The sequence below is a fragment of the Cryptomeria japonica genome, chromosome 2, assembly GCF_030272615.1.
Source record: "Cryptomeria japonica chromosome 2, Sugi_1.0, whole genome shotgun sequence".
NCBI lineage: Eukaryota > Viridiplantae > Streptophyta > Pinopsida > Cupressales > Cupressaceae > Cryptomeria > Cryptomeria japonica.
This window is the reverse complement of record NC_081406.1, coordinates 213,658,269-213,730,357: the sequence shown is the minus strand read 5'-3', so window position 1 is coordinate 213,730,357 and position 72,089 is coordinate 213,658,269.

Here is a 72,089-nt window from a genome sequence, read left to right as displayed (position 1 = left end):
GAATTAGGGAAGGAGATGAGTGGAAGACAACATTCAAGACAAATGAAGGATTCTATGAATGGCTGGTGATGCCTTTTGGGTTGACTAATGCGCCAAGTACTTTCATGAGGTTGATAAATGAGGTATTGAAGAAGTTCTTGGGTAAGTTTGCTATTGTATATTTGGATGACATTCTGATTTTCAGTAAGACAAAAGAGGAGCTTTTTTTGCATTTCAGATAAGTTTTGCAGAGGTTGAGGGAAGAGAAGTTGTTGATCAACCTAAAGAAGTGTACTTTCATGATGGAAGAGTTAGTCTATTTGGGATTTGTGATATCTGCGGATGGTTTTAAGATGGACCCTGAGAAGGTAAAAGCAATTGTTAAATGACATACATCGTAAAGCATTGGAGAGGTACGATCATTTCATGGATTTGCTAGTTTCTACCAGAAGTTTATTTGAAATTTCAATTCTGTTTGTAACCCTATGACTGAGACAATGAGAGGGGATATGAAAGAATTCGAGTGGACAACCGAAGCAAATAAATTTTTTAAATTGTTGAAGAAGGTCACTGAGCAACTTGTGTTAGCTTTACTAGATTTCAACAAAGTGTTTCAAGTAGATTGTGGTGCAAGTACAACCACAATTGAAGCCATATTGTGTCAGGAAAGTAGAGCAGTAGCTTGTTTCAGTGAGATGTTGAATTATGCAAGAAGGCGATATTCAGTGTATGATTAGGAATTTTATGCCATAGTTCAAGCCTTGAAGAAGTGGAGACATTACCTGTTGCGTAAGGAGTTTGTGTTGTATGCTGATCATCAAGCCTTGCAGTATTTGAACAATCAAAGTAAGTTGAATCAGAGACATATGAGATGGGTAGAGTTTTTGTAGAGTTACACCTTTGTGTTGAAGCATAGAAGTGGGAAATCTAACAAAGTTGCTGATGCATTAAGTAGGAGGAATTTGCTGAAAGAAATGAGAGAGAGATAGTACTAGGATTTGAGGGATTCAAGACCTTGTATGATGATGACCTGCATTTTACAGAACCTTGGAGAGCATGTAAAGAACCGGTTATGGTAGATAGAAGCAAGTGGTTAGATTATTCCATTCAATATGGAATGTTATTCAGAGGAGTTCAGTTGTGTATACCTAAGAGTTCTATGAGGGAGAATTTGATAGAGGAAAACAATAGTGGAGGATTAGCTAGACACTTTGGTGTTGACTGTTAGGATTCCCAAAGATACTGAGAGGGGGGGGGGGGGGTGAATTAGTATCTAACCGATATATCAAATTACTTGATATAAAACATGAAAAACATATTAAAACTGAGTACCGGTAAACCAGAAATAATGAAATAAATAAGAGCAATAACAATAACATGAGAAGCACACCATAACACAGTATTTTAACGAGGAAACCCGGTGTGGGAAAAACCTCGGTGGGATTTGTGACCCACAATATTTGCTTACTGGCCAATAAGGGAATATTACTGTTACAATAGGGGCCTGCACATGTAGGAAGGCCAAGTGCCTAGAGCTCACTGCTCAATTACAAAAGAAGTCTCACTGACTTACAAAAATGGATTATACTAATCCAATATCTTGTACTGCTTTAGATCAACATCTGCTATGCCAGATTCAGTACCGGTTTAAGCTCTGTCCTTAACCAATAATTCACATATTAGGTCTGTATATTTCACATCCTATATCATTGTCACTTAAATAATCTACAATGATCTCATACATATATGAGTCATATTACAATCCGCCATGTCGACTTATAAAAGATTTTACAATTAATTACAAAATATAAATACATAAAATTCCTGTCGGTCAGGGTGCTGATATTCTTCCTTCTCGTTGCCGGTGTTCTGTGTGTCGGTGTAGAGTCTGCCGGTGTCGGTGCTGGTGCCTGTGTCTGCCTGTCGGTATCACATGATTGCAAGGTTGCCATCAATGACAATACCTTCAATCACCTACAATTTCTCATTGGAGTGTGCATTTGCCAACAATCTCCCCCTTTGGCATTGATGGCAACACTCATGAGAAAAATTCAAGAGTGTATCCAAAAATTGAAGTCCAAAAAAAACTTGCCAAAAATGTATGTCCAAAAATATATGCTCCCCCCGAGCAGATAATCTCTACTTCCTTCTGACCATTTTTCTCATTATACTACTCCCCCTTTGACATCAATGACAAAGGTTGTCATTTGCTGTCAGTGGAGTCTTGCCATTATCACATGATTGCAAGGTTGCCATCAATGACAATACCTCCAGTCACCTACAATTTCTCATTGGAGTGTGCATTTGCCAACATTGACAAAACAATAGCATTGGTGAGTGAACATTACTTTTGGCCACATATTCATAAGGATGTTAGGAAATTTGTGTAGAGCTGTAGAGTTTGTCAAGTTGCAAAAGGTAGTAGTCAGAATGTGGGATTGTATAAACCTTTGACAGTATCAAAGAGACCTTGGGAAGACATAAGCATGGATTTCATAGTTGGGTTACCTAAGACACATAGAGGAAATGATTCTATATTTGTGGTGGTAGATAGATTCTCGAAGATGGCTCATTTCATACATTGTAAGAAGACATCAGAACCAGTGCATATAGCTGACCTATTTTTCAAGGAGGTAGTGAGATTGCATGGATTACCTAAGAGCATAGTTTCAGACAAAGACAGTAAGTTTGTTGGTTATTTTTGGAAAACACTTTGTCAGAAGATGAAGAGAGATTTGAAGTTCGGTTCTAATTTTCACCCACAGACTGATGGACAGATAGAGCTAGTAAACTGGAGCTCGGGAAATTTGTTGAGATGCTTGGTTGGAGAGAAAACCGTAAGTTGGGATTTGATTCTTGCTCATGCATAGTTTGCCTACAATAAATCAGTAAATAGGGGTACCAGAAGAACACGTTTTGAGATTGTTATCGGAGCACACCCTAGAGGTATATCAGAATTGAGAGATATTAGTAATGAAGACAAGCAAAGTGCAGAGGCAGGAGGATTCACAGATCACATGAAGGCCTTGCATATTCAGGTTAAGCAACATTTGGAGGATATGAACAAGTATAAGGAGAAAGCAAATGAGAAGAGAAGACATAAGGAATTTGAAGTTGGCGATGAAGTGATGGTATATATGAGAAAAGAAAGATTTCTAGTTGGAACCTACAACAAGTTGGAGATGAAGAAGTTTGGACCTTGCAAGATCTTGAGGAAATTCATATTGTGAATTGTTTTGTCATTTGAGATATTAAGAGGTTTTCCCCCTTGAAGTGGCTTTTTATTCTCAACTATTATCAAGCATTTGTTGAAGATTTCATATTGTCCGTCTTTTGAGGAAGTTATTTAATAACATATGTAGTTCATAAGCTAGACCATCAAATCATCATTAAATTCGATGTAATTTTAGATTCTTATGCATTGCTCCCTTGGATATGGTAGTCTATGTAGAAAATACGTGTCATTCTTGAAATAGGTATGTGTGACCCTCATTGACCCACACTTGTCTATTGTTGTCCCACATCTAGACTTGCAAATCAAATTGGTCAGTCGCATGTAATATGATTATTGAGAAAGCGAGAATGAAAAGTGATAAGGAAGCTTACCATTAGCTTTGCATTCCTCAAGTTGCATAAATAACCTACAAAATAAATGAACCAACTCAAGTGCATTTTGCTAAGCAAGAATAAGAGATACCATTAATGCATTGAAAAAATATTAGTATTTAATTGTACAATAAATTTTAATCAATGGTAACAAAATAGACATGTTATTTTGATATTTGAGATGAGCTTAGATTAGATGTTATTAAGAATTTGATATATTTTTAAATCATAAAATCAAAAAATTATAGAGCTATTATTAATGTGTATGATACAATAAATAAATACATTTATGATCTCATTTCATTCTTGTTCTACTTGCCACATTCCCTGGAGCACTCTATTAAGGAAGCTATGGACCGCACCAAAAATCAAGACAAAAAACCTATGCTCTTGCACCAATGTCTTATCTATAGGCTCTATTCCTTCCAGTTGTTTTTGTGTACGCCTAGAAACATTATGGTTCTAGAAACCCCAACTTCTAACCCCCCTCAGTTGCTACCATATTTGACACTCTTGGATCTAGTAAAAACAATGTATTTGTCACCTTGGGGTTGCATTTATCGCTTCTCCTAAAACCCCCCGAGCCTCGATGGTTATTACATAGCTATGTGCATCAAGGGGTCAAAAGCCTTCAACCAATAATATGAAAGAAAAGGTATTGGCCATAAAAAAAGGATTACCATTCTGGAAGAGTTGAGGAAGGAGGAGGATGAGATGAGGGAGAGTAATAGTAATAATGAGGGTAGATGAAGGTCTAACCGGTTGGTCTGCAGAAGCACTGGTAAAGGTAAAAGTTAAGACTGGTTGATTATGATTCAGAGGAGGACGAGGAAGAATAGGGGTGATAAGCTTATAAGGCACTGAGAGCCGGGGGGGGGGGGGGGGGGGTGGTGAATCAGTGCAAACAAAAACAACAACACAAATCTGATTAGCTTATGTGGTGAAAATATTATGTTATTATTATAAAGTTACATGTTTTAAAATACAATTATAAATCTATGTAATTTTTTTATATTTAGTAGTTATTTCACTACTTTTGAATATCTACATAACCATCAATACTAATAAATTAAAATATATTCACAATTAAATACAATTATAAATCTATGTAATTTTTTTATATTTAGTAGTTATTTTACTACTTTTGAATATCTACATAACCATCAATATTAATAAATCAAAATATATTCACAATCAAATACAATTGTAAATCTATGTAATTTTTTTATATTTAGTAATTATTTCACTAGTTTTGAATATCTACATAACCATCAATATTAATAAATTAAAATATATTCACAATCAAATCTTTATTATTAACATCTCTTAAAATATTATCAAATGATTAATATATACAAATATTTAGAAACCTTCATAAAAATCAATAGATATACAATACATGACCCAAAAACTAATACATAATAATTACCAAATAAAATTTTAAACATCCAATTTTTTACATATAATAATAATAAGTATTTTTAAATAATAATAATAATTCTTTAAAATATTTTAATTTTATAATGGAAGCGTACTCAACCATTATCAAATCCAAATATTTTTAGATATGTAAAACAAAGGAAATAATTTTTATTTTTTAATATTGAACATCAATATCATAAGGTCGCATCCTTGACATTTCCAAACGTATTTATATAGTTTAATATATATTTTATAGGATTATATAAATATATTTTCTCATTTGCCTTCTTGAAGGCGTAAAAGGCAACTACCCACATTTTTTTGGATTTTGCTTGTACATCACTACAATTATTTTAAACATTGGCTTTTACTATTCAAGTGTAACTTTGACCATCTCCCTAATAAAATCGTGCATATTTTATAAATATTGCTCACCATATATGAGATAAGTATGCCCTTCCTACTTTTGAGATAAATATTATAGTGGCATAAAAATATATATGTAATATATTATTAAATAATTATTTAGTCAAATGTATAATTTAGTATATATCATATTTTAAATCAATAAAATAAATTTTAATAAAATTAAATAGTCTAAATTTCTATATTTACTTTTTTCTAAATAAAATGTTTTTAAAAACTTTTTTTTATTGGTGTATGTAGTCAAGGGGTCATATTAATAAAAAGTGAAATCAAAATATCTTGAAAATGGTTGTTCTAATGTGGAGGGCCACACACTACATTAGACCCATAAATATGGGTGCATAATTTTATCTTAGAACCTTAATCTCAAGATAACAATTTTTTTTAGTTATGATTGTTCATGTTTATACATATCTTACAATACTTTTGCCTGCGATTCCAATCTTCCCATTTTATGGTGGGAGTGCAAAGTCATTGAGAACACACGATTTGACAATTTTACCTTCTTCCTCGCTTGATTGAGGTCCAACCATTTGTAGTATCCGTACATGCTTCTTCATTGTTAGAGCTTTGGTTAAACTCACTTTCAAGGATGGATTTGTGCCACTAGGAGCCATAATATCCATTGAATTAACAAAAACATTGATTTCGCTCGGAAGTAGAAGGAATTTCTCTAATCTTGCTATATTCTTAATACCATTAAAAGCCTTATCAATCTTCTCATATTCAAATCTATTACTTGGAGAACACATTGCCTTCTGTACAAGTGTGAGGCATTGCCAATTGATGGATGTTTGTAGGGAAAATTAGACTCCTTGTTAGAGCACCTTTTTGTGCAAGTGGAAAAATGTGATGATGACTTGGGTTAGCCCTTTTCCACAAAATGGCCTGTTTCCTTGAGTCAACAAATTTTGTTGAAGTAGAAGAAATTGATTTTGGGCATGCCTTTTCTTTATTCCTTGTTGCAAAACAATACCTATAGCTAAAAGTAATTCCTTTGTAATCTAGTATTTGATTCCAAAACTTGGAACTAGTTTTGATTTTAATCTTGGTAGGAAGGGGATGAGCAATATCCATTTATCCATTTCCACCAAAATTCATGCAAATGTGAAGGACAATTAAGAGTAAATGTGGAATGGTCTTCTAAAGATATTAGTCTAGAAAAGTATTTATTGATGAGTTACCTATGGAATGAAAACATGAAGACTGCCATAAGTGTTATGGTTGATTTGCTAGCTACACTTAGATTGGAGTAGCAAATAAAGTTTTTGTGAAAGAGTTAAAGTTTGGACATCATGGTTTCATCCCCCAAAAGGAGTTATTCTAGCTTCAAGGGCGTTTCTATAATAGGGTATCTTTATCCTCAGGGAGCTCTCAAGTGATTTAGAGAAGCCCTTAGCACAAGGGCTAATACAAAGTTCTTCCTCAATTAAATGTTCCTAATGTTTGGAAATTCATTCATTCAATTCAACTAAGTTAGGCTAGAAATCAGGGAAGTGACATACCGGAGAATTCATTTTATGTAGTTCTTCCTCCATTAATGCCAGGGCATTGAGATCAATTATGTGTAACTTGACGTAGGGAATTAAAGGGGGGGATTGTTAGATTTTGCGAGAAGCGAGAACCGAGCTAGGATATGATGTTGGTTGTAGATCACATGCAACTCCAATTAATAGATGATTGTAGATCAAAATAGTTGAACGAAGATAAATTTGATATGAGAGGAAAAGAGAGACAAAGAAGAGAATTTTGAGAAGACTCTCACTGAGGTACCATTGAACTAGTGAAGGTGAGTGTATGGTGCTTATTATATAGAAAAATAATAAAACATACATCCAAGAGGTGCATTAATTCCCACTCGCCATAAAAAGTGGGAGGTTTTACCTTCTTGGTAAATTCCAAAAGATGTAGCATAACCTCCTTACATGAAAACAAAAAGGAGTTTAAGAGGTGGCACATAAAGTCAAAAGATGGTGGGAAACCCAACTACCCCATAACCCACTTAGGAAATAACAAAATAGTGGTTATGTGAGGTGGCACATCATTTTTTTTGGATTTTGCTTGTACATCACTACAATTATTTTAAACATTGGCTTTTATTATTCAAGTGTAACTTTGACCATCTCCATAATAAAATCGTGCATATTTTATAAATATTGCTCACCATATATGAGATAAGTATGCCCTTCCTACTTTTGAGATAAATATTATAGTGGCATAAAAATATATATGTAATATATTATTAAATAATTATTTGGTCAAATGTATAATTTAGTATATATCATATTTTAAATCAATAAAATAAATTTTAATAAAATTAAATAGTCTAAATTTCTATATTTACTTTTTTCTAAATAAAATGTTTTTAAAAACTTTATTTTTTATTGGTGTATGTAGTCAAGGGGTCATATTAATAAAAAGTGAAATAAAAATATCTTGAAAATGGTTGTTCTAATGTGGAGGGCCACACACTACATTAGACCCATAAATATGGGTGCATAATTTTATCTTAGAACCTTAATCTCAAGATAACAATTTTTTTTAGTTATGATTGTTCATGTTTATACATATCTTACAATACTTTTGCCTGCGATTCCAATCTTCCCATTTTATGGTGGGAGTGCAAAGTCATCGAGAACACACGATTTGACAATTTTACCTTCTTCCTTATTTGACTGAGGTCCAACCATTTGTAGTATCCCTACATGCTTCTTCATTGATAGAGCTTTGGTTAAACTCTCCTTCAAGGATGGATTTGTGCCACTAGGAGCCATAATATCCATTGAATTAACAAAAACATTGATTTCGCTCGGAAGTAGAAGGAATTTCTCTAATCTTGCTATATTCTTAATACCATTAAAAGCCTTATCAATCTTCTCATGTTCAAATCTATTACTTGGAGAACACATTGCCTTCTGTACAAGTGTGAGGCATTGCCAATTGATGGAGGTTTGTAGGGAAAATTAGACTCCTCTTGATAACGATGGTCAACAAAGGTCAAAGCGGAGAGATGCTCTTTGTTATTCCGCAGTGTGAAGTGTGACTAATAAAAGTCACGTGGGATAAGAAACTTAAGGGAAGATTGTTAATTCCTTATCCCACACGAGACAAATGGTTATGCGGTGGTCCCGTGGGACAAGAAAAAATGAAGGATACTAAGAAAGCTTATCTCGTGAAGGGAAACAGGGTTAAGGAATGTATCGCAGGATAAGGAAAAGAGAAGACAAAAGAGAAAAACCTTATCCCATATAAGTTAACAGGTTGCCAAAATGTTGCGCGGGCTAACAAAAGCAAAGGTACACCACACAAAGATAATGAAGGTTTATCCGATGCAGGCTTCTCTCGCACAGGTAACTTGGACATGCAGATGATCTTGCAGGGGAAGAAGATAGTGGATCTCGAGATGTAGAGATCCATGCGGCGGTCAACCAAGTTTGACCAGATGACCTGGATGACGATTAAGAAGACTTTTGATGCCACGAATACCTGCCGATAGACTCTGAGGTGTATAACACGAAGATCAACCACAATGTGAAGTTCAAAGGATTTGAAGCAACTCAATAGTCCACAGAAGCTTTGACCAAGTCAGACTCGACAATGTGGCGTATACGGAGTGAATCAGAGAAAAACTGTCGAAGTGATGAGAGGGTATTTTGTCGACATATTTGAAGATTGTGATCGATTTTTTGTCATGACTACAAGCCCATAGACTCAGATGTCCACACAGACATTTGACCTTAATTGACTAAGTGACTTGGATGATGAATAAGAAGACGACTGCATGCCAATAGGCAAAATGTTCTACGAGGTGATTGACCGAGCATGCCCAAATGTTTTGGATGCCGAAAATGGAGACATGTGGCTCCCAGGTGGTCAAGAATCAAATTCGATATGCAGAGGTCAATACTTATAATGATGGTGGAGGATTTTAATGAGGTGATTGAGCAGAGATTGTTGTAGGGTAGACAAATATGCTTAACCGGAACTGTCATCAAGCATAAGAAGATTCAATATTTGCAGTTCATGTAATCCGGATTGTAGTCTGGATCTTATTGTAAGTTAGTGAGCCTTCCCTTTGAGTAGTGTGGTTTAGGCGGTGTTCCTAAATGCATGTACATTCCCCATTGTAATATTTACACATACTATTGTAAAGTATCATGTTATTGTATGTAGGTTCCCACCGTGGTTTTCCCCTTAACCGGGTTTTCCACGTCAAAATCTTGGTGTTATGTGTTGTGGTCTCATTGTTCTTATCTTTATTCTTGCTCTTGTTATTAAGATATGAGATCATGCTTAAAGTTTATAATCCTGTGTAAATTGATTCACCGCCCCTCTCAATTTACCTTCTTGGTTGTTGCTAATAATTGATATTAGAGCTAGATCCTCCAAAAGAAGCTTGATTGCTTGGGGAGATCCGAGATGACAACTTATGTGTTTAAGAAGGAGAGTCCTAGATTTGATGGAAGCAATTATACATTTTGGAAGGATTGGATAGAAGTTCATTTGAAATATCTTTGAGAAGAGTATTGGAGGAACACAAAGAATGTTTACAATGCTCCTCATAATGGACCGATTACTACTGTTGATATCAAGGATGCTGAACATAACATAAGTGTGAATGAAACATTGCCGAGTGCCTTAACTGATTCAAAGATGACTAATGTGATGGGTTTGCAGACTACACATGAGATTTGGAAGAAGCTTGAGACCTTGTATGAAGGTGATGCGCAAGTTAAAGTTGCTAAGTTGCAGAGCTTGAAAGGGAAGTATGAAGCATTGAAGATGACAGAAGATGAAAATATATCAACCTTTATGGCTAAGGTGAATGATATTGTCATGAATATAAGATGTGCCGGTGGAACCGTTGAATAAGATGAGATTGTTGCTAAGGTGTTGAGATCATTGCCTCTTGCTTATAAACACAAAGTAGCTGCTATTGAGGAGATCCAAAGTGTGACTATAGTGACTATAGATATGTTGGTTGGGAAGCTTACTACATTTAAGTTGAGAGAATTTGGAGAATCACATGGTAAATCTGAGACTTCATTTAGAGCCTCTGTATCCGGGAAGCGGAAGTACGATTCGAAAGAAATTTCATGCCGGGTATCAAGAATTGAAGGAGAGAAGAGAGAGATGGAAGAGCAAGAAAGAGAACCGGATGAACTTGAAGCCCTTATTGCTCAAAGATTGCCTAAAGGAGCTAGTAAGTATGCTGAAAGTTACCTTTTAAATGTTTCTCTTGTAATAAGATTGGACATTTTGGTTCTAGGTTCCCTGAGAGAATGTCTAGATATGATAAACATGATAAATTTGAAAGACATGATAGATCTGATAGGAATGATAGATATGAGAAGCATGATAAGTCCTATAAGTCCTATCGGAAGTACATAAATCAAAAGAGAACTATTATTTGGCTGATGAAGGTGTGAGAGATGAGGAATCAAAGTTTGTATTTATAGCTATCAAGGAAGATGATCCAGTATTAGTGAATCCTTCTAGATGCATTATTGAGGAGAAAGCTTTAGCTGCTAAGATTGAAGAGAAAGATGAATGGGTGATTGACAGTGGTTGTTCACATCATATGATAGGTGATAAATGTAAATTTGTGAATATGGAAAGGTATAATGGTGGTATAGTGGGATTTGGTGATGACAAAGTTTGTGTGATTCGTGGTAGAGGTTCTATATCTTTCAATGGTAAGCATACTACTGATGTTGTCTTGTATGTTAGAGGATTGAAGCATAATCTTTTGAGTGTTGGACAAATGGTTGACAAGAGATATGATTTTCAATTCAAGAACGGTAAATGTAAGATTCTAAATGCCTCCGGTATAGAGATTGCATCAGGTACTAAGACTAAAGGTAATATCTTTCACCTGAATGCTGGTGAGAAAAGTTGTTTGATTTCTTAGATTGATGAAAGTTGGTTATGGCATAGGAGAATGTGTCATGTTAATTTTGAATATATGGTAAAAATAAGTTCTAATCAAGATATTAGAGATATGCCTAAGATTATGAAGCATGCTAATCCGGTATGTAAGGAATATCATATGGGAAAGAAAACAAAAATTTCATTTAAAAGTAAGTTGTATTCATTTAATGGATTGCTAGATCTAGTTCATATTGACTTATGCGGCCCTACAGAGTGAGAAGCATGCAGTGTGAGAGTTTTTTTTATGTTATTGATTGATGATTATTCAAGGATGACGTGGGTTACTTTATTAAGAGAAAAACTAGAAGCGTTGTAGAAATCCAAATTATTCAAAGCCAGAGTGGAGAATGAGATAGGGTTGAAGCTGAAATGCCTGAGATCTGACAGAGGAGGATAATTCACATTAGGAGAGTTTGATACATTCTGTGAGAGGAATGGAATTAGAAGATAGTTATCTGCTCCTAGAATTCTTCAACATATTGGAGTTGTTGAAAGGAAGAACAAAACTATCTTAGATACTGCAAAGACTATGCTGATCGAAGGAAATGTTGCACAAACCTGTCGGAGAGAAGATTTTAGCACGGTTGTTTACACATTTAACCGAGTGCATATTAAAGCTGATTTTGGTAACTCCTTATGAGCTATGATTTGGTCATGTTTCTACAGTTAGATATTTCATAATTTTTGGAAGTAAATGTTAATTCAAGAGAGTTGAGGATATAGGAAAGATTGATGCAAGATGTGATGAAGAAATCATCTTGGGATATTCTACTTAGAGAAAGGCCTACCTGTGCTTTAATAAGAGACTGAAGAAGATATTTGAGAGTGAAAATGTGAAGGTGGAAGAGTGTCTTGGAAATCAGATCAAAGCTTGTTATAATTTTGATGATGAAGATATTCCTAAGCCTGTGCAGATAAAGATCTTGAAGTAGATTGATCCAGTGGAGACAGGTAATCCGGATATTGTTGTTGCTTGTGAAGAAGTGCAAGAGCCTAAAAATCAGAAGATTTCGAGGTAGATAAGATTGAATCATTCAGAAAATTAGATTATTTGTGATAAGAATAAAAGTGTGATGACTAGGAGAAGGATTGTTGCTGAAGAGATATGCTTGATTTCAAAGATTGAACCTAAAGATGTTGCAGAAGCATGTAAGGATAAAAATTGGTTAAAAGCAATGGAAGAAGAGTTGAATCAAATTGAAAATAACAACACTTGGGAGCTTGTTCTCAAGCCTAAAGACAATAATGTAATTGGTACTAAATGGGTGTTCCAGAATAAACTGAATGAATTTAGTGAAGTTGTCAAAAAAAAAGTAAGATTGGTATGTAAAGGTTGTTCTTAGATGGAAGGTATTGACTATGAAGAAAATTTTACTGCTGTATCTAGAATTGAAGCTGTTAGATTGTTGCTTGCATATGCTGCTTACAAGAACTTCATATGCTGCTTACAAGAACTTCAAGGTATATCAGATGGATGTCAAGTCAGCCATTTTAAATGGTGATTTGGAAGAGGAAGTTTACATTGAGCAACCAGATGGATTTTTTTATCTGATGAGGAGATATGGTATGCAAATTGAAGAAAGATCTGTATGGAACGAAGCAAACCCTTAGAGCTTGGTATGCTAGATTGGATAAGTATTTGTTGAAGTTGAGATTCTACAAAGGTACCGTTGATAGTAATTTATATTTGAAAGTTGAGAATGATAACATTTTGATTGTTGAAGTCTTTGTTGATGATATCATTTTTGGCCGAGATGATGATTTGAGTATGAAGTTTGTTGATGATATACAAAAGGAATTTGAGATGTCTATGATAGGTGAAATAGAATTCTTCTTAGGATTGTAGATTACCCAAACCGATAAAGGTATTTTTATTTCTCAATCTAAGTATGTGAAAGAACTCTTGAAGAAATTTGGATTAGCTAACTCTAAGCCTATTAGAACTCCTATGGTGATTGGATGCAAATTATCTAAAAATTGGTGTAAACTGATTCACCCCTCCCCTCTCAGTTTACCTTCTTGGTTGTTGCTAACAGTTATCGCATATCAGTGATGACTCTACCTTATGAAATAAGTTATCACCCTATCAATATCAAGTTATCTCATATCGACATCAAGTTATCCCATATCAAAATCAAATTATCCCATATCAAAATCTAGTAGTCCCATATCAAAATCAAGTTGACCTATATCAATGACGAAAGTCATACTATCACTCTAGAGTTTCGAGGATAAACTCTATCAATTCAAGCACAATTAGACACCTAAACCAAGTCCTATCACTATCAAAATCAACATTCTCGACCAATCAAAGAACCTCAAGACTGATCAACCATTGTACCTAGTTTCAGACATTATCACAAATATCAAAATCCATTTTGAAAATATCAAAAAATTCACAAAATATCAAAAAAATCAACACTGTATCATATGTGCTACAACAATTTTTGTATGTGCTAAATCATTTGCGTTGCAACAGTAATCATATGCGCTGCAACATTAATCATATGCACTGCAACATGAATCATATGCACTACAAAAGTATTCATATGTGCTGACTAAAAGATCATATGTGCTAATATATCCATCAAATATGCTAGTAAACAAATCATATGCGCTACGACAATTTTTGTATGCATCACAAAACAATCCGTATGTGCTTTGAAAAAAGCCCTCTGCGCTAAAAGAAACCTAAAAAAACCTAGGGCATCAAAAACGCGGAAAAACGTACAAAAATATTTAAAATTCTATCAAACATGGTAAAAAAACACATAAGAAAGGTTCAAAATCTCACTTACCGGTGGTCTATACTATGCTGGCTAGTCATATCGACGAACTCTCTCAAATTGATGAAGATGGTAGGGTGGCACCATTTTTCTCCTCTTTTTCTCCTCTCCAAGCTCCAATCTCCAAATGCCAAGTGCACAAATGAGCTGGAAAAGGAACCCTAGAGGTTTATATAGCACATGGTGATGTCACCTCGGGTGTGTTTCCTAGGTGGACATGTGGGGCATGTGTGTTATCTACTCGCACCACATTTTCACAAATCAAACAATTTTTTTTTATCGGGAGATCCAAATAAAAAAAAATAACAATCCAAAAAATTAAAAAATAAAAAAATTCCAAAAATTCACAAAAATCGTAAATCATCAAAATCAACAAAATCGACTTGATCATCAAAATTTTCTCAATTATCCCCTGAGGGGGCATAATTATCATATAATCCAAATCAATATCTGGGCTACCATATCGAAAATTTTGGCAACGTATTGAGCGATTTTTCTTTTAATCAACATGTGGTCACATGTCACTTCAAAGAGGTGAAAAATGTAGACACTTAAATCTGCACACTTAATTAAATGAATTTTATTTGTCTAATTATCATTTATCCACCTATTAATTAAATTAAAGTTTAATTAATATCCCCTTTTCTTCTATCCAACCATTAATCAATTTCAACATTTGATTAATTCCCCTTTCTTCTATTAACTGAATAAATTTGATTTATTTGATTAAATCTTCTTTCTACAATTAATTAAATTTATATTTAATTAAAATCCTTTCTTGCATATAAATGAATCAATATTTATTTATAACCCCCGCCCCCACTTGCATTTTCCTACAAATGCAAGCTGCATCCTTTTTTAGTTTGAATAAAATCCTATTTCTCCCACTTGCATCCTCCTCTAAGATGTTGGCATTGAAGTTGTCATTGATGTCAACATGTGTGTGTGCAGGGCTGTGAAGTTGCAGTAGATGATGTGTGCCCCAAATGAAGATTAGAATGAATGAGATGATGTTGTTTCAGTTTGATTGAAGTGGTGTTGCTAAGATGTTGATGAAGAGAAGATTAGTTCATGCTGCCAAAGTTGATGTAGGATGATGAGGTTTCAAAGGAATGTCAAACAGGCTGCAGATGTAGTAGGAGAGTGATGGTATGATGAAAGAATAAGTATCTGGTAGAATACTGAGGCAAGGGAGGGGGGGGAGGGGGAATCGGTATACTGAAAAACTGATACAAAGTTCCCAAACTCAAATTCAATCACACAAAGTAAACATATCCCAGTCAAGATCAATATTCATAAGAATACTTGACATCAACCGGTTTGACTATTATGACAACTTAACAGTAAACAACTTCAATCTTGTAAACACGAACAATGCTTAATCACAACTCAACATATTCATCTCTCAATGCTTCTAGTTATCATACCTTATCAGAGGTTAATCAAATCAACAAATAAGATCATAACCACAAAAACATTCACCACTTGACACAAATGTTTATACGTGGAAAACCCAAATAGGTAAAAACCATGGTGAGATGAGACTCAGAAAGATAGCTATCTAAACTCTTCTGAAGTTTGCCGTGTTAGGAGCCAAGCCTGTTAAATATTTACAATAAGTCCTTTTAAGAACTAATTCCGGTTAGGAATCATCCGGTTAAGGAATTTACAAATATGCCTTGATGAAAAGCACAATACCATGTTAGGAGTAACCTCACTGGAGGATTTAAGAATCCAAGCTAATGGACTACCTTGTTAGAGGATTTAATGAGTAACCAAGCTTGTTAGAGCTTACCTGGTTAAGGGATTTCACTTCTGCTGTAATTGTTAGAAAACAACAAGTTTTCTTGATTTGTCTAAATAGCACTACATTTGCTTGATCAGATCCTTTTAAGCTTCAATCTTCCTTCACTCAAAGTGTAGATCCATTCACTGGTTAGGCAACAACACACTCAACAGGTTTTTGCCAATTTGGTCAACAAATTTTACAAGAAACTTCATCGACCTTAAATACAAATCAATTAGGTCGGTAACATAACAAAAACCTAATTCTCATCATCAAGATTACAAACAAGTTGGTACAATCTTGACCGTTAGAAATCATAACAATCTCTTCACATTCTTCAAGAAAATTCCAGTTGCTCCATGATCACTGCTCCATTGGACTTTGTAACTCATCACGCGCTATGCATTGGATGTAATCCACTTTGCTCCTTCCCTAGACAATAAACAAACGTGCGAAAACAATTTGAACTTATCCTTATACAATGATCACACGTGTCTCCATTATTACCGCTCATCAGATAATAAGCCAACAAACTCGATCGGTTAAGGTTTAATAGTTGATAGGGTTTACCGGTTACATTGTATAGAAAGGTTTAACCCTTTATACCGGTTTACCGGTTCAACTCACAAACTTAACATACTAGTTTACAACATCATCCACAAATATCTTCTTACCAGTTACTAGCCAATATCAAAAACAACAATATCAACAATAACATGAATACCATTACCGGTTCAATTGACATCAATGACAACATATAATTAATGTAATCTCTATGCAAAATGCCAACAAACTCAAAATGCCAACATAGAGATCACTGTGATCAAATTTATTGGATCCGGCTGATGGATCAGGTTGATGAATTGTTGCAGACTCCCACAATGCCATATGATGTGTTTATGAAGTTCTTGTTGGATGTCCTGGTGCTAAGGTTGTGAAAACAAGAAATCATGTATATCGGCAAGACTCCACTGTCTTATAATGATCTCATTATGATTTGACAAATAAGTATCACAAGCCTTATCGGGATAACTATACAGATCAGGTGTTGTGCAGGTGAGGTGATCATATTGGAATAGCTTGGCTGACATCGTCTCATGGAGTAATTTTCTATCGGCATGTCATGCCGATGTCGGGACGTGAGGAGTCTCTCTGGTATTGTGACGGATCAGGATAACAATGCCGAAAACCAAGGAAGAGTTACACATCAGAATAGTGGACAAAGACAGAGTAGAAATTTTAAGTAGTGTTGATAGTGTTAACTACTCCGACAATCATTATGTTAGAATAGCTATACTGATCAAAAGACCAAGAATGCATATTGGAGTAGCTATTGAGGGCGGAGTGACAAATTCTCTATAATGATAGTGTAAGCTATTTTGATAGAAGAAAATGTTGAGAAGATCCCGTGGTGAGCCGGTCAGAATAACATATGGCTATATGTTGAAGGACTGCGGATATGCAGTTCGAGATACTCTATGCCGATGTAGACACCATCGGATTACATTTGAGATCGGGACAACTATTTCGATAGAGGAAGAATGTAGAGACGACCCCTTGGTTACATCATCAGAATAACATATGCTGATGTGCTGTAGGTCTGTAGAGATGCGTTCTCAGAATAGCTTACGACAATAAAGAAAATCAAAGGGGAGGTTCTCATCGGAGTAACCTATGTTGATGTAGTTTATCACCACGAAGTTGAGTACTGGGATACCTATGCCGATAAAGGGTGAGTTGACAATATGTCATTGAAATGACTTATTATTTTGTTCTAGCACATTTCTCCTATGCCGATAGTTATGGCAATTCCGATGAGTGGTCATTTGGCCTAAAGTCTTTCAACTCGGGATAACCTACGTCGATAAGGTCAGTCAACAAGGTGAGTATTCTGGTTAGAGTAACTCATGCCGATAAGAGGGTTCAAAGGAATCAAATGGTCATCGAGATAGCTAGTGAAGTTGGAATAGTTGCATGTTGTCAACTTGATAGGTGCAATGTGTCTACATAACATAAAGGTTATTCACAACATGATGTTCGACTAATCTGAGCATGCCACTAATGTAGTCCAATAGTCCACATGCATGTTTGACCTGGTTTGACTGAATGACCTGGATGCAGATTGAGGAGAATAATAAGACTTTGAGGCCACATTTGCATGCTAACAGAAGTAGAAATCTACTTGGTGTCTGACCAGACTTAACTAAATGACCTGGATGTCGATTGTGATGACATGTGAAGTTTAAGTGGTCAAACAGGAGAACTGAAGTACTGAGGACGGTGTTGGTGATTCTATTTGGACAGGAGGATGATGTATTCATTAACGCTGATTTAGTATGTCATGCCCAAAATTTAGGGCAAGAACGGGATAATTTTTTTTTTACAAACATAACTTTTAAAAGCATTAATTCGACAAATATAAAATGCTACAACATGTTTTGTCTTAACTATGTTTAGATTAACTTTATCTACAAGCTCAAATGTTCGAAATTAAATAAAATTGAATGCGGAATTCTGAGTGAATGGTTTTATTGTCTACTCGAATTTAATAAGTCGACTAATTCGGATAATTAATTGGTGCAGGCAAAATTAATCTCGGATAGCCATTAATTGATTTTAGAAATTTAAATTAAAATTATTCTCCTAGTATCCATTTTAATCCATAATTAAAATGTGCTTAAATTAAATTAATTAAGGTGCAATTAAGCCCTTGACGAAAAAACATCCTATAAGTGTTAATTCCAAAAAAACTATATCCAAGTATGTTAATTAAATCTCAACTCCTTTTAAAAAATAAAATGAAATACTCCTAGATTGATTAAAAAAATAATGTTTACCCACTTGATATTATATACTCTTAAAATCTACAACAATAAATGAATATTAAAATCTAAAGTTATACTTTATTCTTTAATTTCTACAACTATCTATTTATAATTTCATATATGTGTAAATAAATATTTATATTTATGTACAAATACATATATAAATATATAAATTTAATTTCTTTAAAATTTTTCCAAACTTTATGGAAACATAGCCATGCAACCCTAGTTAGGGATTTGCAATTATAAAATGCCCCTAATCTAAACAAAGTTACCATTTTTTAAATTTATTTATTATCCTAGCCCTACCCAGGCTAGGGTTTAATATTTTTTTCTTCTTTGCTTAAAATTTGTTGTGTAGGGCCGAATTTGGGAAAACCCCGACGGTGGCCATGGCAGATGGCGGAGGCACTTGCATGATGGAGGGGCGGAGCGGCGGTCTAACCTCGGCTAGGCCTGCACCATTGTGTGACCACAGAGTGGCGGTGCCGCGGGCGTCGCTCACTGTGTGTTCACACAGTGGCGGTGCCAAGGGCGCTGCCCACTGTGTGAAAAGCACAGTGGGTTTCGGCTCGACTCGCCCCCTCAATTTTTTTGCTTTTAATTTTTTTTTTTTAATTATTATTATTATTTTTTAATTATATATATATATATGCACTTTTATGTGCATGTAGGTATAAATATATTTGTTTTCGCAGTTTTTGTAGGTATATATATATATATATATATATATATATATATATATATATATATATATATATATATATATATATATATATATATATATGAAGTTTGCATGTATATAACTATATATTTATATATAGATATATTTTATATAACAGAGGTTGTATAATGGATAAACCATAGTATTTTGATTTCAGGTATGTATAAGTTTTTCCTAAATGCAAAGATCAAATAGATGGATTAAACTGCTTACTGTAGGTACTATTCTTTGCATATAATAATACCAGTATTTAATTAATCCAAATTTCGACTATAAAAATGACTAAATTTAATAAATTTACCAACAACTAAATAAATCTAGATTTTATTTAAATAAAGCTATAATAAATTATGATTTTCATTTCTGCAATAAATTAATTGACAGAATATGGTAATTCTATAGCAACTATTTAAATGACAAATTTTAATAAAATAACAACAACTAAATATAGCTACAATTTATTAATCTAGAAAACTTAGAGATGACTTATAAAATCTTTGCTCTTATTTTCTATAAATTAAAAAAAAACAATCACAGATAAAATAAAATTCACAGAGTTAAAATAAATGATTTTTACATCTCCCTGGATTGATCTAAGAGCTTTTATTTTCAGCCTCCTACATGCATGCAAATCAAATTTCATTTCTTTCTTAATATTGAAGTATAAATGCATGAAAGGAATAAATACATCTTTTTCTTATCAAAATATCCTAAAACACAACATTGTAAATTTCCAGAAATGTAGAAAACTAAACCAAAGATACTTCTTTCTTTTTTGCAGTAATGCATCAATAATTATTACAAAACTTTAAACTTAGTCACAAGACTTTATAGTCACTTTACAAATAGGTCTTTCCTTTCAATCAAGTGTGGACATTCAAAGAACTTAAATAACATTTACAATATTTTTCTGCAACAACTAAATCTAGCCACATCTACTTGTCCTAACAACCTGCAATTAAATCAAAAGCTATGACCATGGATAGCTCACCTCCCAGCCTAGGTTAACTAGTAGCCACCCTCGAGCTTGGAGAACCAAGCCCTAGACAGGTAACAAACATGCAAACACAAAAAATAGAAAACACACAAACTCACATTCAAACACAATCCCAACCCATGCTACACCACACCACTCATTGTGATGTCCTTTTCAAGGGTGGTAGTGGACCAAGTACCCTGAGGAGATTGCAAGTATGGAAAAACATATAGCCACCCTATGGCAAACCAAATATATCAAGTATAACAACCCCATATTCTTTATACCCCCCAAGACATTCATGCCTTATTTCTCTCCTTATGACCCCCAATGCATAAACAAGCCATGCAGCAAGGGTCACATAAAATCCCTTGTGATCACTTTCATAATGAGAGCCTCTCACTCGAGGGCTGTCAGTTCTACCACCCACAAGATCCTCCTCTCTTCCAAGAGTAGGAGATTTTGATAACTCCCAAAACACATACATTGCATATGCGCAAAACACCAAATAAATTTCCAAGAAATACATGCACGAAAACTAGTCTTTTACACAACATTTCTTTCAAAACAACATGCAATAAGAAAACATTATAAGCAAAATAGAACCAACCTTAAATTGCCCAAAGGTATGCTAGTTTTGTTGAGGATGAGCAGCCCAATTCTAGAGTTCTTCTCTTTCTACCCTTAGCCAAATTCTCAATTCAAAAATCTATCTTTTTCTTTTTCAAAATTCTTTTGTCTCCAAAAATGGAGAGTGGGTGATTACCCACTAATTTTCTAATTCTTGCTTAAGAAGCCCATTGTGAGAGTTCTCACAAGTTTTTAAAAACTAAAAAGGAAGGTAAGGTAAAATGGGAAACAAAACTCTCATTTGAAAAGGAAGGTTTTGAACTTAGTTCAAGTCTTCTAATTTCAAATTTCGCACAACTTAGAAAAGTCACTTTTAAGGGTGTCTAAAAGGTCACATGGGAGTAGAAACTTGTCTAAGATTACCCCTAACCCTTAGGTATACCTTATGGGCTTTAGGAAACCCTATTAAACTACCCCTAGGTGTCGATTTAACCCGTTTTTAACCTCTCTGAAGTTTATTTTCGGGTCAAACCTATGCTGACCATCCCAAAGATTCTTTACCCAAGGCATTTATTGCATGACATTACATTAACTGAAAAAGCTATAGTTAAACAATTCTCACCAAGAGACAAATTTAAAAATTCAAACATAAATCCACACGTGTCAAGTGACACAAAGAAAATACTTTTACAAAATTATACATGAAATCGTGTCTCTTGTGGGATTTACATAAATCAATTAAATAAAATTTAACACACATGCATCATTTACTATTATGAATAAAATACGAGACAAACGGGGTGTTGTCTCTCCAAATAGACAAACCCTGACTTTACGAACATACATAGGTCTAGGTTTGGTTCTCCGTAATATTTGCATGGTCACATGGATAACTTCCTGCGCATCTCAATTACACATTAGTAACTTCAAATAACCTCATATAATATAAAACACAAGAATAATAACGCACATCAAACACTTGCATACAAATTTACATTTGAACAATTTAATACATCTTATATCCAAGTAATTTCACATAAGCAATTATCCTAATTCTCATAATTTTGATCCACACATAAACATACATCATATCATAGTAAAGTCGTGCAAATCCTATAATGACATTTATCACTGCAATTCATCCTATTTAAAAATCATGTAGTGTTCTATATCATAAAGCATATAAATAAAGCATCAACATATAACAATGTTATCCAAATCATGAAATTATATAAGTTCTAAATCCATACTGCATAAAATTAAAGCATCCATAATAGTCTCAACATAAAAAACCACTGAAATGTCAGACTGAGTCGGGGTGGGACCTCACACCCTCCCTCTCTAGGCATGAACTTTCTCCTGGAGTTCATCAAAGAGGTGAGGGTACTCTGATCTCATATGTGCTACGTCCTCCCATGAAGCTGTAACCTCATCATAGCAATTCCACTGGACCCTAACCTTTTCCAACTCTCGACCTCGAAGGGTCACCGTCCAGTGTGCCAAAATGCGAATGGGCTCCAAAGCTAGGTGCCCGTCCGACTCCACTTGCAAGGCATCCCAATCTCAAATATGAGACTCATCATAGATATATTTCCTCAAAACTGATACATGAAACACATCGTGGATGCGTGACAGGCTAGGTGGCAATGCTAAATGGTAGGCAACTGGGCCTATCCTCTCAAGGATCTCAAAGGGTCCTACAAAGGGAGGTGCGAGCTTAGAACCCTTTCCATAACAGATTGGACTCTTCTGCGGGCGCACTCTCAAGAAGATTCTGTCTGCAACCAAGTAGATACGATGTATCCTCTTCGCATCATCATATTTTTTCTGTCTATCCTGAGCCTTTCTAAGATGTTGCCTAATCAAATCCACTTGCTGTTCCATATCTTGAACTATCTCAGGACCAATAGCAACTCTGTCCTTTATGCGATCCCAATTCAACGATGTCCTGCAAGGCCTGCCGTATAATGTCTGATAGGGTGGCATCCCCAAAGAAGTGTGATGCCTATTGTTATAGGCAAACTCCACTAAGGGAAGGTACTCTTCCCATTTGGTCTGATGATCCATGACGTACATGCGAAGCATATCCTCTAACACCCGATTAATCCTCTTTGTCTGACCATCCGTCTCCGGGTGATAGGCTGTACTAAAATTGAGCTTAGTGCCCATAGCTGCCTGTAATGCCTTCCAAAAGGAAGAAGTGAAGAGGGAATCCCTGTCAGAAATAATCTTGCAGGGGACACCATGAAGTCTAACAATGTCTCGCAAGAACACTTGTGCTACTGCTGGTGGTGTGAAGGTAGTCCTAACTGGTGAAAAGTGAGCCACTTTGGTCAAGTTGTCAACTGTCACCAAGATGACATCATGGCGACGAGAAGACATAGGAAGACCAATGATGAAATCCATGGATATAGTATCCCACTTCCACTCTAGTATAGCATGAGATTGGAGCAACCCACCTGGATGGCGGTGCTCCGCCTTTACTCTCTGACACTCGAGGCATGGGGCTACTAACTCAGCAATGAGCTGCCGCATTCCTGGCCAATGATATAACTGCCTCAAGTCAGCATGCAACTTTTTAACTTCGGGATGCATAGCATAAGAGCTCTATGAGCCTCCGTGACAATGAACTCTCGCAATCCCCCGGAGGAAGGTACATAGATGCGCCCTCTATGGCGTAATAGTCCATCGGACTCCAAAGAATAATCCACATATTTCCCTTCTAGAGTAACTTGAGATCGTAACACCTGACAAACCTCTAAATACTATCCATCCTCTGGCAAATGCTGTAGTATACGGTCTCTCAAATCCGTGCCCATAGATATGGTGTAAACCTCGTGACGTCTCCTACTCAAAGCATCTGCAACTACGTTTTCCTTTCCTTTGATGTAGTGAACGTCAAAATCATATTCGCACAAGAACTCCATCCATCTCCTCTGACGTGCATTAAGGTTCGGCTGAGTGAAAATGTACTGAAGACTCTGATGATCTGAATGCAGCTCAAAGTGATGACCTAAAAGGAAGTGTCTCCACCTCACAAGTGCATGCACTACTGCTGCGAGCTCAAGGTCATGAGTAGGATAATTAAGTTCATGGGTCTTAAGCTTCCTAGACTCGAAAGCTATAGCCCTACCATCCTGCATAAGAACTGCTCCTAAACCCTCTAGTGAAGCATCTATACAAACCATGAAGTCAGCTGAGGGGTCTGGTACAACAAGGATAGGAGCGCTAGTAAGTGCCTTCTTGAGTTTCTGAAAGGCCTTCTCGCACTTCTCTGTCCACTCAAATTTCTTCCCTTTACACTGAAGAGAAGTAATAGGATGTGCGACTCTGGAGGATCCCTCAACAAAATGTCGGTAATAACCTGCTAAGCCCATGAAGCTCCTGATCTCTGTGACACTGGTTGGCACTGGCCAATCCATAATAGCCCTGATCTTTGATGGGTCAACTGAGATCCCATCATCGGAAATAATGTGCCCAAGGTACTTGACCTCTGATCGAAAGAAAGCACACTTTGACAAACTGCCGAACAACTGATTATCCCGCAAACACTGCAATACCTGTTTCAGGTGCTCCTCATGCTCCTTCTCATTTCGAGAATATATCAGTATATCATCGAGGAACACAATTACAAAGTGGTCCAGAAATGTATGGAATACCCCATTCATGAGGCTCATAAAAACAACTGGAGCATTCGTAAGACCGAATGGAACCACGGTGAACTCATAGTGACCATATCTAGTGCGAAATGCGGTCTTGTGGATATCACTCTCCACTATTCTCAGTTGATGGTATCCTGACTTCAGATCAATTTTGGAAAAGACTTTGGCATCCTGAAGTTGGTCGAATAAATTATCAATTCTGGGCAAAGGATATCGGTTCTTGATGGTTACTTTATTTAACTACCGATAATCCATACATAATCAAAGAGATCCGTCCTTCTTAACGAAGATGACTGGTGCACCCCAAGGGGATACGATAGGAAGAATATGACCCTTCTCAAGGAGTTCCTCAAGCTGTATTTTGAGCTCATTAAGCTCATTTGTGGTCATCCTATAAGGTGCTCTGGAGACTGGCTCGACTCCTGGTAAAAAGTCTATATGAAAGTCAATCTCTCTACGGAGCTTCATTCCAGGTAGCTCTAAAGGGAACACATCTGAATATCCCTTAAGGATAGGATGGTCGTCAAGCGATGTTTCCTTTTCTTCCTCTTCTCCTCTATCACTGATAGTGATAGCAAAAAGCTGACATCCCTTTCGTATGCTCCGCTTAAGTTGCATTGCGGAGATCATACGAAGAGACACGGGTCTCTGAATCCCGGTGATAACTATGGGCGATCCATTATCATCCTCACACGATCTTTTTCAGGCGGCAATCCATCTTGGCTCTGTGGGCATAAAGCCAATCCATGCCAAGTACGATACCATAAGATCCAAGTGGTGTCACTCTAAGGTCTACTAATGTGGTGGTCTTGCCAATCTCCAGCTGACATGCCCTAACCTCTGATTCCACTGGCACTCTAGCCTCTGAAGCTAATTCCACTTCCCAACTGACACCTTGTCTAGTTGCCACTAGCCCGCAACGCTCCACAACCAATGGAGATATAAAGGAGTCAGTAGCTCCTGAATCAAACAAAATAGATACATTGTTACCTTTGATCATACCTGCAACCTCGATGACCGTGGCTTGATGCTCAACCTTACAGTTGTCAACTGCTGCGAATACTCTACAGGACCTGCCCATATCACCAACTGTCGGCTCTGAAGCGTCCATCCGCTCATTCCCTGCCATCTGACCCTAAGGGCAATCCCTCGCCATATGCCCCATGGCTCCCCATGTAAAGCAAGCACCCCGTGCCTGAAACTGGGTGCCCTGGGGCCTAGAGAAAGCCTGTCCTCCTGTCCTGTTGGATCCGCTGTACCCACCCTTGGAGGACTGATGAGTCCTCGCGGGAGATGTGTAAGGCACCTGTGCTCTCTGATCTCGCCTCTGACCCTGAGACTGCCAGTGCTTGGGCTTGGTGCCTTGCTGATACTGTGGAGGCTTCTGCCTCTGGTTCTATGGTGTCTGTTGCGGAGGAGGGGGTTTGGAGAACCCCTGTGAGTTTCAGTTATTTCCCTTCCAATGTGGTTTCTGGAATCCATAGGTCTGGGTTGTGGGGTTGCGGTTCTGAAGCCGATCTCTAGTGTCCTGTGGTCTGACCTGAATTTCCTCGGTTATCGGTGTCTTCTCCACGACAACCTGGAGGCTCTCTGGAGCGGACATCCTCACTGGCCCGACTATACTGACATTTAACCCTTTGATGAAGTGGTTAATGAAAAGTTTCTCGTCCTTTAGATAATCCATGTAAGACAAGAGCTCAAAGAATTTGCTCTCATATTGGGTTACTGATAAGCCCTTTTGTTGGAGGTCGTGAAACTCGTCTATCCGACGTTGTCTGAAATGTTCTGATAGGTACCTCTCCCTGAACCTCTCTGTAAATATCTCCCAAGTGAGAGTATCAGGAACTAATCCACACTTGTACTCCTCCTGTCTCCACCATGTGGAGGTCGTTCCTCTCAACAGATGGACTGCGACATGTACTTTTAGGTTGCTCTCGTAAGAGCGCAACACAAAACACCTCTCAAGGCTCAAAAGCCATGCCTCAGCTTTTACCCCGTCGGTAGAGCCCCCAAAAGATGGTGGCTGGAGGCGCATGACCTCCCTGATAAGATCCCCTGGATCCCGACGAGCTCTCTCAAAATAAACTGGCTCCACCACTGGAGGTGGTCCTGGTAGGTGCACAGACTCTGGCTCATTTCCACCCTGACTCTTTATAGTAATAGGAGCTGGGCTCCTGCTTCGTTCCCTCTCAACTGATCTATGACTTCTAGAGTTCTGATTTCTAACCCGAGGGTTCTCTGCTGGAATCCTTTCCTGAACTATGTCAATTAGGTTCTGGATTGCTTCTAAGAGGTTTCGGTTATGATCATTTGGCTGTTCGGGAGGTGCTTCTGGGTTCTCTTCCGGAACCGATTCCTCCCTAGCTACCTCTTCACGTGCTATGCGCACACGCCTAGGACCCCTTCCGCGCTTGCGAGCTTGTTGCGTCGTCGGAGCCGTCCTAAGAGGAAAATAAAATAAATTAAATAACTAATTTCTTTAAGAAAAATATTTAATTAATTAAATTTAAATATCCTATAAAATCAATATAATAAGATAAATTAAATAATCTAAAGTGAAACGTAAGTGGAGTAAAGTTCGTAGTGTGGAAACCTGGCTCTAATACCAAAATGTCATGCCTAAAATTTAGGGCAAGAACGTGATAATTTTTTTTTTTAAAACATAACTTTTAAAAGCATTAATTCGACAAATATAAAATGCTACAACATGTTTTGTCTTAACTATGTTTAGATTAACTTTATCTACAAGCTCAAATGTTCGAAATTAAATAAAATTGAATGTGGAATTCTAAGTGAATGGTTTTATTGTCTACTTGAATTTAATAAGTCGACTAATTTGGATAATTAATTGGCGCAAGCAAAATTAATCTTGGATAGCCATTAATTGATTTTAGAAAGCTAAATTAAAATTATTCTCCTAGCATCCATTTTAATCCATAATTAAAATGTGCTTAAATTAAATTAATTAAGGTACAATTAAGCCGTTGACGAAAAAACGCCCTATAAGTTTTAATTCCAAAAAAACTATATCCAAGTATGTTAATTAAATCTCAACCCCTTTTAAAAAAAAAATGAAATACTCCTAGATTGATTAAAAAAATAATGTTTACCCACTTGATTTTATATACTCTTAAAATCTACAACACTAAATGAATATTAAAATCTAAAGTTATACTTTATTCTTTAATTTCTACAACTATCTATTTATAATTTCATATATGTGTAAATAAATATTTATATTTATGTACAAATACATATATAAATATATAAATTTAATTTCTTTAAAAATTTCCCAAACTTTATGGAAACATAGCCATGCAACCCTAGTTAGGGATTTGCAATTATAAAATGTCCCTAATTTAAACAAAGTTACCATTTTTTTGATTTATTTATTACCCTAGCCCTACTCGGGCTAGGGTGTGATATTTTTTTCTTTTTTGCTTAAAATTTGTTGTGTAGGGCCAATTTTGGGAAAACCCCGGTGGTGGCCATGGCAGATGGCGGAGGCACTTGCATGATGGAGGGGTGGAGCGGCAGTCTACCTTCGGCCAGCGTCGCACCACTGTGTGACCACATAGTGGCGGTGCCCAGGGGCGCCGCCCACTGTGTGTTCACACAATGGCAGTGCCAAGGGCGTCACCCACTATGTGAAAGCACAGTGGGGGTTCCTTGGGCGCCGCCCACTATGTGAAAAACACAGTGGGTTTCGGCCCGACCCGCCCCCTCATTTTTTTTGCTTTTAATTTTTTTTTTATTATATATATTTTTTTATATTTAAAATATATATATGCACTTTTATATGCATGTAGGTATAAATATATTTGTTTTCGAAGGTGTATATATATATATATTCATGAAATTTGCATGTATATAACTATAGATTTATATATAGATATATTTTATATAACAAAGGTTGTATAATGGGTAAACCATAGTATTTTGATTTCAGGTATGTATAAGTTTTTCCTAAATGCAAAGATCAAATAGATGGATTAAACAGTTTACTGCAGATACTATTCTCTGCATATAATAATACCAGTATTTAATTAATCCAAATTTCGACTATAAAAATGATTAAATTTAATAAATTTACCAGCAACTAAATAAATCTAGATTTTATTTAAATAAAGCTATAATAAATTATGATTTTAATTTCTACAATAAATTAATTGACAGACTATGGTAATTCTACAACAACTATTTAAATGACAAATTTTAATAAAAATAACAACAACTAAATATAGCTACAATTTATTAATCTAGAAAACTTAGAAATGGCTTATAAAATCTTTGCTCTTATTTTTTGCAATTTAAAAAAAAAAAACAATCACAGATCTAAAAGCTTTTATTTTTAGCCTCCTACATGCATGCAAATCAAATTTCATTTCTTTCCTAATATTGGAGTATAAATGCATAAAATGAATAAATAAATCTTTTTCTTATCAAAATATCCTAAAACACAACATTGTAAATTTCCAGAAATGTAGAAAACTAAATCAAAGATACTTCTTTCTTTTCTGCAGTAATGCATGAATAATTATTAAAAAACTTTAAACTTAGTCACAAGACTTTATAGTCACTTTACACATAGGTATCTCCTTTCAATTAAGTGAGGACATTCAAAGAACTTAAATAACATTTACAATATTTTTTTGCAACAACTAAATCCAACCACATGTACTTGTCCTGCTATTTTTTTCTAACAACTTACAATTAAATCAAAAGCTATGACCATGGAGAGCTCACCTCCCAGCCTAGGCTAACTGGTAGCCACCCCCGAGCTCGGAGAACCAAGCCCTAGACAGGTAACAAACATGCAAACACAAAAGACAGAAAACACACAAACTCAAACACAATCCCAACCTAGGCTACACAACACCACTAATTGTGATGTCCTTTTCAAGTGTGGTAGTGGACCAAGTAGCTTGAGGAGACTGCAAGTATGGAAAAACATATAGCCACCTCATGGCAAACCAAATATATCAAGTATAACAACCCCATATTCCTTATGTCCCCCAAGACATTCATGCCTTATTTCCCTCTTTATGACCCCCAATGCATAAACAAGCCATGCAGCAAGGGTCACATAAAATCCCTTGTGATCACTCTTATAACGAGAGCCTCTCACTCGAGGGCTCTCACTTCTACCACCCACAAGATCCTCCTCTCTCCCAAGAGTAGGAGGTCTTGATTACTTCCAAAACACATACATTGCTTATGCACAAAACACCAAATAAATTTCCAAGAAATACATGCACGAAAACTAGTCTTTTACACAACATTTCTTTCAAAACAACATGCAATAAGAAAACATTATAAGGAAAATAGAACCAACCTTAAACTGCCCAAAGGTATGCTAGTTTTGTTGAGGATGACCAGCCCAATTCCAGAGTTCTTCTCTTTCTACCCTTAGCCAAATTCTCAATCCAAAAATCTATCTTTTTCTTTTTCAAAATTTTTTGTCTCCAAAAATGGAGAGTGGGTGATTACCCACTAATTTTCTAATTCTTGCTTAAGAAGCCCATTGTGAGAGTTCTCACAAGTTTCTAAAAATTAAAAAGGAAGGTAAGGTAAAATGGGAAAGGGAACTCTCATTCGAAAAGGAAGGTTTTGAACTTAGTTCAAATCTTCTAATTTCAAATTTCGCACAACTTATAAAAGTCAATTTTAAGGGTGTCTAAAAGGTCACATGGGAGTAGAAACTTGTCTAAAATTACCCCTAACCCTTAGGTATACCTTATGGGCTTTAGGAAACCCTATTAAACTACCCCTAGGTGTCCATTTAACCCTTTTTAAACCCCTCTGAAGTTTATTTTCGGGTCAAACCTATGCTGACCATCCCAAAGATTCTTTACCCAAGGCATTTATTGCATCGCATTATATTAACTGAAAAAGCTATAGTTAAACAATTCCCACCAAGAGACAAATTTAAAAATTCAAACATAAATCCACATGTGTCAAGTGACACAAAGAAAATACTTTTACAAAATTATACATGAAATCGTGTCTCTTGTGGGATTTACATAAATCAATTAAATAACATTTAACACACATGCATCATTTACTATTATGAATAAAATACGAGACAAACGGGGTGTTGTCTCTCCAAATAGACAAACCCTGGCTTTACGAACATACATAGGTCTAGGTTTGGTTCTCCGTAATATTTCCAATGTCACATGGATAACTTCCTGCGCATCTCAATTACACATTAGTAACTTCAAATAACCTCATATAATATAAAATACAAGAATAATAATCCACATCAAACACTTGCATACAAATTTACATTTGAACAATTTAATACATCTTATATCCAAGTAATTTCACATAAGCAATTATCCCAATTCTCATAATTTTGATCCACACAAATATACATCATATCATAGTAAAGTCGTGCAAATTCCATAACGACATTTATCACCGCAATTCATCCTATTCAAAAATCATGTAGTGTTCTACATCATAAAACATATAAATAAAGCATCAACATATAGCAATGTTATCTAAATCATGGAATCATATAAGTTCTAAATCCATACTGCATAAAATTAAAGCATCCATAATAGTCTCAACATAAAAAACCACTGAAATGTTAGACTGAGTCGAGGTGGGACCTCAGACAGTAGCAGATAGGTGAGTGGCTCGAGAACATCAAAAGATCTTGAATTGTTAATATGTCCAAGCTAGATTCAGGTGAAGATTATTAAATATAGTATCTAAATTTAGTGTTTTAACTAAAGAAGGAAGGTGCTGCAATAAATGATGATGGATAAAAAATCTCTGGAGTAGATTTGGAAGTTCAAATCTTCCTGATCTATCAGATGTACATTTTGAACTTCAGCTCTTGGTGGGAAGATCAATGGTCTAGAGTAAAAGTCGGTGAAGGATACAGGTTGGTAGGAGTTTTCTATGCATAGGAACTTGAATTGATGATTGGAAAAATACAAACTGACTAAATGAACAGTTTGTAAGATACATTGGAAATTGTACAGATTGAGATGTATGATAACGAGGCAAACAAGTTTGTCTGATAGGGTGATGAAGTATGATCTAACCAACAATGTGTAGGTAGGAGTAGTTGATGAATGCAACCATGAAGAATAGAGTGGGGTGACTGAGTAGAAAGTAGCTGATGATCAAAAAGGAAGTTTTGTGATTGTATGATTGTAAGGTGTTGATGTGGGTATAAAATATAGAGAAAAAGCAACTCAAATAAGAGTTGAGTTGTGTTGAAGTGTTTCTGTAGAGAGTGGAAGCATGAATTGGAGAGAGGCAAAGACCTGATATAAAAAGTGCAGAAATAGAGCAGGCAATACAACAAGGTAGAAGGTAGAGACAGTGAAGAAAACATAGCATAAGACAAACATAGAGAAGACAATAGAGGATAATGGAGAATAGAAGAAGAACTGCGATAGAGACTTAAGGTTAGAGTGTAGATACGAGTTTTGTCTATCTGAAGAGAAGAATCTTTGAGAGTTACAAAATATCATTTTTAATAGGGAGCTTAACTTGTTTTTTATTATTACTCATTGTAATCTCTGATTGGGTGCTCAGAGCTAGGGGTTGGTTCTCCTTTGGGTTGTAGCCCATAAATCTGTAGGGGTTGGTGCTTGTTGGTTTGGTGCCCTAAAGCTAGGGGTTGGTGCTCGTTGGGTTGGTACCCTAAATGTTGTAATCAGTTTTACCCGTGACGCTGGATTGGAGCAGTAGACTCCATCAACATTTCTCACCGAGGTTTTTCCCACCGTGGGTTTCCTTGTATACACTTGTGTTATGTGATGTGATCTTATGTGTGTGTGCGCTCATGTATTAGTATCTCTGCTAATGGTTTTGTGATCAAGGTAATTGTTTCTTATATCTTTTAGAAGGTAAAAGTTTTTACTGATCATCACTAATTCACCCCCCCTCTCAGTGGTCCATTGTGTTCCAACAATTGGTATCAAAGCCACAAGTTCCCGATTAGAAAAACTTCCTCTAGGTTGGATAGATTCTGGTGTATGGACACAATGGTCAAGTTTGAGTCAATCCCTGCTCCTATGTTTGATGACTCAAAATATTACATTTGGTGTTGTAGAATGGAAGTATATTTGTCCTTAGGTTATTATGTCTGGATGTTTGTAGTAAATGGTTATTTTGCTTCTACTAGTCCTCCTATTGATCCTGAAGCTAAAAGAAGGTATGACTGCAATGCTGAAGCCATGAAGGCTATTCTTATTAGGCTATCTGATAATGTATCTTCACAGGTTGATAGATGCAAATCTGCAAAGAGTATATGGGATAGAGTCAAGAAACTTTATGGTGAAGAGCCTACCACAACTGGATCATATTGTGAAAGCAAGAAGAACAATGTTACAGATAGATGTAAAGATGATAAAAGAAGATCACATAGTAGCTACAGTAAAGATGAAAATAAAACTCTGACTTTTATGGCACAAGAGGTCCAAGGTGAGGAGCATACATCAATAAATGACAGTAGAGATCAAGCTAGAAAGCAAGATGTATTCGACAGTGATAATGAGGAATAAGATGGAGAAGAAGTTGAAGCTGAAGTGGATTTTGAAAGAGAATTAGTGAGTGCACTTGATGAACTTAGTAAGGTGAAGAAATAATACAAAAAGTATAAGAATACTGCTATATAGAGACAAGAGAGATTAAACAAATTTCTTCAAGAGTTAGAGCAAACTAATGTAAATCTGAAAGCACAAGTGGACGGTTCTAAAAGGATAAATGAAGAATCAAAATCAGATTTTGACACCAAAAACTGTAGGTGTGAGGAATTAGAACTAGAAGTGGAGACTAACGCAAAAGAGTGTCATGATCTAAAGGACGAAATAGAAAATCTCACATTAGAGCTTGAGAAGTGCCGAGATGAGCTTAAGACAAGAATCAAGTATGAGGGCAACATTGAGGCCTTGGATAAAATGTTAAATACTTTAAAGACACCATCGACCTAGGTTGTTATGCTGGTCAATTCTCTACCAGTGGAGAGGCTTCAAAGAAGGATATAAATTTTGTCTCTTAAAGTGATCATGGTAATAAACAAACCTTCATAGTCAGAAACGTTCCTAGAAAGAAAATAGATCTGTCTATTGCTGCTGAAAACTTGAAGATGAAGACTACTGCTACAATGATAAATGATGTTGATTCAAGAGGAAAAAGAAAACTGAATGAAGATGGCTACACCATAAATGAGAAGACAAGAAAGTCTAGAAGACCTCTTGCTAGAAAAAGATCAAACAATACTATTGCTCACAAGACTAAACAAGTTCGGAAAAAAAAGGATCAGATGAAAGGAATGCTACAATTGAGCATCGCAAGATCAACAACAAAGGAAGAAGGAATGGAGCAAACAAGTTTGCAAGATCTCGACACACATGGAAAAATCAATTTGCAAGTTATAAGCCATCCTTCTTTGGTTATTGCCATTTATGTAAAGGTTATAATCATAGAGCAAATGAGTGTAAAATGAGGTCTAGGAATGATCAATATGCCTCTTCTAGAAATATGAATGCAATTTGTCATAGATGTCATGGATATGGACATAAAACTTCAAATTGTAGAAACATGCATAGACCTACTTCCATGTATGATTAGAAGAGTCCATTAACTGCTCCAAGAAATGTAAAGGTTGTATGTTACAATTGTAATAATGTTGGTCATAAGAGTCATGCATGTAGAAGTAGAAAATTTTAGTCATATGGCAACCCTTCCATTTTCTCTTCCAACAAAATTGTAAGGTATAACACTTATGGACAACAAGGAAGAGTTGATAGAACTTGTGTAAGACATGGACATGCATGGAACAAAATCATAAGTGCTCCAAGAAGGTCAAGAAGTTCTTTTGTTCCATCTGCAGCTAGTCACAATGACATGATTTGGAAAAAGAAAACAAATTAGTCTTATAGATGCCCATCAACTTCTCTATTTAGCAAGAACACAGTGTGCTATTACCGTCACAATTTTAGCCACACTGCAAAACTTTGTATATCAAGGGTTGTCAAGCAAAGTAAAATGATAAATGTGTTGGTATTTTGGATATGTTGATATGGTTTTGTCATTGATGTCAACACTTATCAACACTGGCCAAATTGGTTATGTTCACCGACAAGCAAGTGACTTATACACAGTCACCGATATTTGGTTCACTGGCAGATTATATTGTTCACCGATACTTGGAATGACTTGGAAACTACTTGGTTATGTCGAAGACATTATTCGATCACTTGGTTTTGGCGATTTGGTTATTTGTTTATTCGGGTTTGCATATTTGTTGTTACCGGCAAATAGGTTTAGGATATGCACCGACAGGTATATCTATTCCAGATCAGCACAACACGTTATGTAGATGATTTATTATTATTGTAAATGCATTGAGCCGACATCATGCATCAGATATTGATTTATTTGTAATTGATTTTATTGTAATATCTTTTAGTGAGCCGACCTATTCAAATTGGTCTTAGGTTATGGTATAAATGTAAGATCTCATTTGTGAGATTAATATGTGAATGTGAAAAGGATTGCAATAAGGTAAATGCGAAAATAAGAAAAGCTATACACGTAGACATCATTTGAAGGTTGAAGGAAGGATTTTGTGAAGGTAATCAAAACTAATCCGGTACTGAATCCATCATATGAAGATGCTATTTTGTGGAGTACATTATCATTGGATTTAACCATCCAATTGTAGTCAGTGTGACTCTCATTTTGTGATTGAGCAGTGAGCTCTAGGCAGCTAGCCTCTTTGCATGTGCAAAATTCACATTGTACACATATACTATCTGCGGTAGTATCATTTGATTGTGGGTAAGGCTTGCCACCATGGTTTTTCCCCTTACAGGGTTTCCACGTACAAATATTTATGTTGTGTTGTCGATATCAATGTCTTTCTGTTTCATGCATTAATCTTTACTGGTACTACAATTAACTGTTAAGACTGTCTACCGGCATAAAGTTTGGTTTACCGATATTAAGCATTAAGTTTTGGTTAAGATAATTTGGTTGAATTTATTGGACAATTGATTCACCCCCCCCTCTCTCAATTGTCTCCAGGACCTAACAATTGGTATCAAAGCATAGTCCTCTTTTTGTAGAAATTTAACAGCTTGAGGAGATCCAATGTCTTTTAATTATTTCAGGAAGGACAATCCTAAACTTGATGGAACCAACTATGGTATATGGAAGATAAGGATGGAGACACATCTAAGTTGCATTGGAAAAGACATATAGGAGGTTACAAAAAATGGTTACACTGCTGCTACTCCTGGTCAGCCTAATCCACCAACCTTAGGAAATGATGAGGAAAATGATTGCAAAGCAAGAGAAGCACTTTTGAGCGCATTATCAGATCAACAAATCATGAGATTATCAAATAGGTCTACTGCTAGAGCTATTTGGGATAGACTGGAAACATTGAATGATGGTGATACCATAGTCAAAATTGCAAAACTTGAATCCTTTCGGGTCAGGTATGAAAATCTGAAAATGGAAGATGATGAAAGAATTTCTGCTTTTATGGAAAGAGTAAATGAAATTGTGTAGTACCCCTACTTGTTTGAACTCATTAGACTCATATTTTATTATTGTTTGTTTTCCGTGGATACATTACCATGATATGTTATTCAGATTTGCATGACATTAGGCTTTATCTGGAGATGAGATGTATAATTTATTTGCAGTATTTTAGTATTTGTGATTTATGGCATTTTATGGATTATTGCTATGTACTGACATTTTACTTTATCTATGCAATGTGTAAATATATGTTGCGTGTTTGCGAGTGTATTGGATGCAAGGGGATGATTTTCCTTCCCTCATTTCGGTGAGACAGAGAATGTCGTGATTCTCCTTCATCGGTGTATATGCCGTGTCTTCTATATTGTATATATATATGCATGTGTGGTTCGGTGATGCAGATTATTGTAGGTACAAGTACCGGGTAGGTACGGGGTATCGTCTCTACCTGGCTTCACAGGTCTAAGCGTGTCGTATATTTTACGATGGAAGTGGAGGAGATAGTAGTTGACCCTATTTTACTCAGTTACACTCGTATGAGTGTCGTTAGTTGGTCGTCTTGTCAGTTAGTTTGGCCTTCGTATTTTGTCGTTTGATCTTTTTATGAGTATTTGCTTGAGTTTTGTTTAATTTGAGTGTTTTAGTGGATTTAAATAATTAATTAATTAAGTTTATGGATTTATCTCATAGTTGTATTTTTTATACTTTGAGATTATAAATTTAGTTAATTAAAAGAAATTATTAAATTAAGTTGCAAGCTGCATGATATTAGAAATATATTTTTATTTAAATGGAAAAATAAATTAGATTAATTGTATTTATTATTTCCTGGAATTATAAATAAATAAATGAATAAAATGATTAATTAGAATTAAAATATTGTTTTAATTCTTTATTTAGAAAATTAATTAATGTGCACGAGAAAAGAAAAGAAAGAATAATGATTTTTTAATTATTGCATGTTAGCTTATCTAATAAATTTAAAAAATAAAATAAAATTACTATTATTTTAAATTTAGGTTTTTTGAGAAAAAGCTATTGAACTTAGAATTTTAGTTTAAATAGCGGTATAGGTCTTTATTTTAGTTACACAGGAACAGGTCAAGAATTTTAGGTGAAGAAATTTATTGGAAGTTTATTGAAATAATTAGGGCTCTTCTACAGATTTCTTCCAAGAAAGCTATACCAGGTTGGATGAATTCTTAGTTGTGGGTTTTTAGTAAATGTTTCTATTTTTCTCTGATTGATGTGTTAGTGTAAAGTTATTGTCAAATACAAACCCTCTTCTGGTGAATTGAAGTTTTGTTTTAAAATCCATGCTTGATGTGTATTTCTAATTTATGGGAAGAATGTAATTTTTGGAAAATTAGGAAATATTATTATAGAAAATTTGTCAAGATTTTATGATGCATGGGAATTGCAATATTTATGAGAAAGGGTATTTACCTGAGAAATTATCCTCATTTGTTTGATTTGTTCAAATAGTTTTTTTCAAATAATGGTATCTCTGTTGAAATTGTTGATCACTTTAGGAATAAATTTAATTTTGAATTAAATTTGAGAGTATCTAATTTAAAAAAAAAAATTGGAATAAAATTCTAAATTTTTTTTATTGAATTGGGTATTTAATTTTTTTTTATGCTGTTGCAATGGTTTAAATAAAACTGTAATTTTATGTTTAAAAAAAAATAAAAATTTAATTATAAAATATGGGGAGGCAATGCCTCTATGCATGCAGCACTACCTTCGGTAGTGGCTGCTACCCAAGGGTAGCGTTGGCTACCTATGGTAGCATCGCTACCTTAGGGTAGCCAAATAGGTTGTAGATTTTAATTTTTAATTTTATTTTATTTTAATATTTTTTTAAAATTTTGTTTTTAAAGAAATTTAATAAAATAAAATAATAATATATTTGTTTATATATATATATATATATATATATATATATATATATATATATATATATATATATATATATATATATATATATATATATATATATATATATATATATATAGTTGTTTTTACTTTATATTACTTTTAATTAAAGTAATTTCTTTATGCTTTGGGATTTTAAATAAGGTTTTGGTAAAATATAAATGTGAGAAATTTTTAATTGAAGATTTTAGTTTATATATATAATTAATTCAAAGTTAGTTATTTTAGAAAAAAAAAAAGGTTTATAAATTAAGATCCCATATTTATGATTGTAAACACATTAGGAGATTAATTCATATGTAAATTTATTTAACTTTATTAGACATATGACAAAATTAATTTATTTAAATATAGTTGTATTTCTTATTTTCTGGGAAATCTTTATTTGCAAGTAATTCATGCTTTGGCTGTGTTGAGAAAAGATTGTTTGTAATAGGATCTTGTGTAAATGGTATTCTCGGTCAAGCTTAATTTCATTGCAAAATTGGTTGTGTTGTTGTCATTGTGTCTTATGTTGCTATATCTCCTAGACCAAGTGTTGTTGTATAACCTTTTTGATATGAGCCATTGTGTGTTTTTGTCCAAATGGTCAATCTTTGGTTAGTGATTGTGTATCCTTCACCTGTGCTTTGTCAGGATTGTTTATGGTTGTTTGTTTCGCCATAGAGTTCTCGTAGAGAGAGACATTTCCTATTAGTGTTCTATGAGAGAGAGTGGCTTTCGAGCGGGGGCAGTGCTCGAAGTGGTTGATAGGATAACCCGTCGAAAGTCAGTTAAAAAGTGATAACCTAATAATATATGGGGGGGAGTGAGATAAATATTAATTAAGATAATGTACCTCGTGCATAGGTGAGTGCTTGTACAAGGTACATAATGTTATGAGAAGGCGTGGAATGACAAACTTACCACCTTGTCTTCACGAAAGGATTGGTATGGTTTGCATGAGACTTAGATGGAACCAGAGGCTTGGGAGAGGTTACCAGAAGAAACCTAGGATGGGTGCCGGGACCTATGGAGGCTATACCATGGTATCCACCGTAAGACATGTGATGACACTCTCTCCTTAGAGTCACTTGTGTTTTGTGAGTTGAGTTACATGGATGTTTGTGAAGTCTTGTGGTCCTTTCGTACTTGTCTTACTTTGCTTGCTTGAGGGTTTTCTACTATCTCTTAGCACGGTGGGGTGGTTCCATTTCGGGATCACATGGTCAGGGGGTAGTGCCACTTCCCATCAGATGTTCTGGATTGTATCTTCAGGCAAGAAAAGGCTTTGTTGGTGTTTCTTGGTTCGTGGTTTATGAACTAGCTCTTGTTCAAGATCATTGTTCAGTTGAGACCTTTTGGTCATTGTATCAAACTTTTATGTAACCTTGATATTGTAATTTTGTAATCAGTGGCATTATTGGAAACCATGTATTTATGGATATTGTAATATTATTTCAGTGAAATGAATTTTATTGTTGTGATCTTATGTTTAAAAGGTTTATGGAAATTGGATACATTGGATATATTGGAATACTTTTATTTCTTTATTATGAAATTTGGATGTATGTGTAGCTTTAAACTTAAGCATTCAATTTATCTAGTTAAATGGTTTAACTATGGTGTTAATATAATCTATGAATTAATCTTCGTTGGTAACTCTTAGGAAAACATATGTTAGACTTCCAATGTGTTATTAAACGTGAAATGGTTTTAGTTAGTGCACTTAGTCTTTAAAAAAAAAATTATTTCACCCTTTAGTTGCCTAGTTGTGTTGTTTTTCCTTTACGATTCCTGGAGGGGCATTACATTTGGTATTAGAGCCCATGTTTCAACACTGGGTACTCTGGGTTTGTAGTGTGCCTTTTATTGACCATCTTGCTTAGGTCATAATGTTTTTATCTCTCGTCTTATCCTTGCTATAGATCTGAACCGTTTTCTCTCTTATGGTACCATGTCATGGCTAGGAAAGCTAGAGGAGGTGGCCATACGGGTGGTCGCAAAGGAGGCAGAGGTGGAGGATAGGGCCATGGTTCTGACCATCACAGTCCTTCACCACCACCCACTCATGTGAGTGTTGAGCCGGAACAGTCGATTCATCAGGAGCAGGAACAATCTGTTCATCAGAATTCTCAGCATGCAGGAGAACATGTTCCCAAAAGGGAAGAGCTAAGACAAATGTTTCAGGAGTTTCTGGCTAGGTTAGGCCAAAGGCCTGAGTTTGAGTAGGTTATTCATGCTCAGGTTGAGGAGTCGCTTCAACATGTTCCAGAGGAGAGAGAGAGAGAGATCACCAAGGAGAGGGGAGATTCCATCTGTCCGAGATCCACCTTCCTTGGGTCAAATAAATGACTTGATGAGGTCCAATCCTCCTTACTTTGATGGTATGGGTACTGGTCTTAAGACAGAGACCTGGCTCATCGGTTTGGATCGGTGTTTCGCTATGTTTCCATATAGTAGCAACACCAAGGCGAGATGTGATATTATGTGTCTCAATAAATTTGCTTCAATTTGATGGAGATTAGAGGAGGAGAAGATCAGTGTATGCATTAACACCATTACATGAGAACTATTTGTGGAGAGATTCAGGGCACGATTTCTTTTACCCCAGTGGAGGTAGACTCGAGCAGATGAGTTTTATGCCTTGTGTCGGTATGGGATGACAATAGATCAGTATGAGCACAGGTTCTATGAGCTCAAACAATACGCTGGAATTGGTAATGATAAGGCTATGCTTGTTCAACATTTCTTGAGAGGTTTGAACGACTGTATCAGTGAAGGAGTGAGGGTATTTGAGCCACCTTCAGTAGAGATAGCAGTGGCGAAAGCCATATTGGTTGAGCTAAACCTTAGCTATGCACTTGGTGGTCAGACAGGTGTGCAGATAGGTAGTGCACCTACCAGTGAAAATAAAGTTCGGGGAAATCAGTCCTAGTCAGCTGCACCCTTTAGAAATCCTTAAGCACCCGCTAAGGGTGGGCAACAACAGCAGCAATAGTCAAAACCAAAACAGTTCCAGGGCCAACAAGGTGGAAATTTTCAGAATAAGAAGAACAGGAATTGGCAGAGGGGTAAACAAGGCCCTACACGACAGACCTCGCAGAGTGCATCTCACGCCCCTAGCCAGGAAAGTTTCCAGTAGTCTAGTGGACTGACAGGTAATAGAGGAGCTTGCTTCTCATGTGGGCAGTTTGGTCATAGAGTTGCGTAGTGCCCTCAAAATTTCCACAACACAGGTAGTCAGAGGCCAACAACATCTGAACCTACAGTGGGAGATGTAGGGAGATCCCATAGAGTATTTGCAGCGGTAGATGACCGCCAAGCTGATCATCAGGGTACAGTCATCAAGGCAACAGGTATGTTGCATGGAACCCCTATCTCTGTACTTTTTGATTCTGGTGCTTCAGATTCTTTTATTTCTTCATCTATTATGGAGCGGTGCGGATTTACGTCTGCTAAGCAGGCAGATAGGTGGCAAGTAGAGTTGTCTACAGGTGTCCGTGTTTCTATAGATGCCTTTGTTCCTAGTTGTAAATTGAGACTAGGAACCATAGTTACTTTAGTTGACCTTCGAGTTATTCCTTTGGGTTCTTATGGAGTTGTATTGGGGATGGATTGGCTATCATCTCATAGTGCTCGGGTTGATTGTCACAAGAAGACAGTAGTGTGTTTAGGTGACCTTGGCAAAGAAGTGGAGATTGTTGGAGTACAGAGGCCGATATCCCTGCGTATGATCTCCGCTATGCAACTTAAGCGGTGCATGCGTAGAGGATGTCAGCTTTTTGCAGTCACTCTTGAGGAATTGGATGAGTTAGAGAGGTGAGAAATCATTCTTGATAGTCACCCTATTCTTAGAGAGTATGCTGATGTGTTTCCATTGGATATTCTTGGTATGCCTCTGAAGCGAGACATAGACTTTTGTGTCGATTTGGTTCCTAGTGTAGAACCTATTTCGAGAGCTCCATATCGGATGACTACTCAGGAGTTGAGTGAATTGAAATTGTAGATAGAAGAATTATTGGCTAAGGGATTCGTTCGTCCTAGTGTTTCCCCTTGGGGTGCGCCTGTTATCTTTGTTAAGAAGAAAGATGGTTCTCTTCGGATATGCATTGATTATCAACAGCTGAATAAGGTAACCATCTGGAATAGATATCCATTGCCTCATATAGATGACCTTTTTGATCAGGTTAAGGGAGCCAAGGCGTTCTCTAAGATTGAATTGAAGTTTGGATATCATCAGTTGCGCATTCAGGATGCAGACATTCATAAGACAACGTTTTGTACTCGTTATGGTCACTATAAGTTCACAGTGGTGCCATTCGGGTTGTCAAACGTGTCTTCAGTTTTCATGATCATTTCGTCATTGTATTCTTGGATGACATTCTGATTTATTCTAGATCTATGGAGGAGCATGAGGGTCACTTGTGTCAAGTTTTGCAGTGCTTGAGGGAGAATCAACTTTATGCCAATTTGGCAAAGTGTGACTTCTTCCAGACTAAGGTGAACTATCTTGGTCATGTGGTTTCAAGAGAAGGTATATTTGTGGATCCTACAAAGATCCAAGCCATTGTTGATTGGCCAGTGCCGACCAACGTTTCAAAAGTTAGGAGTTTTATGGGTTTGGCTGGATATTACCGTCGCTTTGTTGAAGACTTTTTCCGGATAGGACACTCGATTACTTCTCTTCAGAGAAAAGGGAAGAAGTTTGTTTGGTCAGAATAGTGTGAAGCAACTTTTAAGACCTTGAAGGAACTCCTTGTTAGTGCTCCGATTTTGGCAGTTCCTGATCCATCTGGAGATTTTATAGTATGTACAGATGCCTCTTTGGAAGGTATAGGTATAGTACTTATGTAGGATGGACGTGTGGTTGCTTATGAGTCTTGCAAACTCAAGAACCATGAGTTGAACTATCCAGTTCACGATTTAGAGTTGGTAGTTGTAGTTCATTCTTTGGTTAGATGGCAACATTTCCTGTTAGGGCATCAGTTTGAGCTACATAGTGATCACCGCAGTTTGCAGTATATATTCACACATCCAAATTTGAATGCTCGACAGAAAAGATGGATGAAATTCTTTTGCGAATATGATTTTGAGGTTCATTATATTCAGGGGAAAGAGAATATAGTGGCAGATGTTTTGATTCATAGGTGGCATGAAGTTTCAGCAATGTCCCTTGGAGTAGACTTAAGAGAGAGGATTCTTGGAGTTCTTCCTCAGGATACTTGGTATCAGGATGTTAGAGCAGTAATAGATTCTAGAAGGCCTTTAGAGGGTAGATTCTCTGTATATAACCTTGAGGCAGATGGACTTCTTCATCACCATGGACAGATCTATGTACCTCCTTTAGAGGGTCTTCGTGTTTTGATCATGACTGAGGCCCATCGTGCACCTTATTCGGCACATCCAGGGGTCAATAAGATGCACCCATATCTTAGAAAGATTTATCATTGGGCGGGTATGAAACGAGACATTACTGATTTTGTGTCGAAGTGTCTAGAGTGTCAGCAAGTGAAGGCAGAGCATCAACACCCAACAAGGCTTTTACAACCTAATCTAGTACCAGATTGGAAATGGGATATCATTTCCATGGATTTCATTGTTGGTTTGCCTGTATCTTTGCATCGTCATGATTCCATCATGGTCGTAGTTGACAGATTGACTAAGGTTGCTCATTTTGTTCCTATTCAAGCTTCCTATACGGCAACAGTGGTTGCACGAGTCTTCTTAGAAGAAGTAGTGAGATTGCATGGAATTCCAAGGTGATCATATCTGATAGAGATCCTATCTTTACTTCAACATTGTGGACCTCACTTCAGCATGCTTTGGGGACTCAGTTGAACTTCAGTTCAGCTTATCATCTAGAGACAGACAGTCAGACAAAGAGAGTGAATCAGGTATTAGAGGACATGCTTTGCATGTATGTGATGGACCAACAGTCATGTTGGGAGGATTATATCTATCTAGTAGAGTTTGCTTATAACAATAGATATCATAACTCCATAGGTATGTCCCCCTTTCAGGCATTGTATGGTCATCCTTGCCGCACTCCTTTGAGTTGGGATCAACTAGAGGACAGGGTACTTATAGGATCGGATATTCTTCGGGAGATGGAGCAGTAGGTAGATATGATTTGTGAGCATTTAGTAGCGGCATAGGATAGACAGAAGAAGTATGCAGATGCTCATAGGATAGATCGTCAGTTTTTTGTTGGCGATCGTGTGTTCTTGAGAGTGCGTCCGCGGAAGAGTCCGATCCGTTATGGAAAGGGTTCTAAGTTGGCACTTCGGTTTGTTGGACCTTTTGAGATCCTTGAGAGGATAGGACCCGTTGCTTACGGTCTAGCTTTGCCACCAAGTCTATCCCGCATCCACGTTGTCTTTCATGTTTCAGTTCTTCGACCTTATCATCCGGATGTGACACATGTTCTTGATTGGAACTCTTTGCAGATCGAGGACGGGCAACTTTCCAGGGAGCCCGTGTGCATTCTTCAGCATCAGGATTTGATCCTCAGGGGTCATACCATTGACCAGGTAAGGGTCCTATGGGACCCAAATGATGAGACCTTAGCGACTTGGGAGGATGCAGCGAAGATGAGAGAGCTGTATTCTTATTTATTTTAGGCTTCCAAGAGTAAGCCTAGTTTTGGGGGGGAGAATGTAGTACCCCTACTTGTTTGAACTCATTAGACTCATATTTTATTATTGTTTGTTTTCAGTGGATACATTACCATGATATGTTATTCAGATTTGCATGACATTATGCTTTATCTGGAGATGAGATGTATAATTTATTTGCAGTATTTCAGCATTTGTGATTTATGGCATTTTATGGATTATTGCTATGTATTGACATTTTACTTTATCTATGCAATGTGTAAATATATGTTGTGTGTTTGTGAGTGTATTGGATGCAAGGGGACGATTTTCCTTCACTCATTTCGGTGAGACAGAGAACGTTGCGATTCTCCTTCATTGGTGTGTATGCCTTGTCTTCTATATTGTATATATATATATATGCATGTGTGGTTCGGTGATGCAGATTATTGCAGGTACAAGTACCGGGTAGGTACGGGGTATCGTCTCTACCTAGCTTCACAGGTCTGAGCATGCCTTATATTTTCCGATGGAAGTAGAGGAGATAGTAGTTGACCCTATTATACTCAGTTACACTCGTATGAGTGTCATTAGTTGGTCGTCTTGTCAGTTAGTTCGGCCTTCGTATCGTGTCGTTTGATCTTTTTATGAGTATTTGCTTGAGTTTTGTTTAATTTGAGTGTTTTAGTGGATTTAAATAATTAATTAATTAAGTTTATGGATTTATCTCATAGTTGTATTATTTATGCTTTGAGATTATAAATTTAGTTAATTAAAATAAATTATTAAATTAAGTTGCAAGCTGCATGATATTAGAAATATATTTTTATTTAAATGGAAAAATAAATTAGATTAATTGTATTTATTATTTCCTGGAATTATAAATAAATAAATGAATAAAATGATTAATTAGAATTAAAATATTGTTTTAATTCTTTATTTAGAAAATTAATTAATGTGCATGAGAAAAGAAAAGAAAAAATAATGATTTTTTAATTATTGCATGTTAGCTTATCTTTTGGAATAAATTTAGAAAAGAAAATAAAATTACTATTATTCTAAATTTAGGTTTTTTGAGAAAAAGCTATTGAAGCTAGAATTTTAGTTTAAATAGGGGAATAGGTCTTTATTTTAGTTACACAGGAACAAGTAAACAATTTTCGGTGAAGAAATTTATTGGAAGTTTATTGAAAGGATTAGGGTTCTTCTACAAGTTTCTTCCAGGAAAGCTATACCAAGTTGGATGAATTCTTAGTTGTGGGTTTTTAGTAAATATTTTTATTTTTCTCTAATTGATGTGTGTGTGTAAAGTTATTGTCAAATACAAACCCTCTTCTGGTGAATTTAAGTTTTGTTTTAAAATCCATGCTTGATGTGTATTTCTAATACATGGGAAGAATGTAATTGTGAGAAAATTAGGAAAAAATATTATAGAAAATTTGTCAAGATTTTATGATGCATGGAAATTGCAAGATTTATGAGAAAGGGTTCTTACCTGAGAAATTATCCTCTCTTGTTTGATTTGTTCTAATAGTTTTTTTCAAATAATGGTATCTCTGTGGAAATTGTTGATCACTTTAGGAATAACTTTAATTTTGAATTAAATTTATGAGAGTATCTAATTTTAAAAAAAAATTGGAATAAAATTCTATCGTCTCTTGTTTGATTTGTTCTAGTAGTTTTTTTTAAATAATGGTATCTCTGTGGAAATTGTTGATCACTTTAGGAATAAATTTAATTTTGAATTAAATTTATAAGAGTATCTAATTTTTTTAAAAAAAATTGGAATAAAATTGTTGATCACTTTAGGAATAAATTTAATTTTGAATTTTATTGAATTGGGTATTTAGTTTTTTCTTTATGCTACTGCAATGGTTTAAATAAAATTGCAATTTTAAGTTTTTTTTAAAAAAAAAATTTTAATTAAAAAAAAGGCAATGCCTCTACCCACGCAGCACTACCTTCGGTAGTGGCTGCTGCCATAGGGCAACAACGCTACCCAAGGGTAGCATTGGCTGCCTATGGTAGCACTGCTACCTTAGGGTAGCCAAATAGGTAGTAGATTTTAATTTTTAATTTAATTTAATTTTAATATTTTTTTTAAAGTATGTTTTTAAAGAAATTTTAAAAAATAAAATAACAATATATTTGTTTTAATATATATATATATATATTAAAGTAATTTCTTTATGCTTTGGGATTTTAAATAAGGTTTTGGTAAAATATAAATGTGAGAAATTTATAATTGAAGATTTTAGTTTATTTATATAATTAATTCAAAGTTAGTTATTTCAGAAAAAAAAAAAGTTTATAAATTAAGATCCCATATTTATGTTTATAAACATATTAGGAGATTAATTCATATGTGAATTTATTTAACTTTATTAGACAAATGACAAAATTGATTTATTTAAATATAGTTGTATTTCTTATTTTCTGGGAAATCTTTATTTGCATGTAATTCATGCTTTGGCTATGTTGAGAAAAGATTGTTTGTAATAGGATCTTGTGTAAATGGTATTCTCGGTCAAGCTTAATTTCATTGCAAAATTGGTTGTGTTGTTGTCATTGTGTCTTATGTTGCTATATCTCCTAGACCAGGTGTTGTTGTATAACCTTTTTGATATGAGCTATTGTGTGTTTTTGTCCAAATGGTCAATCTTTGGTTAGTGATTGTGTATCCTTCACCTGTGCTTTGTTAGGATTGTTTATGGTTGTTTGTTTCGCCATAGAGTTCTCATAGAAAGAGACATTTCCTGTTAGTATTTTATGATAGAGAGTGGCTTTCGAGCGGGGGCCGTGCCCGAAGTGGTTGACAAGATATCCCGTCGAAAGTCAGTTAAAAAGTGATAACCTAATAATATATGGGAGGGAGTGAGATAAATATTAATTAAGATAATGTACCTCGTGCATAGGTGAGTGCTTGTATAGGGCTCATAATGTTACGAGAATGCTTGGAATGACAAACTTACCACCTTGTCTTCACGAAAGGATTGGTAGGGTCCACATGAGACTTAGATGGAATCGGAGGCTCGGGAGAGGTTACTAGGAGAAACCCAGGATGGGGGCTAGGACCTATGGAGGCTATACCATGGTATCCACCATAAGACATGTGATGACACTCTCTCCTTAGAGTCACTTGTGATTTGTGAGTTGAGTTACATGGATGTTTGCGAAGTCTTGTGGTCCTTTTGTACTTGTCTTACTTTGTTTGCTTGAGGGTTTTCTACTATCTCCTAGCATGGTGGGGTGGTTCCATTTTGGGATCACATGGTCGGGTGGTAGTGCCACTTCCCATCAGATGTTTTGGATTGTGTCTTCAGGGGAGGAAAGGCTTTGCTGGTGTTTCTTAGTTTGTGGTTTATGTACCAGCTCTTGTTCAAGATCATTGTTCAGTTGAGACCTTGTGGTCATTGTATCAGACTTTTATGTAACCTTGATATTGTAATTTTGTAATCAGTGGAATTATTGGAAGCCATGTATTTATGGATATTGTAATATTATGTCAGTGAAATGAATGTTATTGCTTTGGTCTTATGTTTAAATGGTTTATGGAAATTGGATACATTGGAATACTTTTATTTCTTTATTATGAAATTTGGATGTATGTGTAGTTTTAAACTTAAGCATTCAATTTATCTAGTTAAATGGTTTAACCGTGGTGTTAATATAATCTACGAATTAATCTTCGTTGGTAACCCTTAGGAAAACATATGTTAGATTTCCGCTCTGTTATTAAACGTGCAATGGTTTTAGTTAGTGCACTTAGTGTTTAAAAAAAAATTTATTTCACTTTTTAGTTGCCTAGTTGTGTTGTTTTTCCTTTAGGGTTCCTGGCAGGGCATTACAAATTGTTTTGGGTATACAATGTTGTGGAGGAACCTTAAGTGAAAATGAAATTGTTTCAAAATTTTTTAAGAGCATTACGACCGGCATATAAAATGAATGTAACTACTATAAATTAATTGAGAACAATGCCTAATATATCAGTAACTAGAGATACTTTGATTGGAAAACTTTCAACTTTTGAAATTGAGGAATTTGACCCTGTTACTACTATAAAGACATATTTAGCTTTGAAGGCATCAACATCATCTGCATCATCATCGTGTGACAAATCTGATAGGAAATCTTTTTATGTAAGAGAATTTGAAGAAAGCAGGAGAGAAAATGAAGAACTTGAAGAACTTGAAGAACTTGAAGAACTTGAAGCACTATTTGCAAGGAAAATGCTTAAAGGTCCTATTGAAAGTAAGTATGAAGGTAAAGCACTATTTAAATGTTTTAACTATAATAAGATTGGTCATATGGCTTCTAGATGTCTCGATAGCCATGAAAGATTAAGAGAAGAAGCTAAAAGAACATATAAGCGTAACCTTGACTATCAGAAATACAAGTTTAAGAAGAATAGAGACAAATCTTGTTATTATGCTGATGAAGGAGTTACTGATGATTCTGATAAAGATTCGATAGACAATGGATGGATTTTTGTTGCTATAACAAACGATCACCAGACACCTACTGTTTAACTGGTAGAGAAGGCCCTGGCAGCTAAAGTTGAAGATAAAAATGAATGGATTATTGATTCAAGATGTTCACATCATATGACTGGTGATAAGAGTAAATTCTTAACCTTTGAGGATTACAATGGAGGTCTAGTAAGATTTGGAGATGATAAAGCTTGTTTGATCAAAGGAAAAGACACTATATCTTTTGATGGTAAGCACAATACTGATCATGTTTACTATGTTGAAGGTTTGAAACATAATCTTTTGAGTGTTGGTCAATTAGTTGAGAAATGATTTCAGTTACAATTCAAGAATGGTAAATGCAAAATCTTAAATTGAACTGGTTTGGAAATGGCAAACATTAATCAGACTAGAGGTAATATCTTTCATTTGAACACATATTGATGAAAGTTGGTTATGGCATAAGAGACTTTGTCATGTAAATTTTGATTGCATTGTGAAAATCAGTTGTACTAAGGCAGTTAGAGATTTATCTAAGATTGTTAAACCTCACAATCTGGTATGTAAGGAATGTCAATTTGGAAAGCAAGTTAGAGCATCTTTTAAGAGTATTCCAGAGAAATCCAATAATGCTCTTGCTTTAATTCATACTGATTTATGTGGTCCAATAAGAACTAGAAGCTTACAAGGAGATAGATATTTTATGCTAATCATTGATGACTATTCTAGAATGTGTTGGGTTACTTTTCTTAGGGAGAAATCAGAAGAACTTGGGAAATTCAAGATATTCAAGGTGATGGTAGAGAATCAAACCAGTAAGAAAATTAAATGTCTAAGATCAGATCAAGGAGGTGAATTCACATCCAAGAAATTTAGTACATTTTGTGAAGTGAATGGAATCAGAAGACAGTTGTCAGCACCCCGGACACCCTAGCAGAATGGAGTTGTAGAGAGGAAAAACAAAATCATTTTGGATGCTACTAGAAGTATGTTATCAAAAGCTAATCTACCACATGTATACTGGAGAAAAGCAGTGAGTACAATGTTTTACACATTCAACAAAGTTCACATCAAAGGTGAAACCGGTAAGCCCCCTCATGAATTATGGTTTGGTAATATTCCTACTCTTAAATATTTCAGAATATTTGGAAGTAAATGCTACATTAGAAGAGATGAGTATATTGGCAAATTTGATCCTAGAAGTGATGAAGGAATATTTCTTGGTTATTTATCTAAGAGCAAAGCATATAGATGTTTTAACAAGAGATAGTAGAAAATTGTTGAAAGCACAAATGTGAATATTGATGAACAATTTAGAGGAAATTCAAGGTACATAGACTCTGAACTGGCAACAAAGATATTGAAAAATGAACCTACATTGAATACACCGGTATAGAATGGTGATCCAGTGACACCAACATCATCTAGAGATTCAACAATCACTGAAGAACAACATCAAGTAAAAACACCCCGATATGTAAGACTGAATCATTCTGAAGATCATATTATTGGAGACAAATTTCAAAGAGTCATGACTAGAGGAAGATTGGCAAATGAAGAGGTATGTCTTATTTCTCAAATTGAACCTACATCAATTAATGAGGCATGTAAAGATAATTATTGGATTAAAACTATGGAAGATGAATTGGAACAAATTGAAAGGAATAACACTTGGTCATTAGTTCCCCGACCTAAAGACAAAAATGTAATTGGAACTAAATGGGTTTTCAAAAATAAACTTAATGAAGATGGTACGGTAATCAGAAACAAAACAAGATTAGTGTGTAAGAGATATTCACAGAAAGAAGGAATTGATTACAATGAAACCTTTACACCGGTAGCTAGAATTGAGGCAGTCAGACTTTTATTGACTTTTGCAGCACACAAGAACTACAAAGTATATCAGATGGATATTAAATGTGCATTTATGAATGGAGATTTTGAAGAAGAAGTTTATATTGAACAACCTGATGGATTTTTTTTGACAGATGACAAAGATATGGTTTGTAGGTTAAGGAAAGCTTTGTATAGGTTGAAGCAAGCTCCATGAGCTTGGTATGCTAGATTGGATAAGTATCTTTTGAAGATTGGTTTTTCTAAAGGTAATGCTAACAGTAACTTATACTACAAAGTGACTAATGATGACATCTTGGTTATAGAAGTTTTTGTTGATGATATAATCTTTGAAGGAGAAGATGGATTATGTAAATACTTTTCTAATAAAATGCAACAAGAATTTGAAATATCTACGATTGGAGAGATAAAATTCTTTTTAGGGTTGCGGATTTCACAGACTGATAAAGGTATATTCTTGAGTCAATCTAAGTACTTGAAGAGTTACTAAAGAAATTTGGTATGAAGAACTCTAAACTGGTAAGCACACCCATGACTACAACTGATAAATTATCACTAAGGGATGAATCAACACCTGTTAATTCGACTAGGTACAAGTCTATGATAGGAGGTTTACTGTATTTGACACAAACAAGACCTGATATTATGAATGCAATATGTATTGTTTCAAGATTTTAGAGTAATCCTAAAGAAAATCATGAATCAACAGTAAAAAGGATTTTTCGGTACTTACAAGGCATTACAAATCTTGGCTTATGGTATCCTAGAGATAAAAACTTTGAATTATGTGCATACACAGATGCAAATTGAGTAGGAGATGTAGATGACAGAAAAAGCACCACCGATGGAGCATTTTTTCTTGGCAGTAGATTAATTTCTTGGTTGAGTAAGAAACAAAGTTGTACATCTTTATCAACAACAAAATCGGAATATGTTGCAGCCGCAACTAATTGCACACAAGTATTATGACTTAAGCAAATGTTGAAAGACATGTAGGTAAAATGCAAGGAACCTATAACTATCTATTGTGATAATACAACAATAACTGATATATCTAAGAATCCAGTATTACATTCTAAAACTAAACATGTTTCTATCAAATTGAATTTTTTGAAAGAGAATGTTGAAGCAAAAGAAGTGAAATTGGTTTATGTGAATACTAAAGAGTAGATTGCATATATATTCACTAAGCCTTTGCCTAAGGAGACTTTTGTATATCTCAGAGATCAACTTGGGGTTATACCCCCACCGGTAGAGACTTAGACAATTGATGTTTGTGATCAACTAGCAAAATTAACAGAAAAATCTTTTATTCCGGCTTTAATGCGGAGAACTACTTCTCAAGGGGAGTAGTTGATATTTTGTAATGGGTTGGTATTTTGTATTTGAACCTGATTTTTCTGTTGCTTTGGCATTTGATGTCAAAGGGGGAGAGATTGATATCGAAAAATACATGGAAAACCCATATTATTCCTTGGGGGAGAGACTTTATCCCTTGGGGAGAGATTATTACTTTTGGGAGAGATATTATGTATTTTGATTTCTGGTTATAATCTCTTAGGAGATTGTTGGTTCTTGATTTTTTGCATTTTTGTTTTGACACTTTGATGGTTTTTCAATCTTGTGTTGCCATCAATGCCAAAGGGGGAGATTGTTGGTATTTTGGATATATTGATATGGTTTTGTCATTGATGTCAACACTTATCAACACTGGCCAAATTAGTTATGTTCACCGACAAGAAAGTGACTTATGCACAATTACTGGTATTTGGTTCACCGACAAATTATATTGTTCACCGACACTTGGAATGACTTGGAGACTACTTGGTTATGTCGAAGACATTATTTGATCACTTGGTTTAGGCGATTTGGTTATTTGTTTATTCAGGTTTGCATATTTACTATTACTGGAAAATAGGTCAAGGATATGCATTGACAGGTATATCTATTCTAGATCAGCATGGCACGTTATGGAGATGATTTATTATTATTGTAAATGCATTGAGCCGACATCATGCATCGGATACTGATTTATTTGTAATTGATTTTATTATAATATCTTTTAGTGAGCCGACCTATTCAAATTGGTTTTAGGTTATGGTATAAATGTAAGATCTCATTTGTGAGATTAATATGTGAATGTGAAAAGGATTGCAATAAGGTATATGCGAAAATAAATAGAGGTATACACACAGACATCATTTGAAGGTTGAAGGAAGGATTTTGTGAAGGCAATCAAAACTAAACTGGTATTGAATCCAGCATATGAAGATGCTATTTTGTGCAATACATTATCATTGAACTTAACCATCCAATTGTAATCGGCGTGACTCTCATTTTGTGATTGAGCAGTGAGCTCTAGGCAGCTGGCCTCTCTGCATGTGCAGAATCCATATTGTACACATATACTATCTGCAGTAGTATCATTTGATTGTGGGTAAGGCTTCCCATTGTGGTTTTTCCCCTTACAGGGTTTCCACGTACAAATATTTGTGTTATGTGTTGTGGATGTCAATGTCTTTCTGTTTCATGCATTAATCTTTACCAGTACTACAATTAACTATTAAGACTGTCTACTGGCATAAAGTTTGGTTTACTGGTATTAAGCATTAAGTTTTGGTTAAGATAATTTTGGTTGAATTTATTAGACAACTGATTCATCCCCCCTCTCAGTTGTCTCCAGGACCGAACAAAATGCTGCTCCAAAGGTTGCAAATGAGAGACAAAGGGAGATCACGCAAGTTTGGAGAAGAAAACAAGGGGATGTGACCATGGGCAGACACTGTGCATTCAATGCACAAGTAATATCTCCTAAAACTTAAGGAAATGCAAGACCTCATGGGGAGTAACATACCGATTACATCCTTTGCCCCCAAATGTTGAAAAGAACAAGTGTAAGGATAGACTGCTACAAATATGAGGAAAATCATCTCTAAGGAGAAGACATGAAGGAAGAAGATGAAATGACAGATTTTATAGTTGATGGCTTGATAATATATCAAGATTCAACATTGTTGGGATATTGATCTCTCTGGAAGTATAGTTGCTTGTAGTTGGCATGAAGATTTCTATGAAAATTCACCTTGTTGTAACTACACACTTGCATATGAAAGTATGTACACTACTGCAAAATGTTGAACAAAAAAGGGGGAGCCTAGTTGATGCAAGAACATCCCCGGTCAATGAGCAATCTTGCATCAACCACAAATATTTCCTTTCAGTTTTGTTCTTGTTTATTTCTTTGTGGAGTTTTCTGTGTTCTTACCAGTTGGTACCGGTAGTTGCTTTCTTTTCGTGGTAGATCTTATTTTCGGTTTCCAGGCTGGTTCATGTGTTTAATTCCATATTTTTAGTTCATTTGGATTATTTTCTGATCAGTTATCACTTCTAGTTGACTGTTTCTGGGTTTCGGGATAGTTCTTGTGCTTACTGATTGATTTTCCTTTATTTCCAACACGATTCTTGGTGTGTGGATCTATTTTGGGTCTTGTACGATGTTCTTTGGCGTGTGGCCAACCTTCATGTTGAACCACACCTCTTGGTTGTTATTTTCCGGAAAGATTGCTTTAATTTTTAGGGCTGACCTAGTTACACGTTTCTTTTTCCTGCTTTGGTAAATGTAATCTTACGAGTCCGACCTAGATATGTTCTGGTGGGTATAAATATGATGTTATGTAGTCATTTGTAAGGGTAGATGAAGTAGAATCGATAACAAGGATTGAGATTCACATTTTGTGATCCAGTTGATTCTTAGAGTCCCGGTTGGATTGTATCTGGCTTGAAGCATGCATGTAATTGGTTAACTACCAGATATCCTATGATGATTATATGATGATAACCGGATGGTTGCCGGAAGTTATAAACAAATAATATGATCTATTTATATAATCTTGTTATGTTTTCTTGTTGCTTTCATTGTGTTACTCTTGCTGCATAAGCTAGTGGATTCTCTGAGGGTTTTACTGGTTATGGCTACATCAAGTGGTATCAGAGCTGGTTATGAACTGGTTAGTGGAAGAGTTGTTTGTGAACATTGAGGCATTCCTTTGGGTGGACATATCATTGATTGGAGGCAAGTTGCATGTGTGTTCAATAGATCATCGAGGGGAGGCAATTGAAACTGGTAGTCAGATCGTCGAGTTGAAGGTGTTCACTGGAGTGGAAGAGGAAATGCTGCCTAGAAGGACAAACCCCCAGAGGGTAGAACCGATGATTGAAGACTTGAAGAATGAAGTGAGAAACAAAATTGGAAACACTTTGGATGGTTTGCAAAGAAATGATGAATCTGAGGATGAATATGAAGAAGTCGGTAAAGAGCTTGAAGAAGCTAAAGGACTGGAAGATGAAAGAGAGGAAATATTCCTGAGGGTAGTGGCACAAGTGAGTAAAGTTCATAAAGTTGAAGTTTCCAACTTTTTCAGAACACTGAACTTGGAGGATCTGATTGATTGGATCAGAGAGTTGGAGGACTACTTTGAGTTTGAGGATGTCAAGGACCCACAAAGTAAGTTGAAAGGGAATGTTGCCTTGTGGTGGAAAGAATTGCAGAAAGACAAGTAGAGAATGGTAAATTGAATATCACTCGGCAGAGACAAATGGTTGCAAGATTGAAGGCCAAGTTCATATCGGGAGACTGAGTTGGAGTTGTTCAAGAAGTTGTAGAACCTGAAACAGAGAAACATGACTGTGAAGGAAAATACTGAGGAATTCTACAAGGTGGTGATTATATCTGGACATAGAGAGATGGAGAGAGAAAAGGTGGCGAGGTACATAAATGGACGTGCTCTTAATATTCAGGATGAGATGAGTATGTTGAGGGTTTCCACAGTTGAAGAAGCTTACTAGTATGCTTTGAAGGCTGAGGAGAAGATGGGAACAAGACAACCAAATAGGGGGAAGGAAAAATTCAAGGGACAAATGAGTACAGAGAAGTAGTATGTCGAGGAGGAATCAAACCATAAGTGGAGTAAAGAACCGGAACAAAAAATAGAGAGGAAAGACACTGGCGATACCGGTAGAGAATTTCCTGCCAAATGTTTCAATTGTGGAGGAACCAGACATAGATTTTATGAATGTAAGCAGGGAATGGCAAGAAGTTGTGTGGCAAATGAGAAATTGGAAGGTGAAGGTACTGGATCTGACTATGTACTGGAGCAAGGAGAATCCCTTATGTTCAGAAGAAAGGATACTAGATCTACTCAGAGGAAGATTCTTTTTCAGATTGTGTGCAAATAAGGTGGTAAGTGTTGCAAGTTTATTGTGGATATTGGGCGTACTGACAATTTGGTATCTAAGGAGATGGTTGTGAGTCTTGGATTGAAGAGGCTTGAGAATCCTTGTCCTTATGAGGTAAGTTGGTTACAAGATGATCAAAATATAGATGTAAAGGATCAGTGTTTGGTGAATTATAATATTGCTCCTTTCAGGGATGAAGTTTTGTGTGATGTTGTATCCATGAATGCTTGTCAAGTCTTGTTAGGAAGACCTTGGTAGTTTTATAGAGGAGGTATTTATGACTGTTACTAGAAATCTAGTTAGTATTGAGAAGGATGGGTATAAGTTCACATTGATTTATTTGAAGGAGAAAGGGAAGGAGGTGAAGAACCCGAGTCCTAAGAAAGGTTGCAGTACTGAGAAATCGGTGCAAAGGTTATACCAGAAGGTTTGCAGAAATATCTAATAAAGCTGGTTGTAGAGGTTATACTAGAGGGTGACATGAGTTTGCAGAAAGATATGATAGATAAACCTGATGGATAGATAGAACTAGATGATAAAGAGCTTATGGTGACAAACTAGATGAAGTCTTGTGGCAGAAACAAATTAGAGCTGTAGAAGAAAGAAGGTAGTAAACAAAGACAATGTGTAGATCTGAAGCAAAGGAAGAGAGGAAAAGAGAGTCAAGGGTTAGAGAAGTCGGTTGAGGCACCGAAGGAGCTAAAGCAGAGGCTGACATATAAAGAAGATGTTTGGATCAGAATTGAGCATGGGGTCTTTATTCCAAATCCCTTTATATGTTCATGAGTTTCCTCTCATGGAACACCTTCTTTCTACCTGGGGTGTTTGATGTAGGAGTATCTATTGGCAAATACACACTCCAATGAGAAATTGTAGGTGATTGAAGGTATTGTCATTGATGGCAACCTTGCAATCCTATGACACCAACAGGTACCGACCTCGACAGATAGTTTACCGACAGTGGCAAAGATGATTACCGACACCCCAATCGACATGATTTTGTTTATTACATATTGTGTTTAATTGTAATATCTTTTTGTAATCCGACACCACGAATTGTAATAGGACTCATATATACGTATGATATCTTGAAGATAATTTAGGATATGTGGACATGGTCAGATTATTGCAAAAGTAATATTTGAATATTGACGCAGATTTTGGAGTAAGGTTTATGGTTATTTTGTGAGCTTAAACCAATACTGAACCCGACATAGCAGATGCTGAACCAAAGTAGTACATGATATTGAATTTGCATAATCCATTTTTGTAAGTCAGTGTGACTTCCTTTTTGTAATTAAGCAAGTAAGCTTTAGGCAGTTGGCCTTCCTGCATGTGTAGGCCCCTATTGTAAGTAATATTCATTTATTGGCCAGTGAGTGAATATTGTGGGTCACAAATCCCATCAAGGTTTTTCCCACACCGGGTTTCCTCATTAAAAATATTATGTTATGATGATCTTTCTATGTTGTGGTTATTGTTCTTATTACTGCATTAATTCTTGTTTACCGGTACACTGTTTTGGAATACAATTTGTTTAATAAGATTAGAAAATCTGTACACCGGCAAGATATTGATTAACCCCCCTCTTAGTATCTTTGGAAATCCTAACAATTGGTATCAGAGCTTGGTCCTCTTTTTTCAAAAACCTAACAGCTTGAGGAAGATTCTGACATTGGTATAGATGGAAAACTTGAGAAAGCAATTCGAAACAACTCTTTCAGATTGGGATGCAGAAAAGTTGAAAAATATCAAACTTGAAGATGATTTGAAGACTGCACATGATATCATTCAAGGACTTCAAGAAAATCTCACCATTGCTAGGAACAAAAGAAGAGAACTTCATGAGAAGATACAAAGTGATGAAGATGAAAAAAAAACTCTTAATGATCTTGTAAGTAAGATGAAGCAAGAAAACATGACCTTGAGGAATGAGATGCATGATATGACTATGAGATTTTGTAAAGACTTTGAAGACAGAAAAAAGAATGAAGATGACTTGACTAGGAGAATCAATGATGCTGGAAATGAAAATCTAAGACTCAGTCATGAAAATGATTTGTTGGAAACATGCATGGTTCACTTGGAACATGATAAAACGAAACTCATGAGACAAAAAGATTTCTTGGAAAATGAGTTGGCTACTGCAAATCAACATAAGGAGAAATTCAAGAAAAGTTTAGAAGAACTTGATGACATGCTGAAAAATCAGAAACCTAATGGAGATACTAATGGTCTTAGCTTTAAAGTTGGTGAAAGCTCCGGTACTGCAAACAATCATGATCACAGCAAACCGGTAAGGCAACCTAATGCCTACAAATTTAATGGGAAATGCTTTAATTGTAACAAATATGGTCATAGAGAAAATTACTGTAGATCTAGAAACTATCAGAACACTAATGCACCCACCAGTTAATGTTCTAAATGCAACAAAATTGGTCACAATTCAGAAAATTGTAGAATGAATGTAAGATGCTATGTTTGTGGAAGATTTGGACACTTATCTAATCAATGCAGAACACATACCGACATAGGATATGGAAAAGCTATTCAGAAAAATAATGTGACTTGTTATGCTTGTAACAAGATTGGACATATTGCAAAATTCTATGGAAGTAAGGCATCACCGGAAAATAACAAAGGGCCCAGTTTGAAAGGTAAAGAGAAGGTTGATGAGGTAAAGCAATAATTTTCAAAACAATGGATTAGAAAGTCAGATCAGAATGTTAATGAAGTTATTCCTTCATCGGTAGAACAAAGTATCACTCCACCGGTAGGAGATTCTTCATCTAACTGAAAAGAAATCCCTTGGGGGTATGGAAACAAATTGAAAACATGCTAGTTTACCCTCGGTTGATGGTAAGAAGATGAAATGCTTCTTTACCGATAGATGAGTTAAGCTTTCACTTAACTGATAGACATTTATTGTGGTAGTTGAAGGAAATGACATTATAAAGCAAGTGTTTTTCACTCTTTCTCACTCACCGAGCATTGAAATTTCCTTAGAGCGTGAAAAACGCGAGCGAAGGCATCTACAATGAAGTGAAACAAATTTTTCAAGCATTCAAACCTAAAGGCAGATTAAGGTATTGTAAAGCGGAAAATCGAACCCTAGATGTTCCCCCACTCCATGTTGAGAGAAAGGAGGTCACTAGGGTTGACTGTTTTCACTTAGGAGAGACTTTACATTCAAAAGAGGGGTTGAAACCCACAAGATCCAATCCCACACAATGCAGGACTGGATTCTAAATGAGTTTCAAGGGTTAAGACATCAAGGATACCCTCTTTTGTAAAGAATGTAGATAGAAAGATCGAACTAGGAATGCATGTAAAGTAAGAAAGATTCGCTTGTAGACAGAGATAGGGACACGGGATGAAGCTACGGACCTGAAATTAGCAGTAAAATGTCGAGATGATGCTGTCCTGTAAATTTGAGTGAAAGTTGATGGGACGATGGCGCCCGGAGTGCACACGATCCTCCGAAAAATCTGCGAAACGAAGGGGGATCTGTTCGTCTCTGCACAAGGATTCCAGATCTTCAATTACAGCCGTGTACCTGCAACCTACACACAGAAAAGAGAGGATGATTGGGGGGTTAGGGATTAGGGGTTTGCCTTTAGGTCAAACCCCGATTTTGGAATTAACCAAGAAATGAGAATGCTGTAAATGTAAATGTTTGTAATATAATCAAGTACTGATACCTTGTTGTAAGAATGTTTGTATTCTTACATGCGAAGGTGTAATGATGTTGTATATTGTATGTTGTGGGTGATCTCCTCTTCAATGGTTGAATCCTTGTCTTGAATGCAACATCTAGCCTTGAATGGAGACTTAGAACACTCAATTGCTTGAAGGAATGCTTGAATGCTTGAATGTTTGAATATTGCTTCCGCGTCTTGCTACTACCACCCTTTTTTTGGGAGGGGAAATGTAATTTATATACTTGTCAATTAGGGTTAGGAGATTGATTTTTCCAACCTTAGGCCGACCTAGGAGCATTATTTTCTGAATTGTAAACTTGAAGACCCGATGCCCAACAAGAGACCGGGCCCAAAATAGGGCTAGGGACTAGGGCGCTAGGTGCCATGGTCCTGAGGGACCAGGGCGCTAGGCGCCATGGTCCTAAAGGACCAGGGTGCTGGGCGCCATGGTCCCTCCAAAAATAGGGCTAGGGACCAGGGCGCTGGGTGCCATGGTCCTGAGGGACCAGGGCGCTAGGCGCCATGGTCCTGAAGGACCAGGGTGCTGGGCGCCATGGTCCCACCTCCCGGGACAGCAGGGTGCAAGGAGGATTAGGCCAAGGTGCAGAAATATGCAGTTTTTGATGTCGCAAGTAGGTTTCGGGGTCTCCATTCAGGTTCAACATTGCGCCGCCATCGTGAAGACCCAAATGCAGTCGAAATTGCAAGTGTCGCAATTTTAGGACGCTACATTTAGTGCCCACTTTAGCTGGAGTATAAGCGTACACCCATACTTCTGGTAAAGTACAAGGAAACAACATTGAAAGACTTTCACCACGTCAAGGAGGCAAGATACACCAAGCCCCCAGTGGACTAAGGATCTTACGAATTCGATTGACAAAGTAAAAGGGAAGATTACGAGGGAGAACCATGACTGTCAGTAGTAAGGTTCCCTCACTGTGAGTCATGCAAGAAAAATACCAAAAATTTTCAAGGCAAAGTTAAGTTCGCCAAGAAATTTTCAAGTATCTTGAAGAGATATGAACGGGGTGTATGCCCCCCTATGTTAAAGCGATCGCACACGCCTCATCAGGGGTGATTGCTTTAAGGTAGTGATACATATAGGAAATGAGAAGGGAAAGGAGCATGCTATCACAAGGATTTAGCCCCCAAGTGTGAGATAAGCCCAAGGATAATAGACACAAAACACAAAGCACAAGGTGACTTCGCTTTCCTTGGGGTCAGTATGCTATATGATAATTCATGTATATCATATGTATGTATGCATAATTGTTCTTCATTGCCCAATCAAGGAAGGCCACCTAGAAGAAGGGAACACATGTGTCTTTTGAGTCAATATGAGAGAGACCAAGAGAGATCTCAATGCTTTGCATCGTCCTCAAGTAGACAACACTAAGGACAACAAATAGAAGAATGGGAATAACACATAGAAGAAGTAACAAAAGAGATCAAGCGAGGAGGAGAGAGTCTGCTATGCTAATGAAACTAGTCTAGCATGTCATCCACCCCCCGATCTTGCTGATCAATATTTCGGGAAGGCAGGGAACATGCTAGAGGAGGAACATCCAACACAACAGATGGAGCTATTACAAGATCCAAACAAGGGCTATGTTCATGTTCCAAGCCACATTGTTCTTGTCTAGGAGCTAGGATAAGTGCTTTAGAAAATTCGTTAGATAAATGGTTATCAACATCAACATATTCATATTCACTTTTAGAAGAAAGAGGAGTAACATTTTCATCATGAATAACATTTTCATCTATATCATCATCCAGATTTATAAAAATAGGATCTTTAACTCGCACACGATCAAGACTATCATGCATCTTATGTTTAGGAGATTTTGGGTCAATTTTCGGCTGAGGAGAAAATGGAATAATACTATCTGAAGGTGTTTTTGGGGATTGCAAAGTTTGAGAAGTAGCTACCTGAGCTCTAAGACGACGCTTTCGTCGGCGTTCACGTGCAGAACGATTTCGTCTAGTCTTAGTAGGAAGTTGAGAAGATTGAGGAGGAGGAATGTTCTCATCCTTATCACTTGGGTGTTTAGGTTGTGGTCTCTTAGGTTGAATAATAGGAGAAGAGGAAGGTCTCTTCTCTCTATAAGAGGAAGGAGGAGGAACTGCTCCATATAAAGGAGGAATATTTGTTTTAGGAAGGAGACCAAGTCCATCATGACGAGAATGTATAGGTCTACCTTTAGAAAGTTTATTAGACATAAACGTAGTCACATCCATAGGGATGGGCTGGGAATCTTCTTAAGGAAAGACATTAGTTTTATCTTTCAAAGGAAGAACTTCCTTCTCAAGAATGATAGGAATATCAAGTTTGGGTGTTCTAGGTTCACTTAGAGATAGGATCATATCTTTTTTCCACTTTTGATAAGATTTGAAAAGATGATCACTTCGCGGTGGAAGAGATTGAAATTGTTTAGGCCAAAAATAATCAATAGGAACGCTAGAAGTTCTTTCAGCTGGTTTAAAGAGACTGATTGACAGTAACAACTTCACCATTATGGGGAAATTTCAAACACTTGTGAATAGGAGAAGCAATAGCTTTCATGGAAGATAGCCAAGGATAGCCTAGCTTCACACGAAATTGTTTGGATGATGGAATAATAGCAAAGTCCACATCAAGGGGTATGTTATGAACCTCAATAGGTAATGTAATAGAACCAATTGCAGGAGAAGAAAATGCATCAAATAATTTCACAACCACATTTGTTTTGTCGTAGATCACTTGATTCAATTGCAAAGTAAAAAGAAATTCTTCAGTAATGACATTAACCATACAAGAAGGATCAATAAGCACTCCACGACAAGGTGTATTCTTGACTTTTGCAACTATATATAAAGGACCGTCAGGTGCCCTGATAGTTTCATTGGAATCAAATGTGATGGAAGGTTCTTTAGGGATTTTCTGCTGTTCCACAAAGTTAATCACATTCGGAGTCATAGACACAAGACTATCAGGTGAAAAAGAGGAATCATTAGTCTCAACCACATTAGAGGTATGAGAAGGTAATGGATCAGTAAAAATCTTAAGATTTTGGTTAGGAGGAGCTACAGATGTGTTGCCTTTATCATTCACACCAGAAATAGAGATAGTATTATTATCAATCAAATCTTGAATTTTGCCCTTTAAAGTAAAACATTTTTCGGTATCATGCCCAGGTTGGCGATGAAATTGACAAAAAGATTTGTTATCAAAATAGGGTGAATTAATCTTTGTAGGATCTATTTGCCTTATAGGAGGAAGAGTAAGCACATTTTGTTCCAATAACTTATTCATAATACTAATCACATTCGGAGTCATAGACACAAGACTATCAGGTGAAAAAGAGGAATCATTAGTCTCAACCACATTAGAGGTATGAGAAGGTAATGGATCAGTAAAAGTCTTAAGATTTTGGTTAGGAGGAGCTACAGATGTGTTGCCTTTATCATTCACACCAGAAATAGAGATAGTATTATTATCAATCAAATCTTGAATTTTACCCTTTAAAGAAAAACATTTTTCGGTATCATGCCTAGGTTGACGATGAAAGTGACAAAAAGATTTGTTATCAAAATAGGGTGAATTAATCTTTGTAGGATCTATTTGCCTTATAGGAGGAAGAGTAAGCACATTTTGTTCCAATAACTTATTCATAATACTATACAATGGCTTCCTCCTCTGCACTTGAATTCATTGCAAACCCTACTATAATTGAAGTGGTTAAATGCCCTAGGCCCGTATTTAAAATCATTCCCGAAGTAGCGAAGAAGGATGATACCCTAGGAGCATTTTCTAAAATACCCAAAGGAGTTGCTTATGTTGAAGACCCTAGGATTTACATACATTGTCATATTGAGGAACTTGGTGCTAATGAGATTATGAACATGTATAGGACTGTAATCTGTGATGAGAATGGTAATGTGAAATCGGAACACAAGATAATTGAAACCCTAGGTTTTTTGGAGATACTTAGTATTCCTGATTTTCCCAAGGAAGTTATTAGGATTATACTTAGCAGAGTTCTTGGGGAGTTCTTTTGGCTAGATTCCATCCATAAGATTACAAAAGAAGTAGTTAGGGAAGTGACTAGCTTACCTTCCACCGGTAGTAGACCAGGAAAAGGAAAGAAGGTCTCTAACGACACTGTGATGACCCTAACCAGTGCAACATTTGACAACAGATCCTTAAGAGTCAATGATGTGAAGGATATTAATGTAAGATTCATTAGCATGATTCTAAGATACAAGACTACACATGCCAATAGACTTAACTCTGTTTCTAGTTTATGTATCAAAAGTGCTTATGACATGGTAAACAGTAATGCAAAAATTGACATATGTGAATGGCTGAAGGATGAACTAATTGACAATCTGAAGAAAATTAAGGGTGATAAGAAAGGCACATTCAGATTTGGTAACTTACTTGTATGTCTATTGCTATACATCACTAAGGAAGTACTCAATATAGGTAGAAAAGAATTTGGTTTTGACATACCGGTAGGAAAACAAGTTTTGGATATCTTTAACAAAATGGGAGATGACAGGGAGAAGAACATAGTTGAACACTTTCAGGCACTAAAGGCTAGAATGAAGATTAGGGAAAGAATATTTCAGGCCATAGTTGACAAATACCAAAAGGAAATATGCTTTGTTATAAAGAAGGGTGCAATTTGGATGGAGGCAGTGGTTCCAAGAACAATTTGGGCAACTGAAATGGGTTATGAGGTAGATGAGAACATAATAGAAACATATGCTAAAGCCCTTCTTGAAGCCCCTAGAGAACCAGAAGAAGAAGTATTTGGAAATGCAAAAACTATTGAAAGCAAAGTTCAATCACAGAAACAAATAAATAAAACAAAACAAACAATTAGAAAAGTAACAAGACAGGCAAAAGTAATCATAGAAGATTTGTTGAATATTACTGGTATTAAGGAGAGTGACTTGGAAGGATTACAACCGGAAACACATCTTTCATCGATTGGTACCTCCTCTGACAGTGAAATACGGATAGAGTTTCAGAGAGTAGAAAGAAAAAGGAAAGCTTCACTGGTACCCGCTCGTACACCCAAGAGAACAAGACGGAAACAACAGGCAGTAAGGCCTTCGACAAATAAAATGACACCCAGGAAGAAGAAGGAAAAACAAGTTATCCCTCCACTTGACAATCTTTTGAATGAAATAACTAAAGATGAAAACTTGTCAAATGTTAGCAAGTTGTATAGTACTTTTACAAATGAGGAAAAGGAAAGTATAGAAAACATTGTTATTTTACACCTAGACATTTACAAGTAATTTTTGATAGAAGTTGTAGATGACTTGCCAAGTGTCTTGTATAGAAGATTAGATGCAAAAAGGTTAGCAATTGTGGAACAAGATAAGAAGATTAAGGTAGAGAAACTACTTGCAGTTCACCCAGTAAAATCAATAGAAGAAATTGATGAACTGATAAGTGAGGCAAACAAGACTGTATTTTCCACTGGTCACCGACATGTAGCTTTAATGGCTGACAGAGTGAATGGGATCACTGAAGAAACAACAGACAAATGTGATATTTTCTTTGTGGAAAAGGAAAAGCAAGAAGAACTTAAAAGACCAAAGACTTTTAGAGTCTATCAAAAGGAAAAGGATAAAGGTAAAGGCAAGGTAGGTGATCCTTTGAGCATAAAAGTAACAAATAACTTACCCTCACCTCCTTATGATACTCCACCAGTTGAAACTATTGATACACCACTGGTAACAGATAATGTTGAGAGTATGGAGACAACACATGAAGACACCAATCCTGATTTAGAGGTGTTATATACTATGAAAATTGATACACAGGAAGTAAACATTGTGGTTGATAAGATAACCGTTGAGAAAAAAGATGTGGCAACTGAGCCACCGGTTGAGAACATTGCTGTAGAGACACATGTTGATGATACAATTGGAAATGTTGAGATTGGGATTGAAACACACACTGAACAATCAATTGATCCCCTGGATACTAGAAAGACAGATACCACTGATGTACACACTAAAAAACCTACTGAGTTAGAGCAACAGACTACTGATAATACAATAAAATCTGTTGAGATACCGACAGTAGATAGTTTAGAGGTACATACAGAGAAACCGGCAATGGAAAGCACAAAGAAACCGATTGAGGTATATTCTAAGAAACATAAAGAGAAAATGGTTCAAACAGAGATAGTGCCACCTGCAACAATTGAGAAACCCAAACCTTTGCTAGTTGAGATGCAGACTCAAATTGACCTACTTGAGGTCAACATAAGCAAAGAGGTTACTCACACCGGTGGATTGCAGATTGTTAAGGCAGTTGGATAGTCATCTGGTTCCTCCTTAACATAATTCATAACGATAAATGTAACAGAGGTATTATTGGATTCCATCAAGAAAATCACAGAGTGTAATGCACATGCATATAAGGCAATTGATGACACCATCCCAAATTTGAAATTGATTGCACCCAAGTGCAATCTGAAAAATAAAGATTCTTTGAGCCAATTAGACACATGTCTAAATACATAATTGATAATCTCCTAATAGTTGATCAAATTAATGAGGAGACTTTCAGTGAGAAAATGAATAAAGAGAAAGAAAAATTCTTTGAAGAGTCAATAAAGAGATGCAAGGATCACATCGATACATTATTGCCGACACTAGGAAAAACAATAATGGACTTTAAGAAGTTGTATAGGGATTCACGCAAGACAAAATTTTTAACAGAGGACATAAATAAAGAGATCAGTAGAGTACAAAAGGAAATAAATGATATTGCTGATAATCTCATAGGTTCATCTTAACCCATATCGGTAATAGAGCAGTAAATTGCAGGCTTTGAAGAGAAAATTGAAAAATTTGAAAAAGATAAGGAGAGATTAAAGTTTAAGGCTAAGGAACTCAAATGTAGATTAGGTTTGAAACTAGACATCCTCATCTCTTTGAGAAAAGAGTTTTCTAAGGCACTTGTTCCAGGACTTAAGACACCGAAAGAGTAAATGCACATACTCATCGATACCATCCAAAGGATAGAAGCAACATTGAAGGATAGTGAAAGGTTCACTAACAACTTAAATTTTGCACTAGCAGATCTATATCAAATTGTAACCCACCGGTTACAAGGATCTAGCTGAGAACTACACTCAGTTGACATTTTTAACAACCTTTGTCATTGATGTCAAAGGGGGAGTAGTGGAGATGAGAAAAATGACAACTAGAGAGATCATCTGCTCAGGGGGAGCACACAATTTTGGTAAGACAATTTTGGCAAGATTTTTGGACAACACATTTTGGATACAATTTTGACTTTTTCTCATGAGTGTTGCCATCAATGCCAAAGTGGGAGATTGTTGGCAAATGCACAATCCAATGAGAAATTGTAGGTGATCTAAGGTATTGTCATTGATGGCAACCTTGCAATCCTATGGCACCGACATACACCGACACCGACACTGACAAAAAGTTTACCGACAGCAACAAAGATGATTACCAACATCCCAGCCGACAGGATTTTATTTATTAAATTTTGTATTTAATTGTAATATCTTTTTGTAAGTTGACAAGATGAATTGTAATAGGACTCATATACAAGTATGAGATCTTGAAGATCATTTAGGACATGTGGACATGGTCAGATTATTGCAGAAGTAATATGCTAATATTGAGGCAGATTTTGGAGTAAGGTTTATGGTTATTTTGTGAGCTTAAACTGGTACTAAACCTGGCATAACAGATGTTGAACCAAAGCAGTACATGATATTGGATTTTCATAATCCATTTTTGTAAGTCAGTGTGACTTCCTTTTTGTAATTAAGCAGTGAGTTTTAGGCAGTTGGTCTTCCTGCATGTGCAGGCCCCTATTGTAAGTAATATTCATTTATTGGCCAGTGAGTGAATATTGTGGGTCACAAATCCCACCGAGGTTTTTCCCATACCAGGTTTCCTCGTTAAAAATAGTGTTATGGTTTGCTTTCTATGTTGTGGTTATTGTTCTTATTTACTGCATTAATTCTTGTTTACCGGTACACTATTTTGGAATACAATTTGTTTAATAAGATTAGAAAATCTATACACCGGCAAGATATTGATTCACCCCCCTCTTAGTATCTTTGGGAATCCTAACAACATCCCTAGTCGATGAGCAATCTTGCATCAACCAAAAATATTTCCTTTCAGTTTTGTTTTTATTTAGTTCTGTATGCATTTTCTGTGTTCTTACCGGTCGGGACCAATAGTTGCTTTCTTTTCATGGCAGATCTTATTTTCGGTTTCCAGGATGGTTCATGTGCTTAATTCCATATTTTTAGTTCATTTGGGTTCTTTTCCGGTCATTTATCGCTTCGGGTTGATTATTTCTAGGTTTTGGGACAATTCTTGTGTTTACCAGTTGGTTTTCCTTAATTACCAGCGCAATTCCTTGCGTGTGGATCTATTTTGGGTCTTGTCCAATGTTCTTTGGTGTGTCGCCGATTGTCCTACTGAACCGAACCTCTTGGTTGTTATTTTCCAGAAAGATTTCTTTAATTCTTAGTGCTGACCTAGTTACATGTTTCATTTTTCTTTATTGGTAAATGTAATCTTATGAGACCGACTCGGATATATTCCGGTGGGTATAAATATGATGTTATGTAATCATGTAATCAATTGTAAGGGTAGAGGAAGTAGAATTGAGAACAAGGATTGAGATTCACATTTTGTGATCTAGTTGATTCTTAGAGTCCCGATTGGATTGTATATGGTTTGAAGCCTTCATGTAACCAGTTAACTACTAGATGTTCTATGATGATTATATAATGATAATTAGATGGTTGCCGAAAGTTCTAAAGAAATAGTATGATCTATTTATATAATCTTGTTATGTTTTCTTGCTGCTTTTGTTGTGTTACTCTTGTTGCATAAGCCGATTGATTCTCTTTGAGGGTTTTATTGGTTATGGCTACATTACTAGTAATTACAACCTTGCTCATTATTGAACATGTGTGTGTGCTTCAAGGGCTATGAATCATAGAAGTTATTTGTGTCAGGCTAGTAAGTGTACTGATTGGTTTATGGTAGTGGTTGTTGATGGTAGGAAGATAGATGATTGATAAGAAAGCAATTATAGTATATCAGTATTGGTTCTCAGGGGAGTAAAGGAGACCTAATCAGATGTTTGATCATAATGGTGCAACTAATAATGCAAGGACAATGAATGCAAGAGGTTTGTATGTAGGATAAAGAAGTAACATTGAGAGTGCATGCATAACAAGGTGCACTAGGTGTAATCCAAAGTGTGATCAACAAGAGGTGCACAACTAGCTATGAAAAGATTGTGGTGAGATCTAATATATGAAGACAATATTGAATGGTCTCAGGAACTACAAATAGTTTGGTGGTTGCAGTGGAATCATAAAGACATATAAAAGAAAATTTAGAAGAGATGTTACATGTCTGCCTACAATCAAGATACATGCTTTGGATTAAGGAAAAGATGTATGTGGTTCAAAGGGAGCATATTGTTCCTCCACCTTCTGCCTTGAACCTCATGTGCAGCTCTCAGGGGGAGATCAGTGATTTTTATATGCAATATTAACACTTCTTTTAATATTATAATAATGGTTCATCTAACTAGAACAAGGATTGCTCTCATGTGTCAAAAAGGGGAAGGGTGACAAGCAATAGTGGTGCACACAATTAGATGATTCAAAGGGTAAGTGTGATGAGAAGTGCTACACAAAGTAGTCATGTTGATATCAGATAAAATTCTATTGGATATCAAGGCTCGTTCACCATTGTTGTCAAAGGGGGAGAGTGAAGATAGGTGTTGAAATCAATGCCAAAGGGGGAGAGTGAAGATCAGTGTTAACATCAATGCCAAATGGGGAGATTGTTGGCATTGAAGAGTCATTGATATCAACATGTGTGTGTGCAGGGATGAGAAGTTGCAGCAGATGATGTGTGCCCCAAATGAAGATCAGAATGAATGAGATGTTGTTGTTTGAGTTTGACTGAAGTGGGATTGCTAAGATGTTGATGAAGAGAGGATTAGTTCATGTTGGCAGAGTTGATGCATGATGATGATGTTTCAAAGGAATGTCAACTAGGATGCGCATGTAGTTGGAGAGATCATAGTGATCATGTTGATTGGATCAGGGTGATGGATCAAGTTGATGAATTGTTGCAGACTCCCACAATTCCATATGATGTGTTTATGAAGTTCCCGTTGGATGTCTTGGTGCTAAGGTTGTGAAAAATAAGAAATCATCATGTATATTGGAAAAAATCTACTGTCTTATACCGATCTCATTATGAACTGACAAATAAGTATCACATGCATTATCGAGATAGCTATACCGATCAGGTGTTGTGCAAGTGAAGTGATCATATTAGAATAGCTTGGCTGACATCGAGTCACATGGAGGAATTTGCTATCGACATGTCATGCCAATGTCAGGATGTGAGGAGTTTCTCTGGTATTGTGACAGATCAGGATAGCAATGCCAAAAAATGGGGCAGAGTTACATTTCAGAATAGCGGACAAAGGCAGAGTAGCAATTTTGAGTAATGTCGATAGTGTCTACTACTCTAACAATCACTGTGTCGGAATAGCTATGCTGATTAGCAGACCAAGAATGCATATCGGATTATCTATTGAGGGCAGAATGATAAATTTTTGCTATACCAATAGTGTAAGCTATTTCGACAGAAGAAAATGTTGGGAAGAGCCTGTGGCGAGTCGTTCAGAATAACATATGGCGATATGTTGAAGGATTGTGGATATGCAGTTTAGGATACTCTATTACGATGCGAACACCATTGGATCACATATGAGATCAAGACAACTATTCTGATAGAGGAAGAATGTAGAGAAGATTCCTTAGTTAGATCATCAGAATAACATATGTCGATGTGGTGTAGGTTTGTGGGGATGCGTTCTCAGAATAGCTATGTCGATGCAGGTTCAAGTGGATTCATCGGAACAAGTTTATACATATGGTATAACATTTAAAAGCTAATCTAACAGTGTCCAATGGGTATGTGCTTCGGTATAATATATGTCAATGGGACTTGTCACTATGGAGTTGTGAGCTTGAAATATCTATGTTGATATTGAGAAGATAACATTATTTATTTGAATTAACTTGTTATGTCGATTTAGCATGTTTTTCCTATGCCAATACTGATGACTATTCCAATGAATGGTTGTTTAGCTTGAAGTCTTCGGTTTGGGATAGGTTATACCAATAAGGTGTATGAGCATGGAGAATATGGTTCGGTATAGCTTATGGTGATAAAGAAAATCAAAGGGGAGGTTCTCATCGGAGTAACCTATGCGGATGTAGTTTATCACCACGGAGTTGAGTAGTGGGATACCTATGCTGATAAAGGATCAGCTGACAATATATCATCAGAATGACTTATTCTATCATTCTAGCACGTTTCTCCTATGCTAATAGTTATGGCGATTCTAATGAGTGGTCATTTGGCCTAAAGTCATTCAACTTGGTATAACCTACATCGATAAGGTTAGTCAACATGGAGACTGTGGTTGGGATAGCCTATGATGATAGTAGAAATCAAAGGTGAGTATTCTCGTTGGAGTAACTCATTCTAATAAGAGGGTTCAAAGGAATTAAATGGTCATCAAGATAGCTAGTGAAGATGAAATAGGTGCCTATTGTTAATGCAATAGGCATGATGTATGTTAGGATAACTAATGGAAAACTGAGAGGAAGGGGGGGTGAATCAGTTGTCAATAGATTATAAAACTTTAAGCTCACAAAAACTTCTACTGGAATGCATAAATTAAATACCGAAATAGAAGATGTAATAGTTAAGCATAAACATAACTTATAGAATAATTAACCAACCATCCATAGCACATAACACCAAGATTTGTATGTGGAAAACCCGGTAAAGGGAAAAACCACGGTGGGAAGCCTACCCATAGTCAGATAATACTTCTGTAGCAAGTATGTGGTTATAATAAGAGAGGCCTGCACATGCAAGAAGACACATTACTTATCACAAAAGGAGCCTCATTGACTACAAATAAATCTAGAGTACAATCTAGAAAGATGAGTGAACTACAAAAATAACATCTCCTATGCCTAAGTACAGTTTTTGTT